The sequence below is a fragment of the Protomyctophum bolini genome, assembly GCF_963924005.1.
Source record: "Protomyctophum bolini genome assembly, chromosome: 1".
Classification (NCBI taxonomy): domain Eukaryota; kingdom Metazoa; phylum Chordata; class Actinopteri; order Myctophiformes; family Myctophidae; genus Protomyctophum; species Protomyctophum bolini.
This window is the reverse complement of record NC_137862.1, coordinates 25,252,985-25,325,073: the sequence shown is the minus strand read 5'-3', so window position 1 is coordinate 25,325,073 and position 72,089 is coordinate 25,252,985. Positions and strand designations below refer to the sequence as shown.

Genomic DNA, 72,089 nt, shown 5'->3' with positions numbered 1-72,089 from the left:
ACAGCCTGGGCTGTTTCACTGTTTCTCTAACAATAACATTCTCTCTACATGAAGAAAACCTTCTGATTTTACAATTTCTCTCGCAATAATAATTCTACTTTGGATTCATGTTTAATGCGTGTTCACATACATTTAACCACTTAAATCCTCAATACTTTGAAAACATGTTTTCTCTCTCTCTCTCTCTCTCTCTCTCTCTCTCTCTGAAGTATGAAGAGACGAGGGGCCGAGGGCTCCATCTTGCACCACCCTTATCCCTAAACTCATTTGCCATTGTTTTACCATTTTGAAAAACATTTTAAAATAGTTCAACTAGCCGATCTACATGTTGTGAGCTTGTAGAGCAGCTATTTGAACTATTTTAAAAAGGTTTTTTTTAATAGTAAAAAATGGCAAAAAATGGCAATGGCAAGATATAGCCCATATATGTGAGTGGAAAGTGCATGATGTAGACTAGAGTTATAAATTACGAGGTATCAACAGTAGTGAACTACTACAAACAGACTATAAATCCTTTGATCCACTTATGAGCTCAGGGGAATGGGAATAAATAAACACTGCCATTATTTTAATGGTCAAGAAGTACACGCACATCCACAAATTGCAACGGGTGACGAGGCCGTCACGTTATGATGACGAAACCGGAAATCAATCATCAATCATCTGGGCTGCTAGGGCTTCTGGGAAATTGAGGCCAATGCAAGTGAACGAGAGGGGAGAGACAATCTTGGCTCGCTTTGCTCTTTGTCTGTGACACTGACCCGGATCAAGGAAGTGGCTTTTTTGTCGGCTCAATTATGCGGGCAGTGTTTACTAGCGGATTTTCACGGATCTAAAGTGCAAATTATTCGGCATATGCTCCAAAGGTAATAAAACAATCTCGGCAGCATAGAATATTTGATTAAAATGCGTTTTATGGAGTCAAACTGTTAAACAGAAAATGTATTTTCGGGTCGGTATACCAAATGTATCCAATCAGGATAGAGAACTCAGACAGGATACAGAAAATGACACGATACAAAAACCTAAGCTGATAAATAGGTACAATCTCCTGATTGGTACAAATTCTATCACCTACCTGAAAAGGTATTTTCTGTTTATTAAAGAGCTGGACAACAAATCCCGTTCAACCCAGATTCGGCTCAAACAAGGGGTTAAATTAATTTAGCTCCTATGCCACTAAAATGTGGAACGCCCTACCAACAGCCGTCAAGTAATGTGAATCCCTAGCATCTTTCAAAACCGCTCTCAAAGAGCACTTACATGTGGCTGCCATTTGAAACTGGCCGCTGTAAAAAAAAGTCCTAAACTAGGAAAAAAGGACTAAACGAGTAAATTAGTCTTAACCCTCTTTAGACCCGCATTCATTTCTACTTGCAAACAATAGATTTCAACCGTACTACTACTTTGTACTGCTAGGACTAGGACTAAGACAAAAAATATGTTAAAAAAAAAAAAAAAAAAAAAGTTTGATGAAAGATTTATAATAATTATATAATAATATAATAAATTAATAATTTACATTTGGGGGATATCTTTCACAATAATGAATAAAACATGTTCTAGACATTCTAATGATCACAAAAAAACACGCGGACCTGGTGATGAGGCGGACACGTTATTATGGCAAACTGGAAATCAACCAACCGCTGGCTTGCAAGGGCTTCTGGGAAACTGAGTCCAATGCAAAGTGAACGAGGGTGTAGAGACAATCTTAGCTCGCTTTGCTCTTTGTCTATGACCCAGATCACGGAAGTGGCTTTTTTGTCGGCTGAATAACAAATCATTAGAGTGTTTAAGCAGATTTGCATGAATCAAAGTCGCAAATACTCAATATAAAGTAAAGCCCTCAAAATGTTAATAAAAGTTTCAATCAATCAATGGAGACATTTATGTTATACTATACATATATACTTTATACCATCAACAACAGTTTCTGCCTGACAGTGTCGCTATATTAAATCTTTTGCATGTATCCATCAAAACATTATTTATTTTTATTTCCTTGCTTTTTGATTAAATGTTATCAACTAACTTACACATTTCTGGTCGGAAATCGGTGGTCTAGGACTCTAAATGTAGTATGAAACACAGTCATTATTCAAAATCAACATGTTTTGCGATACATATCGTATTATGGCCCTTGTATCGTGATATGTATTGATCGTGAGGTTGTAGGCAATAGCCCTATTACATAACATGAAAAACAGGGGTATTTAGTATACAAACTATGAATTTAATATTAATTATAAAAAAATTATTTGTATTGCAATTTACAGAGACAGGTTTGAACATAAAGTTACTTACGGAAACCTATACCCATTCGACAAAACTTACCCATTCGTTGGAAGGCAAACAGTGACTGAAGACCATCTGTCCAAATAAACTTGTTTTCGCTCAACCAACGTAGATTCTGCAAACATCACAAAACATATATTCAAAATTCAAATAACTCATACATGAAACATATAAACTAAGTATATTCTACAGTACATCAGCATTTTGAAACTGACTAAGCATAGCATACATTCTCAATAGAGGGTATGCGCATGAATTAAGTGAATAGCAGATCGAGTGGCAAATCGAGTGGCAAAGTGAATTTAATGTCGTTTAAAGTAATTTAATGCAATCAAATAAGGATTTTTCTGTTTGGATGTATGGGCTGTCAAGTCCAGAAAGTAGTTTTCTTTTTTTTTTTATATATATTATTTATCCCACGATTTTGTAACCCATTTTTCACCCCTGTGTCAATCATCTACTGCATCCTGGGCTCTACACACCCTCCACCAACCTGGGGAGAGCAACGGACTTAACTCATGCTCCCTTCATGCCTGAGTGTCCAAGTTGCTCCTTTACACCTGACAGGGGGGAGTTTCCCTGGTTGGACGTAGCACGTGGAAGGAACACGTTATTCCAACCAGTTCCTTTCCCCTCCATCAGGCGCCCCGGCTGGCCAGGGGGAGGCAGTTTAGAGACCAGGATTACTGCATGTTTTTGTGAGGGTACCTACCCTAGGGGACACGGGGAGAACATGCAAACTCCACACAGAAAGGCTCTTTCGCCAACCCCGCCTTCGGTTATGGGCACTGATGACGCGGAGGAAACACGCCGCCAGCACCCACAGTGCCCCGAGCGGGAATCGAACCCAGGACCTTCTAGCTGTGAGGCGACAGCACTACCAACTGTGCCACCGTGCCCTCCAGAAAGTAGTTTTCTGACACAGTAGGCATTCCCGCATAACTTCCAGGTATGATGATGATGTCACGCGTCATACCCTCTATACCAAATTTTATTTATGCAATTTATCAACTAGATAATTAATGAATTCTCTAATTAATGAAGGTAAAGAAAAGCTCCACATTATTCTGACACACACACACACAGTCTGTACAGTACGTGTGTGTGTGTGTGTGTGTGTGCGTGCGTGCGTGCGTGCGTGCGTGCGTGCGTGCGTGCGTCAAGCGCTGCCCCATGCAGCAGCCCAGCGCTTGGGGCCAGACCGCTGTACAGAAGAAAGTAGAGACGCATGATAATGTGAATTCATTCACATTCACTACCAGGTTAGTATTTTGCTGTGGTGGAAAAGTAATAATACTGCAATATAGCAATACTCTGTTACAAGTAAAAGTCAGAAATTCAAAATGTAGTCGATTAAACGTACAAAGGTAAAAAAGCTTGCACATGGCCTATTTTCAAATGGCCAAAATCTATATAGGGCTGAAATGGTTAATGTAGGTTTTGTAATAATAATCTAAATCTACAAGTAACTAAGTAACTAGTAACTAAAGTTGTCAAATAAATCTTCATATAATAGGTCCTCACTAATAATCATGAAAAAAATGGCGCAATTCTTTTCTACTCGGTCTGTGTCTCATATGAGGGCTGTGGGCAGTTCAGAAACCGTCTTCCAGTGACATCATCGATGGGGAATACAAGCTAATAGAAATTGCAGGCTTTCTAGTCCTGAAAAGTTACAATGCGAAAATGGAAGCCATCGTTCTCACGATAATGAAAATCTAAACACTTTTGTAAAAAATAAATCTTGTTTAAAAAATGTTATCATGATTATTAGTGAAGACCTATGAAGATAGGTTGAAAAGTGGTGAAGTGGTCCTTTAAGTAAAGTTTGTACATACAGTAGTACTTTACATCACTGCCGGTCTGCAGAAGACATGATATGGAGAAAGACATGATGCTCAGAGTCAGGTAGAGGGACTTACCGTTACCCAGCTGTGGAGGATGATGCTCAGAGTCAGGTACAGGGCGTTGAGGAACAGAGGAATCCTGAAGCGCTCGAGCAGGATGGCCACCAGGCCCACCTGGAACACGTAGGTGTTGAATAGCATCAACAGGATGATGATCAGATTGAACAGAATGGAGAGGTCCTGGATACTGGGAGACAGACACAGACAGATTCAGAAAGAGATACTGAGAGAGACAGGGAGTAATGTAAGTGTTTTTGGCTTCATGCAGACTCAACAGATGCATTGATGCTATAGAAGTATAGATAGATAGATAGACCGACAGACAGATGGACGGATGCAATTAACCACATGAGTAATCAGTGTCCCCATTCTGGAGTGAATATTCGGTACAAAATAGCAGATCTACCAGCTCACACAACTCGCTCTGAGCTTGTAGATTGGGTCGTATAGCACAGAACCCTGGAGGAGACTCAACAGTCAACAACGTATGTTGTTGCTGTTGGGCAGAAACCTTGAATTTATTTTCTGAGTGTGGCTGTGCTGCTTTTTCCACTTCGGTGGTACAGTATTTGATTCAAGTTATATTTATAGCCGATCACCCATAGAGTATTATGGGTAATCGCCCCCCGCGCTATTCAGGTCAGTGGAAGTTGCTCAGTGGCGTTTTGAAGCACCCGGAAGGACCGTCTACTTCCGCCTTTTTTTAAATTTTGGTGCGGAAGTGCAACCGAGCGCTCAATGTTAAAGCCCAGCTGCACAGGGTTTGCTTCAACGTTGGAGCGCCTCACTGGCCCCTTGTGATCACCCACTGCCTAAACTAATAAAGGCATCCAGAGGAAGCACAACTGACTTTCCTTTCTTACTTCCATATTTTAACTTTAGTTTGTTCCATACATTTACGCCCTACTTGATCATAATACAGCATCACACAAAAGCATCTGCAAGCTCGAAAAGCAGCACGAATCAACACGGTTCGAGTTTATACTGTAGATGTATTACTTACTTAATTTGAATCCTGAAAAGTCAGTTTGTATGAGGTATAGATACAGTAGACACATAAATAATAAAGGGTAGTCTCTCGTCTTCCTTACATGAAAAGCACCAGCTGGGCTGCAGGTTCCGTTCTCAGGAGCTCGCTGAAGGCGTTGACAAACAGGTCAAAGGTGAGCAGGGTCAGCTGGATCAGCAGAACCAGAGTGTAGTTGCTGGTCTGGAGCGATTCTGGCCCGAAGGCCTGGCGGCCGCCAGAAGGACTGCTCCACGCCGGATCCAAGGCTGCACTGCACTCACACACACATCACACAAAAAATGTGTTCTGCTGTGGTGGTCCTGATTCTTAGGAAGGTAGCGATGCTGGTAGTTCCGACTCCAAGTCCTAGGAAGGTAGTGATGCTGGTGGTCCCGACTCCAGAGTCTTAGGAAGGTTGGTAAGGGTCCATGTGATGGCCAGTGGAGCTAAAAAACCAGTCCATTTCTGGGGTCTGGGGTGTAGGATGAGCTGTCAGGAAATCTTCACTGATAATAAACTGACACTATTAAAATTCACGTGTCCAACTGGGAAAGCTAGAATGTAACATTGAGAGATCAACACAAGTTGCAGTCTCATAAGGCATGGCGGTTACTGTGATCATTGCTGTATGTCTTCCTGAAGCATGGTGTGGTCATCCCTCATCACAGGTTAATCTGACAGAGACGGAGATAGAAGACATGAGACACAAATATGGCAGAGGGTTTTGACTGAGGTCAAGTCTCATCCTCAATACAGATCCTGCTAGGTTGGGGACAACAGCTTCATTCGAAATATCCACCCATTTTGGTGAGAAACTGTCAGTGATTATGGACAAATCTGCACCATGCAGATTATAGTCCGACTATGAATGGTTGTGCCAACATGCAACATTTGCGGTTTACAATTGTAGTGCGCCCTAGTGGTTGATTTGAATGACGCTTTCAGGCCATGTTTCAGGTGATGATGTAGACCAGTGGTTCTCAAAGTGGGGTCTGTTGACACCCATCCAGGGGTCCTTGGGAGGTTCCAGGGGGTACCCAGCAAAATGTGTTAATGCAGCATCACGTTCATTTTAACCACTTTATATATTGTCTATTAATAGCAGATATTTGGAATCTTATTTTTATTTTTTTTCCAACACAAATCTTCTCTTCTAGTGGTCCCTGGCACAAAACATTTTCAGATGGCAGTCAGTGGCCAAATACATATCAATTTGGGACCACTGATGTTGACAATTAATGTCTTGCAGATTGTGTTAAGACTTGTTTGGCTTTTGAAACGCATGGAACAAGATGGGTGTACAGTATGTGGTTTAAAATCCTGCACAGATTACATTACTCTAAGCCAGGGGTGCCCAAAAGGTAGATCGCAATCTACCGGTACCAGTAGATCACATGACATGCTCCAAAAATATATAATATAATAATCTTGTTTTGGCATCTATCACTTGAATTAAGGTGACTTGATTGATTGACATAAAGGACTGGTCACTAATATTAAAAAAAGAAAAGATGGGTAATTTTCATGCAAATTGGACTCACAGCATACTGTAGCATATGCATATGCAGCATATGCAGTTTCCTGACTTGACCTTTAATTACAGAAACCCATCCATGTCCACTGGGATCCTATTTGTCTTCCAATCACTGGAGAAAATGTTAAATCTACCATTTACCATCTTGTGGGAGTTTGTTAAACCGCAGGAGAGAAATAAGCACAACAAAAATAGGGTTTGGCCTTCGGGCCTGAATGTCTAATGAACCATAAGTGCCTCAAAAATATAGAGCATACAGGATTTCTTTTCCACCAAGTTAAAAGTTGCATTCCACTAGCAAGTTTCATTATTCCCCCTTTGTTAATATTGTAGAAATAATCTGCTCTTGTGTTTATTTGTTTGATTGTTTTTTGCAATAAAATAGTTAAATCGTCCTCTCCACTGAAGTGAGATATATTAATTAAAAAACCCCAAGGACATTCAAGTATGACAATTGTGTATAACATTTTCACAGAAATGCCTCCAAAGATTTTGAAGATTTGAACTTCTGATCACAGCCTATACCAATAGTTTTCAACCTAAATGACGGAGCTAAATGATGGAGAATTGGTAACCAAATGTACACTTATAGATCTTTAACTCTTGAGAGCGTTCTCAAGAGTTAAATTATTGTTAAACATCTGCATTACTTCATTTACAAGAAGTCATGCACAATTAGAGAATGCAAAATAATTGTTATTTTGATCAACATTTGCCTGTCATCTCTCCTAATCAAAAACAACAGAATATTCTAGTCTTGGGTCTGAGAGGCTAAATCTCATAATGGTGGCCCGTGGCTCTAATACCAAATAAATAATGTGCCTGAAGGGTTGAAAACCACTGGCCTATACACTATTACCAACTGTGATAGCTGGTGGGTTGAAGCCACATGACAACTTGTTGATGCAGTGTTCCCATATACATTCCTACAAAGCTCTGTCCCCAGAGCTCCCGGGGCACACCCCTATAGGGCACAGAGGCTCGGGTGACACAGGGTGAGGGGACGTACATTCAGTATGGATCAGTGGTATTTATGTACAATTTGGGGGATTTTCTTTTTACTTTACTGGAGTATTTCAAATTTACCAAGTCTTACTTTAGTAAATTTACTTACGTCTACTCCACTACATCTCATCTCAGAGTCATGAGACATGCCCAAAGCATTTCCGGGGGTGCCCAGCCAGATGTTTATAAATACATTAGAAAACTTTAAATGGGACATAATGCATAACGAGTACTTATACTGTCAGTAGCCTACTTCAAGTGTATACATTCTGATGCCAAGACTTCTACTTGTAACAGATCAAGTATTTCTATAATATTGCAGTAAGGAATTTTTACTTAAGTAATAATATTTGAGTACTTTTTTCCACCACTGCTATGGAGGCTTTCCATGATGATCCCAGGTGGATCCTCCTATGAACCCAGCCAGGAGAATAGAGCATGCAGACACGCTAATTATAGCGTGGCAGCCGGTGTGACACAGATTAAGACCAGTTTAAGACTGAACCATGCCAACTGTCTCTGAGCTCTCCCGCAGGCAGCACCATGGCACCTGGTTATATAGCTCTGGTCCATAACCTTCTACTGCGTCGATTCTGCCCTGCAGTATAAGGCTATGGGACTTTCAGTTTTAAATCTCAAATCGAAATCAGACCAGCCTCTCCTCTTTAGCGTAAATAAAAAGAACGTTTTTGCTACTCACCAAAACAAAGGCGGGTTGTGTCATTAGAAAGCTTACTTTCCTTAGTGGACGCACTCCGAGCCCCCCACCACACGTATGAACGGTACTTTTTGGCCAGAAAGGGATTTCTTTTCACTGGAGGAAAAATATTCTCTATGAGGCAGTTCTCTGGGCAATATCGGTAGAGGGCGCATTGGAGTAACTAAAAGTATTTTTTTTCCTGTGGAAACAAAATCCCCTTTTGGCTAAAAAGTACCGTTTATACGTATGGTGGGGGTCTCAGAGTGCGTCCACTAAGGAAAGTAGGCTTTCTAATGACACAACCCACCTTTGTTTTGGTGAGTAGCAAAAACGTTATTTTTATTTACGCTGGTCTGATTTCGATTTGGGATTTAAAACTGAAAGTCCCATAGCCTTATACTGCAGGGCAGAATCGAAGCAGTAGAAGGTTATGGACCAGAGCTACTGGTTATATAGCCTTATCCTACCAGCCGATCATTAATAGAGGATACATAATCTAAGCATATAGAAGAACAGTGATTTTCAAGTGGTCCTTGAGGGAGTTCCTGGTGGTCCCCAGCTAAATGATGGAGAGTTGGTAAACCGGACAGGTCCATTTGGTTTAATTGTACACGCTGAAGAGTTACATTATTGTTGAACATCTGCATTACTAAATTACTAATTTAGTAGACAAGAAGTCTACTAAATTAGATAATGTAGAATAATTGTTATGTTGATCAACATTTGCCTGTTGTCTCTCGTAAATGGTATAAACATCAATACGGCATGGAATTGTGGACAAAATCTTATCCAACGACAACAAAATATTCTTTCGTTTTGGGTGTGATAGGCAAAATGTCATCAAATGGTGGTCCGTGGCTCAAATCAAATGCAGAATATAATGGACCTTGAAATGAAACGGGTTGAAAACCACTGATATAGCCTAGAATGTTAAAGGGCTGGGCCCGATTAACTAAGCAAGTTAGTAGTCTGATTCAGTCATCTTTTTGTTGTCTGTTCTTTTGCTCTCTTTCGCACGTCTGAAGACTCATTAGAATGCCTTATTCTACACTAATGTGGGAAGTTTGGAAAATTCATTTAAACTCAAAATATGGGTAAACACTGAGGAATACTGTGACGAAATCACCATTTACTCGTTTTTGCAGAGCATGAATACTTTAATCTGAATGCCACATTAAGAAATTAGGATCACATCAAATCAATCAAAATATTGTACAGAAAATGTCAATCTTCAACAGTTGGTTGGGAATCCCTTTGCCTTCATCATACCTTTGCCTCAATACGACGTAGCATTGAGGCAATCAGCCTGTGGCATTGCCGGGAGTTATGGAACGGAAGCCCAGGTTTCCTTGACGCTTGCTATCAGCTCTTCTTTGCTTTTGGGTCTGGTTTTCGTCCTGCGGGTTGGCTGGCCAGTCAAGCACTGTGATGGCATGGGCATCAAACCAGGATGTGGTGCTTCTGGCAGTATGTTCAGGGGCCAGGCAGATCCTGCTGGAAGATGAAATCTGCATCTCCATACAGATCCTCAGCAGAAGGAATCATGAAGTCCTCTAAAACATTCTGGTAGACTGTTACTGCGGTGACCTTGGATTTAAGAAAGCAGAGTTTACCAACACCTGCACTGGACAATACATTGCACCCCAAATCATGACTTTCAGTCACCGCAATCACCGCAGGTCACCACAACAGTCTACCAGAATGTTTTATAGGACTTCATGATTCCAGCTTCATTCATGATTCTTCCAGCAGGACTGGGCTTCCATAACTCCCAGGCAATGCCACAGCGGCTGATTGCCTCAATTCCACAGCGTATCGAGGCAGTGGTGAAGGCAAAGGGATTCCAAACCAAGTATTGAAGACAAGATTGACATTTCTGTTTTGAAAGTACCATATTTTGATTGATTTGATCCTAATTCCTTAATGTGGCATTCAGATTAAAACATTCATGCTCTGCAAAAACTGAGGAGTAAATAGTGATTTCTTCACAGTATTCAATTTTTTTTAAATTCTGATTTAGTGGGTTTTATGAGCTGGAAGCCAAATTGTGTATAGATAAACAAAAAAATACTTGAAATAATTTACGTTGTGTGCACTGAATCTATAATCCATGAAAGTTAAACTTTTTGAATGGAATTATGGAAATAAACCAATTTTTCCATGATATTCAAAGTTTTTGGAAAGGTGCTGTATGGAAAGGTATTTTGGAAAGGTGCTATGCATGCTTTATTTCAGACTCGGGGAGATCCATATTTAATACATGAGGAATAAAAATAAATACAAAACAGTACATATTTGTGAATTGAATAATAGCTCCTTTGAATTGTGAATTAGATCAGCTATTTTCAAATTATTGTATAGATCTGAAGTCTTGGAATGGGACATTCTACATAATAAGTATCCTTTTGGTACTTTACATTTTGATACCAATATGTTTCTACGTTTACTCTTTTTTAACCGGACTTCTGATTTCTACATTGCAGTATTGATACTACATTAATTATTGATGATACTTTTACTTAAGTATAGAATTAGCCCTACAAGCAGAACCCAATGGTACTGAAGTTTCTGACATTTTTGAGACAGCCCGGTTCGGTTCGGATTGGGCTGACCCAGGGGGTTCCGAGAGGGGCTAGTATAGAATGTGAGTTGGTCAGTCACCACTGATTATGAGTCGCATTTTCATTTAATCACTTGAACCCAAGCATTCACTGGCCTCAAACATATCTATAAGCTATTTGGGGGGAGATATTTGTTTTAGAGGAGAGAAGACAGTCCCAGGTCCAGGTTAGTAAAGTGAGTCTACTCTAGAGGGTTACGTTGTTATTCGTTATACATTCAGTGCAAAATCTATTCGTTTTTGTATTTGTCAAATACTAAATGTGTTATTTAAAAAATAAATAGCTAAATAAAAACATGTTCGTTTTGTAGCAGCCTGTGTAGCCTATAGCCACGTTGGTATCGTGTGTGCCCAAAGACGTTTAGTAAGCCTGGCCAACTTAATCCTATTAAGCCATCTAATGCTGAAAGAAAACAACACTACAGATAAACGACAAAAGCACACGATTATGAGTACCTGGAACTATAGCAGCTGAAGAATTACAGTCTTCTTAATCTTGGAGTCTATTGAAGTTGCGCAAATCCAAAATGTACATTATACGCACAATACTAAGCGTGCGCCTCGCGTACGTGAGACGCGTCTGCCCAGGATGTTTAATCACAGCACCTGCTGTGATGTGCTGTAACAGCCTTTGTCCCGTAACGTCTCTTCGCCCGCCTAGTGGCGAAAAATAAAACTTCTGGGAACTCAGATTACTAATAGACAGGCACATCAGTGATCACCCACCCACCCACACCCCACCCCCTTCCTATAGGGCCTATCACAGGCAATAACACGATGCAAGTCTAATAGAAGATGGAACATGCATCTACAACAGGTTTCCGCAAGTCTTAATGAAAAATGTATTTATTTGTGTTGGCACTTGGTGTAAAATAATTCCAATACAGTTCCCAGTCTATCCAAGCCCTTCAGCACGTTGCATAAAACCTGACAGTTAAACTTATTGTAAAGCCACACTGTACCTGCAGTTTATAAACAACCGTATCGGTATACTCACTCACAAAAGGTTTGTTGTTTAAAACTTTAAATCCCCATGCACTGCCGACTGCTCCTTGTCCTCCACTCAGAGTTACAGACCCGTAAGGGTCCATTTGGTTCCATGTGTTACTCTGAATACTTTCAGAGTTACAGGGTGCATTTGGTTACAGGCAGCTACATGAGGATGGCGTCACGTACGTCAGCTGTAGCTCCCTGTGTTGTTTGTTGATGTAATCACTATAGCAGGTGTGAAAATAGCCGATGTTCTGAAGATCGGCAGTAGGCCTACAGTCTCAGAATTATATAGGTTCACCGACTTCAATGTAACGCAACGGAAACTAATTAAATAACTCATTGTTATTTATAATAATACAAACTAATAACTAATTGTCCTATTAATAAAATAGATCCATTAATTAATATATTACATTTGTTCTGCCTGGTTTAAATAAACATAATTGTCTAGTATTCTATATTGTTCTAAGTTCAAACTAGTTCTATTCATTAATACATTTTAAATGATGTTTATTTAAGAATAAACACATTGTCTATTATTTATTGTAGGCCTATCTAATAACTAGTTTCTCTATTAATAAACTAGATCTATTCATTAGATTGTTAAATTATATTTTTACATTATTTGTTATGCCTAAACGAACTAAAAGTTATTCTAATTTCTAAAGTTTTCAAAGGAGTACAGAGTAATTTCCTTGTAGAAACAAGGATCAGGAAAACAAGGATCTCTGGCTAATAAGACAAAAAATCCTTAAAACATTATAGTTGCCATCTATAACTAAAATTGAAAAATAAAAAAAACACATTCAATATTTTATTTCTTTCACAATTATTTTACTCCATAGGAACTGTTCCCGTCGCAGGTTGATGTCCATGTGTGGTCCAGCACTATGGAATGCATAAAAGGTATTTAAAATATTGCTTTGATGCTTATATTAATCTTTAGGAAGTATTAAGCTGTTTTTTATTAGCATATGCATTCCATAGGGCTAGACCATATGGACATGACATAATCAATTTGCAACAGGAGCAGTTCCTATTGAGTGAAAGATTTATTTATGAAAGAAATAAAATATTTATGGTGTTTAAGATTTTCGTTATAGAGGGTTAAGTATAATGTCTTAAGGCATTATGTGTCTTTAACCAGAGATCCTTTAAAGAATATTTAAAAGTGCAATATCAAAATGTATTTTACCCATCCGCTTCTAGAAAGCAATTTAAAATACAAATTACAAGTAATGTCGAGTACTTTTGGAAGTCACTGAACAGCCATGCCTACCACCCATGTGAATTTTCACATAATGCAGGAGGCAGCAGCATTACCCGTTAAAATGAGTGCTTCCAAAAAGAACGTAGCTCAAAGTCACCTGAGTGTATTTTTATGAAACAAACTCTTTGCAGATTGAAAGAGTATAATTCAAGCTTGCCCTACAGCTGCAAAGTTAGCGAGTTTATTTATATTCTTTCACAGCACGTTTTTAACTCAAATCTTTACTTCTGGGGAGGTACCCCCTTTGGTCATTAATCTTTTATTATGTTTTCTTTCATGTACAACTGGGTAGGAGTAAAAAAATTAAAAAAAAGAGTTCAGATGCCCACAGGCAATAACACGATGAAAGTCTACTAGAAGATGGAACATGCATCTACAACAGGTTTCCGCAAGTCTTAATGAAAAATGTATTTATTTGTGTTGGCACTTGGTGTAAAATAAAGTACTGATAAGTTGATCTATAGCGTCGTTGACACAATTAAAAAGCACACAAGGCATATATAGGACGAAAAATGTTATAAAAACATTACTAAATTTAAATTGAATTGCCTTGGTCCATTACTTTCTCTGAACAATATGTGTCAATGTAAAGGACGGACTTTACATAGATATTATCCATATTCACGGTGAAAGACAATTGAGTGGGAAGAAGACAGAAATGATGTGTCCTTGGATCGGGAGAGGGATAAGTCTGGAGCTCTCTGGTGGAGATGTTGCCCCCGCGACCCGACTACAGATAAGCGGTTGAAGATGGATGGATGGATGGAGTGTCATAATCAACACCAATAGCTTATTTTAAACTGGTATCAGCCCGTTTTGCCCGACTTGATACCAGCAATAACATGTCAAGCACGTAAGTATTTCAACCATGATATTAAATAATAACATAACATAACATAACATAACATAACATAACATAACATAACATAACATAACATAACATAACATAACATAACATAACATAACATAACATAATAACATCACCTCCTCAGAGACAGCTCCTTCCCCGACCAACACCAGCAGAGTAAGCAGACAGACTGACTGGAATACTCATTCTCTGCAGCTTTATACCCCCCATGGCCCCTCCCACTAGACCGGACCAACTGAATAGGGGTCAACATGATCCACAACATGTTAACTCTGCTTGGTTTGGCACAAAATACATTCATATATACATATATTCACATTCACATTCACATTTCCGTTGAGCTTGTAGCTCTTCTATTTGAAAGTCTTTTTAGTTTTCCCAAAAGTCCTTTAATCCTTCGATGTCCTTCTGTGACAGGCAATCCTCCCCCTCCCTGGGAGGGAAGTTGGTTTGGCCCAATATAGAGTTCAGCTGCTTAAAGAGACAGGAATCTAGAGAGCAGTGTGTGTGTGTGTGTGTGTGTGTGTGTGTGTGTGTGTGTGTGTGTGTGTGTGTGTGTGTGTGTGTGTGTGTGTGTGTGTGTGTGTGTGTGTGTGTGTGTGTGTGTGTGACTGCATTCTGTACGGCACCTTGTAAATATTTGTGTCCTTGTATTTGTATCTCTTATGTGGACATAAATAAATGATTAAAATGTGTGTGTGTGTGTGCGCATGATCAGTTTGCTGCTTCTTAGTAGTCTTTGCATATCCTAACAGTGCGCGCTTACTGAAAGGTATGTACACTAGCAGCAAACAGTGACAGGGTGGGGTCACACTGTCACAGCACCAATAGAGCGCCACAGTCCCTCACAGTCCCTCCCCCTTTCAGAAAAACGAGTGGCCCAGGAAATGAAAGCCCCATGCGTTCTCCCATCGGCACTTCTAATATAATTTATTTAAAGACGGTTACGCCGCGGACAAAGCCAACTCGGATCGTGACAAATCATGACAATGAACACAATGTTTTGGGGCCGATCAAATAATTTATAAGACGAAAAACAAAACAAATAGTGTTGTCTCCTGACTTTCTTTTCTTCTTTCTAATGATTTGATCGGCCCAGAAAAAATTGTAAATTTGCCATGAAAATGCTTCAATCTGGTGCACTTTGAGATCAAAATTAAGAGATACATAAAAAAAAAAAATCTTCTCCCTGTGACGAGGCCCCCTCAGTGGTTGAGGCCCTAGGCGACCGCCTAGTTCGCCTATGCCTATAAACCGGCCCTGCCTAGGGGCTATGTATTTTTTACATCATCTTAATGTTATTACTTATGAAGTGGTTCTAGAACGTTTTATAATGCCAATGACGGACCCACCATGCACAGTCTTAACTCTGAGAGTTATGGGGACCAAATACCCATACGAGTCCATTTGGTTCCATTTTCTATACACTTAGGCTACTTAATAGCCACTTACAGTCCTGTAAAGGTCCATTTGGTGGACTATTAAAGTATCAATCATTTTCCTAGCCTCGTTAGTCGTTACCCAGGCTTTTAGGGAACCATCAATGACGCTAGGGGTCCCCACCACGGCGCCGCCACTTAATTTGAGAACCACTGTCTGCTTTAATGAATGCAGCGAAAAGTGCACTAACAATTTGTGCACTGCCAGTGCTGAAGCCTGGATAATGGATGTGAGCAAGGGCTAAAGAACCACTGATGGGTGTTGGTTTAAATGCAAATTGATAAACGCCAAAACCCTAGCTCTGGTGATAGCTCTAATGCGTTGCATTTTTGCAACGCATTAGAGCTATGGAACAGAGCTACCAAAACCCTTTGCCCTTCTGCCTTCTGCCCCAAAACCTTGGTTTTATTTGAAACATTACGGTAATGCTTCTAGGACGGATGTCTGGAGCCAAAGCGTCCTCTAGTGGTTGAAACATAGCACTGCCATTAAACAAACCACTTTTAATACAGTCAATGATAGATATACATTCAACCTTCCCATTACATGAATTAACAAAAAAAACACAACTCTGCTTGATCAAAAATCAATGGTGTATTGTGTCACAAACATAATGTTCAGTTCCTGCAGTGCAGGGTCTGCAGGAAAACTTCACAGCCTTCTTCTTCTCCTCTGACCTTCAGCCTCAAAACATTCATGTAGACCAGGTTCTAATCCAGTGGACGTAAATTAAACAAAATGTTCCCGGTCCATTTCATTTTACGCTTTCAAGAGTTAAATTATTGTTAAACATCTGCATTCTGCATTACGTAATTTACAAGAAGTCTACATAATTATTTAGAGAATGTAGAAGAATTGTTATTTTGATCAACGTTTGGCTGTTATCTCTCGTGCCACATCAATACATGGAATGGACAGAATCTTATCTAACGACAACAACACTATACGTTTTGGGTCTCAGAGGTGGTCTGATGGTCTGTGGCTCGAATGCGGAATAAATAATGGAAAATATTATGAAAAAGGTTGAAAACCACTGAGACAGCCAATGTCAGTGTGTGTGTGTGTGTGTGTGTGTGTGTGTGTGTGTGTGTGTGTGTGTGTGCGTGTGTGTGCGTGCGTGCGTGTGCGCGCGTGTGTGTGCCAGCAGTGACCTTTCTCGATACATATAATTGTATTATAATAACGCCATTACAAACCGTGCTGGGACTTTGGGAGTATAGGTCTATACACAGAATTATTTACTGGTACCACATTGAAAAACCCTGTTAAGAGTTAAAAAAATGCATTCAAAATTTGTATTATAAAATAGCTACAAAGGTAATGGCATCTACTACAGTAGCCTACCAAATTAAAAGTATTCGTTATTCATCATGATGTTATTACATTGTAATGAGAAGGGCCTATATACATTATGTGTTCAAATCATAGACTGTAAAAAATAGGTTCAAATTCATAGCTTCAATGTTGCAGCCGGTAGAGTAGGCTATTTCTACATTGTGATACTTCGACTACTGGCACTGTCACTGTCACAAACTCATCACTGCTTTAAGGCCTGGCCTACAATGTTTGAATGAGCAGCATGGATTCACAACCCATCGCCCTGGGACAGAGAAAAGAAAGGTGGTTGTTCTCTCTTGGGGTGGAGTCTCACCCACACACAGAGACCACGTAGTAGCCTCTCCCTCTGTCTCTCCCCTCTGTCTGTGTTCTAACGCGCTTTGCTTTGCGGACACACTTTCCTTCAGGGGAATCAGGGGAATCAATCTGGAATGAAAAGCATCTTTTAGGTTCATTCTCAGACACACCATCCGTCCATTGGATCCAGCGGACCACCAAACACATTGCAGGTAAGTCAAGTAGGAAGTGATTGAGCAAAACTCGATACTTTGTAGCTGGTTGGTCATTGTTGTCGGGCCGACTGGCCGCTCTCTCTCTCTCTCTCTCTCTCTCTCTCTCTCTCTGACTGTCGCATTTAAATCGTCTGTTTGTTTTAGTTAACATTTGTAACAATGTTATTACTATGTAAGTACAACAACTCGTCTTTGCACGCGCAGTAGTTAAACCAATCGTACGTTTCTTTCTCTTGAGAAATAAATGAGCCATTTCTAAGCAAGTGATATACAGGCAGCGTAAACCGTAAAGGTCGATTCGTACTGTAGCCTACAGTCATTCTCTAGATTAAAGCTGTGTTCTTGAATTCCCGCAGGCAGAGGCCGGGTTAACAGATAAGAAATGTCTGGAGACAGTTATGCAGGATATTTGGTCCACCCTCCCTAACAACAGACCTGTTATAATCATTCACTGATTACCACTGTATAGTAGCCTACTATTCAGAGAATGATTATAACATTGATTGATTGAAGTATTTATTAACAGTTTGCAGAATTACAGTAGGCCTACATTTCAAGCACAACTCAATACAAAAAACTGTTAGTGGACGACCCAATAAAGCACTACTTGTTTACAAGAGGGTCCACCTTGTAATTCAATTCATCACATTTAGAGACAAATACACTTCTATATACTGTAACCCAAAAACAGGAAATTCATCATAAAGGAGGTAAAAAGGGAAACGAAAACATATACAGTGAGGAGGAAAAGCCGTCCTACTAGTAGTAGGCTATAGTATAGTAGACAATTTACAATTTACAATTTAGGCATTTAGCAGACGCTCTTAATCCAGAGCGATTTACATTAAGCAAGAACAAAAGCATGGGAATACATCACATAAAAGCATTTATCATGAAACATGCGTAAACTAAGAAAGTAACAGTGGAATATCTATATAATGAAACTATACATATACTACTGCTATACATATGTACTATGGCGTGCTATGACTATATACAATGCAATTCTAGTGCTGTCTACATAACATGCTATAAGTCTGTATCAAATGCTATCTAAGTCTACAGAAATGCTATCTAAGGGGGTAGGGTAAGTGCTATGGGCCATGATGGAGTCTGAAAAGGTGGGTTTTCAGACTACAGCAGAAGATTGGGAGTGATGCTGCAGTTCTGACTGCAATGGGAATACATTCCACAGTTTTGGAGCCAGAAGGGAGAAGAGTTTGGGACGTGTGGAGCGTTGTCCCGGCGTTCCACACGTCCCAAACTCTTCTAGTAGCTTAACAAACAATCGTTTAGCCCTGGGGACTTCTACTGGTATAGAAGTTCGGATTTCTAAGTGCTCCAGTGATCTATAAGTATATGTATGGGACCCATACAACATTGTCCCGTGACCCACAAATGGGTCCTGACCCAGTGTTTGGGAAACAGTGGTCTAGAAAGAGTCTCTAGTCTAAATAAAGACTAAACAGTATAACATTAAAAAAAAAAAAATCTGTACATTGAAACTATACCGGTATAGTACAAACTATAGGATGCCAGGTCATTTTTAACTTTTGCATAAGACTCAAGAGTAACTTTCTTTATATTAGCCTACTTAAATCAGTCTGTCCAATAGTCACTGAAGGAAACCAAACCATGTCCAAAAAGCGCCCCATCTAGCTCTGTAAATGTCATTAACCATTGAACCTATTAACCTACATTTGAGTTTAATTGTCCCTTTGTGCCCCCATTGTGTGGTAACTGGTAAGGGGTGAGCCAAGTTATAATAAAGCATTGTGTCATAATTACACCATAACACAAAGGGGTGCTTTGTACCGACCCCCCATTCACCTACTGTATACAGCTTCCCATACAGTGACACACAGCACAATAATAACATTTTTTTTAGAGCTCTGAAATGTCCAGGTGCATTTGAGAGGGGATGGATCATGGGAACAGCATTCGTACCGTCACTTTCGGCTGGAAACCAAAACTGTTACTTTTGAGGAAATGGAGAAAAAAAAGGAACATGTGTAACAATGCGAGTCATTGTAGTTACAGTAGGTGCTGTCTGGACAGCACCTTAGTCTCTTGTGAGATTTGGTGTAGAGAAAAAAGTAGGGGACCAAGTATAGATCCCTGGGGGACTGTGGTCAACGAAGTAGGGTTTAAGTGGCGTGTGTAATACAGGGATGTTTCACAAAGCGTGGAATGACTTGAGCAACATTTTAAATGCTTGTATTTTAGTATTATTTATATAGGGCTTTAAAATGTGACAGATTTCAGCAAGAATATCAGACACCCTTCGCCTTTTGTCGACGGCTGCAACAGTTGAGACGAATAACAGTCTTAAATTCATAATTTATTCCGACCCCTCCCTGAAAAGGCCTGTCCTGACCACTTATCTATGATTTATACATCATGGATAATTAGTGTGGATTTAGACTGTTATTCGTCTCAACTGCTTGTGTAAAATTGTTGACAGACACTGGAACAACTGAACATTTAGTGAAACGGTTATCAGTGTGTGAACATGTGCCATTGTGCCAACCTCCCAGGTTTAGCTGGGTGGGGGGGGGGGGGACACGGGACAGGTGGTCTGCATGCCTGCATGGGATCTGTCCTCCTAAGTCTGAGCAGCCTTGTTAAAAAAAAAACAACAACCTTGAGTGCAGAATGAGATGTTCCCAAAATAACTAAGCCTGTAAACTGGGTCAGTATGTCGGGCCTTTCATTTATCTTTTCAGACATTTTCCGGGGCTTTTTCTGCCTTGACAGACTGACAGGAAATGGGGAGAGAGAGCAGCATGATTCATGAGCTGCTGTGATAGGAGAAGGATATAGGAAATGGAACACAACCACCCTAAAGACTAATCATTGTGTGTATTCCTCCACTATCTGAATCGAGTGATCTTGCGGTACATAGAAATTGATTTATTGGAGATTCTGACTTTCAATTGTACATACCGGTACATTTTGTTTTGATTGTATTGTTCCACTTTTTGCTCAGAAATATGCAAAATGCGACTAGGTGACTAACAGACGGACAGAACTGGTCACACTGAACTTTAGTTTAAATCTGCCTATGCAGCGGATTCTGCCACTGCATTTCAATGGGAACGGAGCATTCATGCAAAATGGTGCGCAAATGGAGACAAACCGCTCCATTCCCATTAAAGTTTAATTCAAATTTGGTGTGACCGCACCCGAAAGACCAAGAATTTGGTCTGTGGTTTTCATTAAACTTGTGTCAACCGGTTGTTGCCAAACCTCAGTCTTGGCGTTGTGGTGGGAAATGTCCTTTTGTTTAATCAGTGCGGTGCTTGTCTTCTTAACTCAGCTGTGCATTGTCAAGCCTCAGACAGTTGTGTCAATAAAGCCTTGTTTGAATTGAATTGACAGACCTACACTAAAAGCATCCTCCCAGCAGATGGTCAGCAGACACAGCATCTTAACACACACACACACACACACACACACACACACACACACACACACACACACACACACACACACACACACACACACACACACACACACAGTACATATGCATGCACGCACGCACAAACAACATGTGCGCACGGCCGCACGCACACACACAAACACAACACGCTCTAATGTAATGAATGTAATTAACCTAATTTATGAGCTAGATAATTCATTCATTTATTTCCCCCAGCACTATCTTTTAAACCAATTAAGACCTGGGCCGATTCTACAAATCTATCATAAATCTTATTTAGAATAGATTTCAGTAAACAGTTTTCTGAAAGATGTATGTTGCTAGTGGTGTACGCAAAATGTTTTCATGTCAAGGACCCCAAAAATTAAACATAGACTTATATTGATTATTGATTCTTCTCTACATTGAGTGGGCCATCTAGAACAGTGGTTCTCAACCAGTGGTCCGGGGACCTCACCATGATGGAGAGTTGGTAAACAAATGGACCCTTATAGATCTTTAACTCTTAATTGACACGTCACTTACTCTCAAGATTAAGAAGATTTACTTTTGATTTTCACTCTCAAGAGTTTAATTATTGTTAAACATCTTCATTACTTAAGTTAATTCTACAATTAGAGAATGTAGAGGAATTGTTGTTTTGATCGTTTGCTTATGCAGAATAAATAATGGGCCTTGATATGAAAAGGTTTGAAAAAACCAGTGATCTAGAACGATCACAGACTAGATGCGTAGATGGCTGTGAAACCTAGTTTATTTTGTAACCAGGACCTAATATATGTACTGTCGTTCACAATCGGTGGAACAATGTAGCCCAAAATTCATTCTGACTCTTGACGTGTCAGCTGTGGTTTGCGTGAGAGCCAATTTCTTTCATTCTTTGCCTAATGAAATCTTCATTAAATAGTTTATATAAAGAGTTATTTACGATTAATTTAGATGAGCGCTGATTTATGATTTATGTCCTGTTTACTCCCACATGGCAAACTATTTCTGACACGCACAACCAACACAATAAGGTTGGAAGATGAACACATCAAAACACATCACCCAAAATTCAGAAGAAATGATATCCCTGCCGACCATGTTTAGAGCACTGCTCTAAACACACAGTGGGTCAGGAGAACCCTTTTGTGGGTCACAGACCATTTTTTGGTGGTTACGACAATATTATTTCAAAAGATTTCCCCCTCCCCATTAAGAAAAATTGTTTAGAGTGTCTGCCTTGATATTGGATTGTGTTTGTGTTCATTCTCTGGCCTGCAGGTGGGTCATTCTAAAGTGACGTGACAGGCAGGCAGGCAGGCAGGCAGGCGCAGGCAGGCAGGCAGGCAGGCAGGCAGGCAGGCAGGCAGGCAGGCAGGCAGGCAGGCAGGGATACCTGGTATGACCTACCTGTCTGTGCTGTATGTGTGAAGGAACAGAGGGTACAAATGCACCATAGAGACAGACCTGAACGAACGGGCGAGTCACAACATGATGGACATGGTAGAAAGGAGAGAGGGGAGGGGGGCACTACCTTATGTTCTCGTGGTGGAGAGGAGAGGGGACGGGGCCACTGGCTTATGTTGTGGCTGCTCAGAAATTCTGCTGTACACAGTGAACAATGCCTTAGTCATTGTTTGCTCTGTAATCTGATACCTATTACCTATCGTAGTTCTCTCTTTCTCTCTCTCTCTCTCTCTCTTGACCCGGACTTCTCCAGGGGTCTATCTCTATTTCCCCCCGAAACTTCACTCCAGAATATGCCGTAGGCGTAGGGTGATACATCATCATACACATCAGTTGTTCTCAAACTCTGTTGGCTCAATTTATCCATGTAAATAACCAAAAATAAAAGCAAAAGTATTATTATCAAAAAATACTTAAAGTATAAACAGTAGATCCTAATGCAGATGTTTAACAATAATCTAAACAATAATTCTAAAAATGAAACCAAATGGAGTGGACTTGTAAGGGTCCATTTGGTTTCATTTCACTCTCTCAAGAGTTACTAATAAGTCTCTCCATCATTTAGCTGGGGACCAGTGGTTGAGAATAAAGGCATTTTGTAGTCCTTGAGGGGGTTCCAGCCAGGTGGTACGTCCCCAGCTAAATGATGGAGAGTTAACAAAATGGACCCTTAGGCCTATAGATCTCTTGATAGTGGTGGGCGGTGACGTCACAGAGTGCGTTCAGTGTGCCTTATTTACGAACGACCACAGCTGTGACGCATTCACACGAATCACACCGGACAACCCCAGCTTCAGGGTAGGGTCGCTCAGTGCGAGCACTCGGCACACCCGGTGCGCAGCGCACTGGATTTTCGAACGACAACGCACCGAGTGCACTGAAAAACTAACGACAAGAGAGCATGGGCCGTTGAGTGATATTCAACGAGCGCTTCCACACTCCAATCACATGCTAGGAATTTATTGACAGGAAGTAGCTCATAGAACGTCTACGGTGGATTTTTATGAAACAAACACTTTGCAGATAGAAAGAGGATATTTCAAGCTTTCCCTACAGCTGCAATGTTGGTGATTTTGACGTTGTTTAATATAATTAGAGAGGACTTTTCTGTTTGGATGGCTGTCTATGGGAAGTAGCACCTAGGTATAGCACCTTGCTGGCAAGATGTCTGCGGTCTGAATAAAGACAATTGCTTACAAAGTCTAACATTGTTGGAACCAGATTAATAACCCATCTTAAATTCCCTGGCTCAATAGATTACAAAATCTGATCAGCACATTTTTATTTAGTTTAAGAAACAGTCTGTGTGTGGGTTGAGTATGACTGCAAAAGGCTGGTGCTTAACATTCCAAACTGTTTGCACACCGATCTCCTACTTAGGATAAGTCATGTATTCCTCTGAATCAACATGTACAGTAATATACAGTAGCTCATGGCGCTTTGACTCACATTGACTATGATCTCATTTATTTTCCTCATACCTAGAGGGTGTTTGTTTATTTCCCTAAAATAAAGCCGATCTAGACACAGCTGTCTGAGCGTCATCCCTATGCCAGACTGTGAACCTGAGTCATAGGCTGGTGACATGTTTCAACAGATCCATCAAACATCATCCACATGGTTTGGTGATGTGATGTTCGGACAACTCTCACAGATTTATGGTCATATTTGCGCCAGCCAGGCGGCAGGCCAATTGCGCTCCCTGTTGGCCGTTTAAAACAATACTGTATATATTTTGCACACAATGGTTCAACAGTGTTAGAAAACCTATACCTACGAGTTTTGTATTGACACCATTTAATTCGTAAACTGATTTGCACTATGCCAATTGTTTGCATTTTGTGAGCTTGCATATCGGCTATTTTCGCCGTGTGACACCATTGTATCACAAAGTTTATGTGACTTATTGTAAATAGTTAACTGACGACTTTGCAAAGAAGCCATTAACACCCATAACCTGACTGTGAAACTATACGTAACAGCCTTGAGTGTATTCATGCTTTTATAACTTGGTTGCAATTTGCCAGTAATCTGACAATAAGATTTACCTTAAGATTACCACCCGTCATGCATGGCATAATGATAGCAGTGGATTATCGTGATTATATGGAGAACTTCCATGTGTTACAGTGGGAATTTTACTCTGCATTACTGAAAGGGTTAGGGTTGTTTTCTTCCTATAGATACTTAATGCTTGCCCCCTTTGTTTAGCTTATATCCACTAAACCCTATAGGCCTACTACATTTTTATAACAAATATTGAAAATAGCCATAACGATCTCCCAACATAACACAAGATTGTAGATCATATATTTTCAATATGTTGAATTCTTTAGATTTTTTAGGGGGGAATTGTTTGGACATTTTTTGAAAGTTTTCACTTATAATGACATGCCAGGTTTTCAAGTGCTTAATGACTAAAACATGGCTGTTGTCACTAGTAAAACAGTTAATTATCATGAGTAAATACTACATGAGGTTGTTTTTTGTGCAGACAGGAAAACACAAATCACAGCAAACTATTATGATTTATGAACACAACAGTATACAGTGATGATGTGAACTGCTTGTTTGTTTCATAGCAGCATGGGGGCTCCAGTTTACGATGAGAAGAAGGAGACATGTGGAACTATCTGCCTGAAGTACCTCCTGTTCACGTTCAACTTCCTGTTCTGGGTAAGTTTACACTAGCAGGTGATGAGCAGAGGTGGAAAAGTGCTGTAGGCTACTTAAGTACAATTTTGAGGTAGCCTATACTTTTTCTTTACTTGAATACCAGTATATTCACTTGTGTGTTTTTTTTTACTCCACTATGGTTATTTGAAAACTTTAGTAACTTATACATAATAACATGAACCAAATAAGCCCTTTTTCTGCTTTGTCTATTTGAATATAGCAGATCTACAAGTTCACAACGTGCTGCAATGCAATAGTCTGACTAATAAACCAGTCACATCCGGCGCAGGCAATTTCTTTTGCAAACGGCAGATTTGTGTCTGGCTTATTAGCCAGGCTAGCAATGTGTTGCATTGTGACCTTGTACGTTGACTATTTTCAAAAGATTATGACACATTTTAAGTCCTGAAAAAATAATAATTGTGAAAATGGCCATTTAACTATGAATGCACCAAGTCTCTGTACGTCTGTACGTACGACTCTGTACGTATGTCTGTAATCCATGTAACCCGAGAACTGTTCGCCCCACCGACTTCAAATTCAACACACGCGTTCGACTCCACCACAGGGGGTGCAGTGCCCGGTGTCGAGTCGGTTGGACTCACGGTTATCCAGAACCGCCCCAAAAAGGTGTCTGCCCGGACTCTGAACAGGGCCCCTGCCCAGTGTCCAACTGTCCCTATATGGAGCTCAGCTGGCCTATTCTGACATCATTCTGACATCTGCATAGACTCCATATTTGGGCATGCCTGACAAAGAACTCCATATATGGGCATAAAAGGGACAGACGTAATATCTGGGTGGGGCATCCATTTCCAACTTGCATCGTTCCAAGTAGGCCAATGACCAACTGGCACCGCTCTAGTTCTGCATAATGAGTCGAGAATACGTTCTCTCTACACACCCAGTAATTTACTCAAGTAGGCCTACACTTTTGAATGCAAGATATTTCTATATTGTGGTATTTCTACTTGAAAAAAAAAATTGGAGTACTTTTTCAACCCATCTGTTTTTCTGCTGTTTTCCACAAATGTGATAATAATGCCTGCCAAAGCGTTTAATATAGTCTCAAATTGGCTGCATTTCTGAGGCGGTTTCCAGATGCACTACCGAATTAATGTTTTACAAACCTAAACCCAAGCCTTCAACCCTCGTCTGGTATACTTATTTCCCTCGGGATATGCTGGTGAGAAAGTCCATTTGTTTTGTTTTCCTTTTTCTTCTATAATAAGACTTGTTGTTTTATGCTTTATCTGAGACAGGAGATTGTAACCAACAGTGGTGGGAAAAGTACTCAAATGTTTTACTTAAGTAAAAGTATCTCTACTCTGGTACAAGCCCTGTAATCAATATGTACTTGCGTAAAAGTATTGGCATCAAAAATGTACTTAAAGTACCAAAGTACTTTTTAATGAGTACCAAAGTACTCATACAAAATTTCTCAAATGTACAAAAATCTTTTGAAGATAGCAGATCTACAAGCTCACAATGTGTCGCAATGCGACACATTGTGAACCTCCAATTGCTCCCGATGTGCAGGTTGGTGCCTTGCATGGTTTCCGGCGCCATCGGTGTGTGAATGTGTGTGTGAATGGGTGAATGTAATGCACAATATATGTAAAGTGCGTTGGATAAAGGCGCTTTACATAGATTGTGTGTATTAAATGCACCATTTACCATTTAAGTGCTTAATGTATGTTTTGTAATAATAATACAAATCTACAAAGTAACTAAAGTTTTCAAATAATTGTAGTGCGATCTTACTGGAGTAGAAGTAAAAGTATTGGAAATAAGTAAAAGAAAAAAAAGAAAAGTACCAATTCCACCGCTGACTGTGCAGTGCACTACCGTGGCTGAGCCACCAGGTGCCCCCAGGCCATTTGTTTTCAGACCACATGGATCTAATCTTAACCCGCAGGCCATTTGTTTTCAGACCACATGGATCTAATCTTATCCCGCAGGCCATTTGTTTTCAGACCACATGGATCTAATCTTAACCCGCAGGCCATTTGTTTTCAGACCACATGGATCTAATCTTAACCCGCAGGCCATTTGTTTTCAGACCACATGGATCTAATCTTAACCTGCAGGCCATTTGTTTTCAGACCACATGGATCTAATCTTAACCCGCAGGCCATTTGTTTTCAGACCACATGGATCTAATCTTAACCCGCAGGCCATTTGTTTTCAGACCACATGGATCTAATCTTATCCCGCAGGCCATTTGTTTTCAGACCACATGGATCTAATCTTAACCCGCAGGCCATTTGTTTTCAGACCACATGGATCTAATCTTAACCCCCAGGCACAATTAAAAAGCATAAAAGGACCCTTATGGCTACTAAACCTGTCAGTGTGGAAATGGTATTTCAGTGAAAAGTGGCGAGGACTCTACAGGTTCAGGTGTGCCAAGAAGGAAATGAGATAAATACATAAATGCAGTGGTGTAAAGTAACTGCATGTACTCAAGTACATACAGATTTGAAGAAGTTACTAAGTACATTTACGTAAGTTGTACTTTACTTGACTATGTCCCATTTGCTTTAGTTACTATAGTTACTATGTATATTTGTATTATTACAAAACATGCATACATTAACCACTGCAGGGTCTGCAGCCCTATACATTTCCGCCATTTGAAAATGGTGGAATAGATCTACAACCAAGATTTTTATTTTTGTTTTCATTCAAATTATTCTTGAAAGATATTGAGGTTGCCCTCATGTTGTTTGAAAACTTGTGAAACTTTTGGTACTTTATTGCCTTTGATGCCTATACTTTGTACTTTTACTCGGAGCTGTGATGTAAACATTCTTTATATTCTGGTCAAGACCGAGAGGCAGTCCAGAAGGACAGACCATGATCAACTGTTTGGCAAGCAAGGAACTGCCCATAATTAAGTCCGACTACGCCCCCCCACACCCCCATTATCACTTTTTAAATCTGCTCTGCCTGCAAGTAAAAATGTTAGCTTTCTGTTTCAAAGTAATAAAGATTTGCTGGCCAAAACCACATCTTGGATCATCTATCGGCATTAAAGTGCTGGGACTATTGATCCAAGACTTGAAGATTACATTATCTTCTGTATTAGGGGATGTGCTTTTTTGTGTGAGCTCCCTTTCATCCTTTGACTTCTACTGATTTATATTACCTCTTGAAACAGACCTGGGTCTTAAATAATGAACAGAAAACTCTTAAATCAGGTCCAGCATTTCTTTCAAGCTCTTAAATTAAATCCTTAAATTATGGATGGTTGAAGTTTGTTCTTTCGCGTCTGGAGTTCAGGATTCTTAGTGAAGAAGAGAACAAAGTCTCCATGACGTGTAGATTTATGAGAAATGGCCAGAAAAAGGTGGAAATCTAGGATAAATGCATTCATCATAAACTTCAGGGTGGAAAAAAACGACATTAATGAGATTAAACTTTCATGGTCAAAAGGAAAACTTTGTTAAAACACAAACGACACATCTGTCCTACCATAGTAAGCATATAGACAACATGGCTGCAACCTGGTTTGCATCAAAATAAGCCAGCTAAAAAGTTAAAACAGTTTCCAGACCTCCTGAAACATACTGATACGACTATTTCTCAGCCTTAAGCCCATGACCCATCTAATTCCAACACATTTTTGGGGTGGCTCAGTGTTCAAGACTGCGTAAAACTAATAAAAAATCACACCTGTGTGAACTGAGTGGTGCAACTCCCCTCCCCCTCCTCTCCTCTCCCTCTCATTAGAAGGCAACAGTGCAGCGCTAATACTATATCTCTCTCTGTTTCTGACACAACAGCGCCCCTACTGGTAGTCCGTCATACTGGTGCTCATGAACACATACATATAGGCACATACATAGGTGAACACGGACATTGCTGTTCCTTGGAGTGGTTGCACCACTCAAAAAATGACCAAAATATGACAAAAACGAAATTGAATCACATTCAAGAGACTACAACTAACTAAATCAAAAATGTCAAAATCAACACTAACCAATTGAGTCCTGAGACCAGATTCTACCAATGTCTTCTAAATCATGACAGTTTTCTGAAAAACCCATCAGTGGTTCTCAAACTATTTCATGTCAAGACCCCAAACATTATATGTAATTGACCCCCCAGAAGCAAAGATATGAGTTAAAAACATTTGCTGTGAAAGAATATTGTTATGGCTGGCTCTGAGGCCATAATAAAAAAGGGGAAACCACACCAGAAGACAATCCAAAAATAAGTGTTTGCGAATGCAGTGAGCACTTACTATGAGACCTAGCAGATCATGTCTGTCTGTCTGTCCGTGTGTCCGTGTGTCCCCCCTTTGTGCCCATATATGGAGCTGAGTGATTTGTTTGTGATTGATGCAACACACTCCATATTTGGACGTATAGCTGCTTTGGGGACTCCTTATATGGTTATGGCGAAGTTAAAAACTTAACTTAAAAATAACTTAACTTAAAAAATAACTTAAAAATAAATCTTAAAAAAACCCAAATATGTACGAGCTGCGTTCGCTTCCCGCGTTTGCGCGTCTTACTGGTTTATTAACATAATTGTGAAAAAAGTCATCTTTTAAGTTTCCAACTTAAATTGGCAGGGAAACATGCTGCCGAAGCTGGGTACTCTCCTGCTGGGTACTCTCCTGCTGGGTACTCTCCTGCTGGGTACTCTCCTGCTGGGTACTCTCCTGCAGCCGCTCCTACAGCCACTCCTGCAGCCTGTGTAGAAAAGCAGAACTGGAGCATTATGAGAGCAGGTCTCTTAAATAGTTTTTGGAGAGACAATGGCCAGGTGTCTCCCCTTCCACTAATCATCTGGCTCCACCCTCCAATCGAGCACTGCAATGGACTGGTTAAACTGGCACAGCCACACACACAGAACCCCAGAGTAGACTAAAGGCCCAGGGGGCTGTCACAATATAAATTAAAAGATTTGCACATTTCAAAAATAGCAGATCTACAAGCTCATATCCGTAGCCGTGCTATGAGCTTGTAGATCTGCTATTTTTCAACAGCTAAAGTTTAAAATGATGGTTAAAGTGGTTGAAATGTAAGGAGACACAGATGCGTTCCATGTCTTAATGGGCTAATAACTTGTGTTGTCAGTTGGCAGGGGGCGTGGTGATGGCGGTGGGCGTGTGGACCCTGGTGGAGAAGAGCGACTACATCAGCCTGCTCTCCTCCAAGACCTACGCCGCCTCCGCCTACATCCTCATCCTGGCCGGAGCCATCGTCATGGTGACGGGGGTGCTGGGATGCTGCGCCACCTTCAAGGAGCAGAGGAGGCTGCTGAGAGTGGTGAGTATAGGACTGAAATGTTGTAATGTAATAATATTATTATTATTATTATTATTATTATTATTATTACATAAATTATAATAATAATAATTAAAAAGGTATAACGCAGACAACTGTAGCCTGTACAATCATACGCGTCACTGTTGATGACGTTGCATAGAGTGCATGGGCAAAAAAGGGTGGCTCAAATGTGCCTGAATAATGCGTTTTATATTAACTGTTCAATATGTGAAGACATTGAGGCCTAGCTCATAGACAGAGAATGATGAAGAGTCTGTGGCAAATTTGGAGGCAGGCGGAGTGCTGGTCAGCCTGTGATGAGCTGACGCACGCAGCAACTTTGCCTCTCTGATTCTGGTAGTGGGATAATAATAATGTCCTTGACATTAAAAATGTTTGATAAACATGATAAAGCACAATGCTGCTGAGCGCCATCCATCAAAAGTCAAGATTTGGTCCTGTGGCATATTTAAGCATTTAAATCTAATTAAAAAATAGAATTGGATCTCCCATAGGAGCCTAAAGGATGTCTGTGACTGACTCGGCACAATGAGTGCATGCACGCACGCACGCACGTGAGCACACACACACACACACACACACACACACACACACACACACACACACACACACACACACACACACACACACACACACACACACACACACACACAATATTGTATCTAATATGTGTATAATAATTAGCCATCAAAGAAACAGACACTAATAATAATAATAATAATAACTTAGATTTATATAGCGCCTTTCAAGAAACCCAAGGACGCTTTACAAGACAAGTCACTACTAATACATTTTCTCATTTCAATTGCAATATTCTGAAAACAGCCGATTCTATTTTCAAATTGCCAACATCTGAAGTGGTTTTGTAATAATAATAATCAAAATCTACAAAGTAACTACTAACAAATAATTGTAGTGCACTAAAAGTACAATATTTGCCTTTAAGGTGCAGTCGAAGTGAAATGATTGTAAATACTGCGGTAAAGTAAAACATTTACTTGAGTAAATGTACTTTTTCCACCACTGCCTTTAATAGCTCAGTCAGAAGGACCTGCTAGGCTGCAGTCAAAGAACAGACATCTGCCTGCTCTCCTCGTCTATAACGGTTCCATCTGGTCAGCTGGCAGTAAAGTCAGATTTATACACTATTATACAATGTTTGTTTTCACCACATTGTTACCAGTTACCTGTTGAATGTGCTGGTGATGCAGATACACTGAGGACAGTGACCGTGGGAGCCAGATAGAGAGAGAGCTTCTACTAGCAAGGAACTTGTAAGATTAATATGGTTCATTCAATGATTTAATTGGGCCTATACACAGCCTGATTAGTATCCACTTCCATTATAGCATGGCTCACGTTGTGAGCTTGTAGACCGGCTATTTTAACTATTTTAAAATGTTTTCCAAAATAGTAAAAAAATAAAAAAGGCAAATACGACTAGGGATAATGGGTAAGGGGTGGTAAGCAAGATATAGCCCTCTCTTTTTCTAACTCCATTTCTAAAATATCTTTGGGGCACTGAGGTCAGTTCAGCTCCGATGGCTTTGGTCCTCTACTCCAAGCCCCCTTTTCCCTTTTCACAGAGACAGTCTTTGTGACCGAGGAGGAAAGGAAAGGAAAAATGTTTTTCCTTCCAAACCACTGAGCCGATTGGAACGCAGGGCAGGCTGAACAGCCTGGAAACAGCACTGGAGAAACTGACCTCATGCACACTGTGACTGACCAGCAGCCTGACAACACCTCCATCCATCACCTACTCCACTACAGTATAGGCTGAGGCTGTCTGGGAGCACTGTTGATTTTGACAGCAAATTTTGATTCCGTTTTAGTCATAGTCTTTTTATTTATTCATTTTGTCCCACGATTTTGCAACCCATTTTTTTCACCCAGTCAATTATCTAATGTAATCCTGGGCGCTATACTCCCTCTGCCAACATGGGGATAGCAAACTGGAGTATAAATAGGTCATAACAGTAAAACCTCTCGGATGACTAAAATAATAGGGTGAATTCCCACTTGTAACACGCGGCGTGTGCATGGGTCGTGCAGTGCGAGTGCATGTGCTATGCGTGCGCGTGCATATGTCGTGTTTGTGCAGAAAATAAATTATTGGGGGTCGATCAAGGGCCGTGCGGCGGCAGGCGGAGAGCTGGTCTCCATGGGTGAAACATTGCCAAAGATAGTTTTTCAGCAAATGACTGGTGCAATCCATCAACCTGTAGCTGCTATGGTGTTTGACAGTGTGAAATTAAAACGCTGCATTGACCAACCATATCTTGTGTTGTGTCGATTTAGCCAAAGAGGTTGCACCCCCTTTGTGCTTTGTATGTAGTGTCGATATGGACTCGCAGGTCATTGGCACCTTTATTTGCCACGGATACATAGCCTATGTTCCTGCTTTGCACACAGTGCACGTAAATACAGATACTTTCTCTGCTATTATCAAAAAAGGTTATATCATTTTGTAAAAAAGTATCCCATAACTTTCAGAGAAATGTCCAAGTCATTTGATCCCTAGTTTAGATCGAGACACCTTGACAACGTACACACACAGTTGCTTTCTGCTTTGTGATGGTGAAGTGCATATGGATGTTGTGCGTTGTGTGTGTATGTGCGCGCGTGAGTGTGCATGTGTGAGTGTGCACGTACAGCACATTCATGAGAAAATGATCCTACAATTTGAAGAGAACTTTCCTAGTGGTTCAGAAGTGTAGTTTATAGAAGGAGAGGTGTTGACAGCATGGCTCTGTGGAATGCACTGAGCATATCCTTCACCAGACATCAATCACATTCCACCAATCAAACTGTCTGGAGACGGTGAGAGGTAGAGCAAGCAACACATCATGTACACACACAGCTTAATTTAAAACCCTAAGTTACATTAATTTAACTTAGAGAGGGTACACAAAAACCAGAGCTCCAAGTGTTGCGCAGGAAACTTCAACAAAGCTATGAAAGAAAAGGCAAGACAGGGCTTTCCAGGGCATCAATTGATCAAAAGCAACGCTAAGCTAGACATCCTAATAAAAATCTGGTTGATTTTAGACTCCGTCATAGAACCCAATTCCCCAAGTCTGATCTCTCTTTAGAAGCGCTAATATTCCAAAACGAGTTGCTTGGTTATGTCAGAGATTAGGACAGAACATCGCCTTTCTGATCAAAACCACGGACAGCGCTGTAGATTCAGAGTAAATAAAGAAGATTGTTGGCCAGTAAATAAGGAAGTGAACGGCTGAGTGCATGCAGCGCAAAACATGTCCGGGATCTCTGAACAGACGTTGCCTAGCAACGGGAGCTGTCAAAACATTGGAATACAGAGATCCCGTTTTATATCATTAAAAAGGACCAAAAGACGTATACAAGTCCATGGCACATCCCGCTTTTAATTGAGAAGACGTGTATACACATGCATCCTAAGTGTTAACACCCACTGATCTCCTCTCCCTGATATCGTCCACTTAACACCCTCTGATCTCCTCTCCCCTATATTGGTGCAACGCAGGAATCAGGCTATAGGCTTTTCTGCCGATCATATCGCAGTTTGTCCTTTATGTCTTACCTATATAAACTATCGCCGTTTGTCCTTTATGTATTACCTATAAACTATCTGGACACAAAGCTTTGCTTAAAGCCGTACGTCTTCATGTCAAAGGACACCCAAATTGATATGAAATTGATCCGTGGACAACGTCCATGGGCCAATTTCATATACATTTCGGTAGACTTCAAAGTGTTTCCGTTGCACCACATTGCTGTCAATTATAACAATGTTATTCATTCATTCTATCATTCTCTCTCTCTCTCTCTCTCTCTCTCTCTCTCTCTCTCTCTCTCTCTCTCTCTCTTTCTCTCCCCTCCAGTATTTTGGGCTGTTGCTGTGCATCTTCCTACTGGAGATCCTGGCTGGTGTCCTGGCATATATCTACTATCAGCAGGTAATCTAATCTAGTCCTTGTCCCTATTATGCCCATATATGGAGTCATTGGAGGTGACTGGTTTGTTGAGGTTATCAACACACTCCATATTTAGATGCAGGTATGTTGTCATAGTGACCTGGCCATGGTTTGTTTATGGTTATGTTGTTGACATAATGATGCAGGATGAGGCAGAGCAGGTCGGTTCAAAATGTTTAATCCAAAACTAGGAATACAAAATAAAATACTAGCGACACTTCACAATGAACTAAGGTACCACTGGGAAGTGGGATCAGGGTGGTATAAATATACAAGGACAGTCACACAGGTGAACTCAACTGATAATCAACACCGGGATTGGCTATAGGAGACCCAACAGGACACAGGTGGAGCAAACTAATAATCACAGGTGAGACAAGGCAGGTAACAGTATAGCTACAAAGGAAACCAGGACACTAAATATATACTACAAAATAAAAGGAACACAAGGATCACTATAGAAAACACAACAGAAATACAGAAAGGGCACAGATCGTGACAGTGCCCCCTCTTAAGGGATGGTGCAGCCACAGGGGTCTCAGGCAGGGCAGATGTTGGCGTCTGGAGTCAAAATGACCACGCCCCCTCCTGGAGGACCCCAGGTTCCCCCTGAAGGAGGCCAAGCGAGACCCCACAAAAGGATCTTGTGTCTAATCGGTCTCACCTGATAGGCCGGCTTGGTGAATGCACTTCAACCCATTCTGACCTGAGATCAGATTCTAAAAATGTCTTCTACATCCTGACAGTTTTCCATTCTGACCTGAGATCAGATTCTACGTCAGTCGTTCTTCGATTTTTCAAAAATAGCAGACCTACAAGCTCGTAGCGCACCACTCGGTGGCGCGCTATGAGCTTGTAGATCTGCTATTTTTTTTTAAGCTAACACCAAAATGGGTTCCCGCCCAAAATGGGTTAAATAAAAGCTGTGAAAATATGGTAGCACGTTGTAAAGTGTAAATATGGTAGCACGTTGTCAAGTGTATAGCCTACAAATAAGATGAATAGCTTGCAGGGGGGTAGTCCGACCCCGGCCCCTTGGGTTTCTGACAATGCGGCCCCCTGAACAATTTAGTTGAATAGCCCTGCTATAGGCTAGACTATGAGTAGGAGGAGATGGTGATGAAGATATGAAGACAGACAGGAAGATACTTATTGAAGGTTGACGTCACCCAGTAGAATGGGAGGATGGGCGGCCTCGAGAAGGAGCTGATAAGAGTGTTCAGCTCTATATCTTATCAGCCCCAAATGGACCTGCGGGACAGAGCACAATGAGGGAACGATCACACAGGTTTATCTAATCGAGAAAGAAAATAGGGAAAGTAAAAGATGAGAAAGATTAGACACACAGAAAATTCTGCTTGGGAGATAGTAAGTAAACGAGTGAACCACCATCTCAGACCGAAAGCCTTGGAGATTGACTAACTCTCTCGCTCTCTCTCTTTCTGAGCAGACTATAGTGATATTCAAGAACAGTTTCCTCCTTTAGAAAACATTCCTCTCCGTTACAAGTTCACTCTCTTTCATGTCATGTAACGAGTTTATTGTTGTAAAAATGTTGCACATCTGTGTGCTTCATCCTCAACCTGCTATGGGTAACATTTTCAGTGTTTGCATGTGTTCACAACATTAGTATTGGAGTGTTGAGTGAAAGCCCGTCTACATCTGATTCTCAATGCTGTTGTAATGTAGTGGATTCCAGTCATATTAAAAAAATCACACCCGTGTGAACTGAGTGGTGCAACTCCCCTCTCCCCCCACCCCCTCCTCTCCTCTCCCCCCCCCCCCCCCCCCCCCCCTCTCCTCTCTCTCTCTCTCTCTCTCTCTCTCTCTCTCTCTCATTAGCAGGCAACAGTGCAGCACTAATACTATCTCTCTCTCTCTGTTTCTGGCACACCAGCGCCCCTACTGGTACTCATAGTCATTGGCTCATTAACGTCACATGAACACATAGGTGAACACGGACATTGCTGTTCCTTGGAGTGGTTGCACCACTCAAAAGTCATAAAACACGTTAAAACCCTGCGAGGATATGACACAATAAAGTTTGCATTGCGGACCTCATACAGACAACAATTAGATCTCATAACATGACAGACATGAACAATGTACAAATAAACACATCATTCAGACACGACTAAACACATTATTCCTGTTCTAAAACCCACTGTCCTTACACTGGAACCTAGTGTCCAATAACCAAGCCCCTTCTGGGATTAATAACATATTTTCATTCTATTATACTCTAACTCTTTGGTTATATTCTTCCTTTCCTTTCCTTTCCTTTCCTTTCCTTTCCTTTCCTTTCCTTTCCTTTCCTTTCCTTTCCTTTCCTTTCCTTTCCTTTCCTTTCCTTTCCTTCCTACGTTCTCTCCGTCTCATCCATTCTCTTGATTTCTTCCCATGATTTACAGCGGCTTCCCAGCTGGCGTGTTGCCATAGAAACTGAGCCCCCCAGGCCTCCGTTTCCCAGGGAGACGTTTCACCGCCCAGCCTCTGGTCTAGCGAACAAAAGAAAAACACACTTCCACTCCCTTATAAAAAACACATTCTTCTCACACCCCGTTTATATATTATACTACTGGACTTCAACCGCTAGTCGGGTTGCAGGGGCAACTGGACTCATAACCACTTAAATCTTCTATAGAACTAGCATACTTGACCGGGATGACTCTGGACTTGCTCCTCTCCTTTCTTCCCATATACACCGATCTACATACTTATTATTGTTATAGATCCTGATACATCACTACGGATACTAAAGCTAATCAGCGTCGTGGCCTGAAATGTTTTGGAACTCTTGATGTGTATGCTACTACAGGAGAAGGGCACTATAATATCTGTCTTTTAATTCCGTTCATGACACAGTGCCAACATTCACCTGACTGTCTGTTTCTTAATGCACTCACGTAAAATGGTCCATCTTTCATTGTTCCACTTTTCTTTATTGTGTGTGTGTGTGTGTGTGTGTGTGTGTGTGTGTGTGTGTGTGTGTGTGTGTGTGTGTGTGTGTGTGTGTGTGTGTGTGTGTGTGTGTGTGTGTGTGTGTGTGTGTGTGTGTGTGTGTGTGTGTGTGTGTGTGTGTGCGCGCAGTTGAACGAGGAGCTGAAGCAGACTTTGAGTGAAACTATGGTGCAGAAGTACAGACAGAAGGATCAAGAACACATCACCAGAGCTGTGGACAAACTGCAGCAGGAGGTGAGTGAGCAGAGGCTTCCACATAGGCCTGAATATTACAACATAATCGCCTAATCGCAATTATTTCAGATCATCGCAATAATTTTTTTGCATAATCGGCAATCGTGTCCATGTTGAAAAATGTCCATACATTTTCAAACTTTTTTCAAAAGTAGCAGAAATAGCTGATATTTCTGCAATTTTGTATTTTTTTGTGTGTGTCAGTGATTTCTTAAGTTTTAAGTTATCTGTTTTAAGTTATCTGTCATATCTGCTTTGTTTTTAATCATTATTATTATTACAATAATCAATTTAGGTATTTAGCAGACGCTCTTATCCCAAGCAAGTGAAAAATCGGAATAAGCAGAGTCAATAACAGACCCGCTCTAGTGATTTCTTAAGGCTCAAAGGTTCCTCAGGCCCAGACGGAGTTGGGCAAGACAGCTTTTTCTGTCAATGGCCCAACTTCATGGAATGAACTTCAAAACTCTTTAAAACAGAGCTCCCTGCCATCATTCAAAGGAATGCTCCAGAATATTTCACCGTCTTCAATTGATTTATTTTACTGATGGTTGTTCTGTATAAAGTTCCTTTGTAATTTACCCTGATTTATAATGTTGTGTTTGATGTATTGTTTTGTGACTGTAGTTTTGTGTATTGTAACCTCGGCTACGTTGAAAATGAGGGCTTGCCCTCAACTGTATTTCCGAGTATAAATAAAGGTGAGAAAGAAAAGAAAGAAAGAAATAAACAACAAGATGAACTAGAACTGCACTCTGTCGAGTGCATACTTGCTTGTTGCACACTAGTAGGCCATACATGGCCAACTAGTGCGCAAGCAGAGCGCGCAAGTACTTTCGACCGCTACAAACTGTCAACCAATTACATATGTATGTATATGTCATTTGTAACCACTTTTGATGCGTATGCACCGTCCCAGCAAATTGTGCCTGATACGGCAGTGGTGCCAGATTACATACACTAGCCCTTACCCGTTGTGAGATATTTGCCCCCCTCTTGTGGCCGTGGGGGGGTACTGCGCCCGGTGCGTTTTTAATTCACTAATAAATCTTGCATCCTTTGGTATTCTTCTCCTGATAAACTACACGGTTTGCACACATCTCACCATGCACAACGGCGACAGGTAGCCTGTCCACACATGGACCGCTACTTTGCATTCATATTCATGTGATATTGACAGTACAATACCCATTTTTGCATTTTTTAATCCACTAATAAATTCATTATAAATCATTAATGTGTCAAATTGGAAAAAGGGCTCCATTAAGACCTCCATATAATTATGGTCCATGCCTGTGTGAAAAGTGGGAGTGATTGGGCCAGCCAATGTTGAGATAAAGCGCTGTCAGGGACATTCAGACATTCAGACATTCGCTGAATTTTAGTATGATGTATACACAGGAGCATTACCTTTAATCCTCCCAACACTAAAACATATCGTCATTACGTCACCATCGAAAACCAATTACACTCTGGCATTGGGTCCTTTACTCCACATATTTCTTACGTCATCATTGAGAGCTAGTTATACATACTGTATACACACCATGTAATCTGGTCTCAGCAAATCAGGCACAATTTGCTGGGATGGTGCATATGCATCAAAAGTGGCGGGTTGGCTGGGACGGTGCGTACGAGCCGGGCGAAACTATTACTTGCACACTCTGCTTGCGCAAGTAATGATATAGGAAACGACCCCCAGGGGTCATGTAACATTCTAGATCTCAACATTTTGTGGTCGAGAAAAAGAAACATAAGAAACAGAAAATATGCAGTGTCATTGCCTGAAATTCACTAAACTGCCTAAACAGCTATGTTGAAATGCATCCTCTATAGCGACATACAGCAGAACGTTAACATTATTTTGCTCTCTGCGGTCTTCTCTCTCTTCCCACAGTTCAAGTGCTGCGGCAGCAACAGCTCTTCAGACTGGGCCAATAGCACCTGGGTGCGCTCCATCGAGGCCCAGGGCCGGGTGGTCCCTGACAGCTGCTGTAAGACCCTCACCGATGGCTGTGGACACAGAGACCACCCCTCAAACATCTACAAGGTGGAGGTGAGAGAGAGAACAGGCCGTCAATATCTCGGCAGTATAGACGTTACGCTTAATTGATTATGCATGGTTGAACCACACCCGAAACAACTCCCCAGGACGTGTGGGTGTGTCTGAGCACGAAAACAGCATGGTTTTTTTTCACCACCTGTGCGCAACCTAACACACACGCACATATTAACTGTATGTATGGTGATTTCGGGTGTGCCAGTACAGTTACAGTACAGTACAGTAGGCCCTACTGTACTGTATTGTACCTGTAGTAGGGGGTACAGTAGAGGGACCCCCATACGGTAACTCTGTCATTTCTCAACCGTTTCGGACGCGGAGACCCCCTCACAGAGTTGCACCACTCACTTCACACGGGTGTGATTTTTTTTCTATGCTTTTAGTCGCAATTTCTGACAATATAATGACATAATAAATATGGGGCGCCAGGTTGAAAGTGTTTAATCCATTTTTATATACTGTGTGTTTTTGTCATCAGGGAGGCTGTATAACTAAACTGGAGCTGTTCATCCTGGACCATCTGAAGATCATTGGAGCTGTGGGGATTGGGATCGCCTGTGTGCAAGTATGTGTCAATGTTGCTGCACCTACTGGAGCCAGTCACGCCGTTAAAAACACACTTTTATATTTCCTCTTATTCAAAAACACACTTTTATATTTCCTCTTATTAAAAGGGATAATTGCGGTCCACGATTCTGATTGGCCATGTGCCGTTGTCGGATACCTGAGAAAGGCCTATGATCGAAACGTTGCTTTTATAATAAAGTTACCTTTATAATAAAGGCAACTATTGTATTCTAGATATCTGCTATTTCACTGACAAACTGAACAAACAAACAGTCAGAGAGCACAGCGTATGAGTATCAATGCACCAACATTTTGTTTATAATATTCACTGCAATATTCCATGGAGGCACAGCACAGCAGCATCCTTGTTTGTCCAGGCAGTCAATCCTTCTTGAAATTATTCTTGTAGTGATGTCTAGGATTCTCATGTTGCCACATGTGGCAGCCATTTTATAAAAACGACAAGCCACGCAAGGCCGTGGTTACAGCTAAGAGGGTTGTGGCAAGTCATCATGCCACAATGGCCCATAGCTTTTCCAAAATTGTGTGGCTTATTGCTTTATTAACAAAGTTAATAGAGCATGCACCTCCACTCTAGCCCAGGTACTGAACAAAAGGCAGTACAAGAGGAAAAAATAGAGTCCGCAACACCGGTATGAAAACTCAGCTACACTGGTTTATTTGATCAAATAAACCAGTGGAGCTGAGTTTTCATACCGGTGTTGCGGACTCTATTTTTTCCTCTTATTGCTTTATTAACCACATGTACGACAAATAGCAACACGTTGTGAGCTTGTATATCAGCTATTTCCCCTTCGCGCCACAGGTGTATGGCGACTATAAATTATAAGCATAGGCTGTTTTGCCCACAAAGACATGCCCAAAATAGGGAAACCAGAGTTGATGTAGTTAAACCCTTTGAGGAATTTCTTCTGTCTAGCTTGCAAACAGAGATGAAATGTACTTGAAAATGTGATCATGGTCAAACAAGTGTTGATGTGTTCTATATTGTCGTGTCTCCTTCAGATCATAGGGATGGTGTTTACATGCTGCCTGTATCGAAGTCTAAAAGCAGAGCCTTACTGAGAAGAAGAAGAAGAAGAAGAAGAAGAAGAAGAAGTGTTTGTGGATGAGGGAGGTAACTTCTCAATACCTCCACATGTCAGACTCTATTTAGTTCATAGTTTAATGTCTGTGCCATGCTGATACAGGGTTGGGGTGGGGTGGGGGATGGATGATTAGCTTGGGAGAAATATGGCCCCTCGAGGGAACCCAAGACTTCCAGAAGTAATTAGAAAGCCAAGCCAAGCCGGCCGGCGGTCCCAGACAGATCCTGAACGTTGTGCCGCTCTGAAGCTTTAAAGAGCAAGTAAATGTTCCACATCGATTCACTGTCTGTGGTCGGACAGCTTTATTTTCTGTTCTCATTTCATTCATTAACTGTTATTTATCCAGCAAGGACCATTGAGAGCAAAGCTCTTTTTCTCTCTCTCTTTTTTTTGTTTTTTATAGAACTGTATATTGTTAGATTATTGTTATTGTAGGACTGTAATTGTGGTCTCCTTCCACTCTTAACCACTTAAACCCTATGATTATTGAACGGAGTCCCTCAGGGCTCTAAACTAGTGTATTTTCTTTTTTGTGATATTGTTGGGAAAGCCGAAATAGCCTAAATCTTTTCACACAATACGGATGCTATGGGGTTTAATGCTGCGTTCACACTGGCAGATGCAAAAGATACAAAGATGCAAATCTACACAGCATATGTGGTGACACACTTTGATCTCGCCGCAAAGCCTGGTTCCAAACATTGGAACTATCCCATTGAGATAGAATGAGCACTTCCAGCATTCCATTGTTACAATGGGAGTCAACGCTAGTGTTGCCACTCTCTTACTAGATTACTCTGCAATATGTGTAGCTTTGTAGCATTCAGCATTCACTACTTTAACTTCTCTTCATATGGCCGGTGTGTGTATAAACCAGCTGCTAAACAGGCCAGTTTCAAAGTCTAAAACGGATATATAGATCATTCTTTTTTAAATAATTATGGTAGGTAAGTAGGGCGTCAATTTACAAAACAAACAAAAATATATATTAAAAAATATATGGAGATATGACCTTTTACTGTTGATCTAAGATGTAATTTTTCATGTATTTTTGCTTTCATTTCTGACTGAGTATTCGTAACTGTTTAAGATATATCACCCATTCTTGAGATAAGGGACAAAACTTTTTTCAAACTGGATTTTTTTTTTTTTTAAGATACATTCAAATCAAATAGATGTATTTGTAGACACAGGTCTCAACTACCAATCTTGAGAAGGAACAGGTTTTTCGCATAACATTTCTTTCTAAAATGGGACATTTATGCACTTAATACCTGATTCATGTCAACTCCGTCAGACACACTAAAATCCCTTTTAATTGAATTTTATCATTTTAACAATAATATAAAGTCCTCAGTTATCTTATAATGGCTTTCAGTAATCAAGTTAAGTAATACAAATCTTTTAATATTATTTTGTTCCAATATCACACTATTATGAAATATCCAATTTCTCAAAACCGTCATTTCAACCTTTATTTTCAATATTATAACATGAAAACCATGTAAAAAAAAAAAAAAATCATCATTACGTATCATTTCAGTTGGTGTTTCAATACATAAGCACAAAAGATTTGACAGCGAATTTTCTATTTCTTTGGAAATTAACAAAAACATCACGGGACGAACGTCTGACGGAGTTGACGAACATCTGACGGAGTTGACAAGTTTAACTGATTTAGGTTCTAGACCACCTAGGATCTTGATTCTGGTGACTAATCCCACATTTTCAAGGATGAGGAATACAGTGGTACTATTTAGATTTGCCCTGTGAACATGGCAGCCATTTTTCAAAATGGCCGCCAACTTTCTGTTATTTCCCAATAACTCAAGTTCTACACCACCTAGGATCTTGATTCTGGTGACTAATCATACATTTTCAAGGATGTGGGATACATTGGTACTATTTAGATTTGTCCTGTGACCATGGTAGACATTTTTCAAAATGGCCGCCAACTTTCTGTTATTTCCCAATAACTCAAGTTCTACACCACCTAGGATCTTGATTCTGGTGACTAATCATACATTTTCAAGGGTGAGGAATACAGTTGTACTATTTAGATTTATCCTGTGACCATGGATGGTAGACATTTTCAAAAATGGTGGACCTGCTATTATTTTACCAATTTACTCAGGGAATATTATCAGAATATAAAATCTGTGAATACATTTCTTACCAAGAATTTTCTTCACCAATGTTTGTAAAGGTGTCTACTAACATATCCCACATTGGTTTCTATTTGACCACCCTAGGGGCATGTTTGACAGCTGCTGAAAGTTGGGTACCATCAACAACCAATATAAGGCTAAATGTTCTAAATTTCATTATGCTTTAAGTAGCATGTGGCATGTCAAACTAGGGGCTTTTCATGATTCTGGATCCATTCCAAGCATTAGTTTTGCACAAAAAACACTACGTTGGCTAAAAACGGCCATAGCCATCATCACAGATGTGATGAGGTCAGCACATGTCGGCACATTTGGGCAAGTGGCTATGGCCAAACTAGGGGGTCTATGGCCAAACTAGGGGTCAAACTCCTTGGGCTAAATTCGGTGAGGTGAACAGTGAGCAGTGAACAGTGAGCGAAAGACTGAAGACAGAAGATTTGGCTTCAGGACCATCAGGCAGGATGTGCAGACACTGAAGGCATCAGTGTCTTTCTCTGTGTCCCCAGCATGTCAACCAAAGCAATGTTACCAAATCAAAGGAGCCTTCACCTCATGTCACCTGGGGCTGGGTGAGCAATCGTATCCTGTATCTAAACTCACAACTAAATACAGACACTTGGCCAGACTGCCGTTTGAAAGGGTCAAACCACTCATCCTGATTGGGGAAGACCACCCCACCTAATCACACCAACCGAACAAGTGAGGTTGGGGCCTCCAGGTGGGCCAGCAGCCATCTGCACAAGACTGGGCTGGACCCTGCAGGAAAGCAATCTCCAGCCAATACAATGTAAGTTGACTATAACAGAGCCCCAGAACACAGAGCTCAGGAGAAGGATGGAGAAACACTGGCAGGAGGCCACCAAGATACAATGCCCCAGAGACCCAGAGTGTGCCACCACTGGCAGTAAGGAGATCAACTGCTGCAGCAAATATGTCATGAAAGGCAAGTCTCCACCAAAAAAAACCCTGAACCTAATCGGGGTGTCAAGAGACCAAAGTTTCTCCCCCACAGTTCCCTGCAGTGGCCAGTGAAGTCAAACTGTGCATCTGTACCTGAAAGGGGCAAGTCAAAGGCCAGAAAGCCCACCTCCTTTTAATGTCCTGTCAGTAGAAACTCAACCTGCACCTGAAATAAGCCCTTACCTCTCCCAGAGAAAGTTCATCCTTGAAAATGTAATGATTAGTCGCCAGAATCAAGATCCTTGGTGGTCTAAAACTTGAGTTATTGGTAAAATAACAGCAGGTTGGTGGTCATTTTGAAAAACAATGGCTGCCATGGTCACAGGACAAATCTAAATAGTACCACTGTATTTCTCATCTTTTAAAATGTATGATTAGTCGCCAAAATCAAGATCCTAGGTGGTCTAAAACTTGAGTTATTGTAAAATAACAGCAAGTGGCGGCCATTTTGAAACAAAATGGCTGCTATGGTCACAGGACAAATCTAAATATTACCAATGTACCCCACATCCTTGAAAATGTATGATTAGTCACCAGAATCAAGATCCTAGGTGGTGTAGAACTTGAGTTATTGTAAAATAACAGCAGGTGGCGGCCATTTTGAAAAATGGCTGCCATGGTCACAGGGAAAGTCTAAATTGTACCACTGTATCCCTCATCCTTGAAAATGAGGTCTTAGTCACCAGAATCAAGATCCTAGGTGGTGTAGAACTTGAGTTATTGTAAAATAACATCAGGTGGCGGCTATTTTGTAATATGGCTGCCATGGTCACCACGAGACAAATCTGTGATGGCCCCATAGCCAGAAATGTTCCTTAAGGCATGCTCTAACTGTGTGCCAAATTAGAATACTGCCCATTATTCAAAAACAATAATTTTATTGTTTTAGGAACACTTTTGTCAACTCCGTCAGATACACGTCAACTCCGTCAGACACAAAATCTGACGGAGTTGACGTCTGACGGAGTTGACAAAATGGCATTTGTTTTCATCTTAACCCTCTTTAGTACAATGTAGCCATTTTGTTTTTGCTTAATTTTGTTAGCTAAACCTAACCCCTAAACTAAAATAATAAACATTATTTTGGAATTCTTAACAAAGATCATAATAATGTCCTGACGGAGTTGACATGTAAAAGCTGTGACCACATTGTTATCAACATTGTTTGTTTAAAATATCAAACAATTGAATGCTTGTCAGACCAGGTACTCCACTGTTGCAACAAATATAAATGGGACTTGGAAAAGGAGTCTTCAGGCTAAATCTGTCGACAATATTTTCTGATTAATTTAAGACTTTAAAAAAAACCTGACGGAGTTGACGGAGACGTGGGACGAACATTTGATATGAGATATTTAATAGAAAATATAAATTAAAATTAACTGTGTATATTATTTGCTATGTTGTTGACAATCTACTTTAATTTAGTATGTATATTTATGTGATTGTGACAGTATTAGACACTTTTTTGGCAGTTTGAAATTGTGGCCACTTGCTGGGGACAGGCTAAATACAGGCCTTTTTGGGTACAGGGCCTGCTTTTAACTAATTCAGATGGAATATGAAAACAATTATAATGAAATTAAGGGCATAATAATACACAACTGTATTACACTTAACTTTGCAAGTGCTTTTATTTTTATGAATTAATTTATTTTTTACATAAAATAAGGCTCTTATGTGTGGGACATGTTTTTTCCACTTTTGTCCCTCATCTCAAGAATGAGTGATATATATATATATATATATATATATATATATATATATATACACACACAGTATATGAAAATTGTATCATCACTGCTGTACAACTATAAATATGACACGTGACCGGTACTTCATTTGTATGTTGTTGTGTGCGGACTGCGGTTGTTCTTGTTTAGTGGCTTATTTCCGACGCCCGACACAACGCTCAACCAAGTATGAATCAGTCGTTCATGTCATAGCACTCCAAGCAGCGTTGTAATGACAGCAATTTTTGATTTGCTTTAGTCATGGGCTTTTGAATATATTTTGATTTAGTTTTAGTCGTATTTTAGTCATCTGAAATGTTTTAGTGTTAGTATAGTTTTAGCCAATTAACTATCATAAGATTTTGGTCGACTAAATCTAGCCTACAGCTGATTTAGTCGACTAAAATGTATTTGGGTGGTGCCTTGATGGCATCGTAATGCCTGATTTTACACACACTGAAAATAGCCGATCTACAAGCTCACGATCTACTGCAATGTCTTGTGTTATGAGCTTGTAGATCTGCTATATTCAGCATGCAACCAAGCATAAAATTACTTTTAGTTCTACTGGATCTCTTCTCTTATTAGTTGCTCCTTAACATTTTAGTCTAGTTTTCATTTGTTGACAAAATTGTCACTATATTTCATTTTAGCTTAGTTTTTATTTAGTTTTCATCAGTGAAAAAGGGTAGTCGACGAACATTTTTCGTTGTAGTTTTAGTCTGCGAAATCAACACTGACTAGGCCATCCTACTGTAATCTTACTGTTGTATTATTATTACACATGGATTCATTACTATGGTACTGTTAACGATAGACAAACCAGATGATTTGTATTATTACCATCATGTTTTTTTTCTTTCTACAAGCTATTTGTGCACTGATACCAAAGTTGTCCGGGATCACTGTAAAGGTCACTGTACACCGGAAGCATTATTGACCTGAGATTAATTCACATTAATTGAACCCATTCAATCCGGGAAAGCAGTCATTTTAGATTTCAGTGATAAAACATCCGTCTTTCAGAAATGTTGTTAAGATGGGGTGCCATAGTTTTTACTTTTTCTGTTCTGTATACTGTACATGTGTCTATGGAGTTAATAGACCCCCAGGCGTGGTTAGAATATGCAAATGTGTATTCCCTGTGTATATTTTGGTTTCTTCCTGAGAGCTGAAAGCCTCTGTTCACTTTTTTGAAACAAATCTTCCTCCTAGTATAATCATAATATAATAATATAATCATGGCACTCCATCTTTAAATTGGCCTCAGGTCTAAATGGGTCCAACTGCTGTTTGTGGATGTGTATGTATGAGTACAATTCGACGAAAAGCAACATCATTGTTTTTTTAAACAAGGTATTTTTTTTGCGGTGCAGATAAATCATCAACCTGTGCGAATGGAGGCAACGGTGAAAGAATTGCGACGCATTTTCGCATTGTATGGTGCGTAACGAGTCCACCGACCTTAATAATCTACTGTATCTACTTATGCCAGCCATATGCATTTGGACATCTGGTTGCCTTTTAAGATCTAATTACTCTTTTTTTTGTGTTTACTTTTATATGGACCATAAATGTTATTTTATTGTATTTAAAAGACCAATGAGAGGAGGTGAGTGTGTATCTTCCACGTGTGCCTCAAAGAAACCACTAAATTGATCAAACCTGCTGTATTTTCTGTTTCTGATAATCCACAAAGATATTTTTGTTTGAATAAACATTCAATACAAGATGAGATGACTTGCTTATTGCGTACTCTATTCTGCCTATAGTTGTCTCCGCCAGGATCTCTATAGTTAGGTGATAAAGATGGATTTGTCCCATTTCTCTTATTCCATCCTGACTGGCTAAGATTGGCTTCCAAAATTGGCAGGACTAGTCACCCGTTTTGTACAAAATGCCTCAAATCATGAACTCTGATTGCTGTGAAACGCACATTCCCACTAAAGGAAGAAATGCCACCCTATATCTGCCTCATTATGGTGGCGCTATAACGGGCCGATCCACGCTTTGGCCTATCTCTTGAACTGTGGGTCATCCATCCATCCATCCATGTTCAACCGCATATCCGTAGTCGGGTCACGGGGGCAACAACTCCACCAGAGAGCTCCAGACTTCCCTCTCCAGAGCAACATAAGTGACTTCCTCCTGGGGGATCCCGAGACGTTCCGAGGCCATTCTTTGGGTCATGACCCACACTTCATGACCATAGCCTATGAGAGTAGGAATGAAGGTTGCTCCGTAGACATGGAGCTTTAGGTCATACAATCAAAACATTTTTCCCTTGGATTATTATGCAACGTCTCAACTAAGATACGACAATACACTATCAGGCCTCCGAGGAGCAACTGTCGGGCAGAACCTTGCATACATGTCCGAACTGGAACTGGATCCTAGCCCATATGAGGGATGAGGGAATTTATATTGCATAATACATATTCATGTGGGAATTTGAACTGGCAAAATAAAACATATAGTTCAGGCCAATGACAAAGCCAGCGTCCTTCTTTTGACGGGAAGATCATGGCACTACACGCACAATGACAAAACCTCATCCTGAAGCTACTGAACCATGCACAAGCTGCCAACACAACAGAGCTGCATTAGTTTACTAGTGGTTCTCAAAGTGGGGACCGGGGACCCCCGGGAGTGTGTGTGTGTGTGTGTGTGTGTGTGTGTGTGTGTGTGTGTGTGTGTGTGTGTGTGTGTGTGTGTGTGTGTGTGTGTGTGTGTGTGTGCGCGCGCGCGCGCGTGTGCGTGTGCGTGTGTGTGTGTGTTCCCAAAGCTAGACACACTATTCACAAGTTTAATTTATTATCGTCATCGTTGCAGTATTAGCGGCAATTACTGTGTGTGAGCACAAGGAGGCAGCATCTCCCAGGCTTTCACCACAAAAAACTCCATCTGCTTCATGACAGGAGGGCCATCAATGACGGACATTATGAATGAACATCCTCCATAGACGCTTGCACACCTTGTTCATGTGGCACATGGCACATGTAGACTACAGATTAATTGTATTTCTTTATTGACCGGCGATTTGTGACTTGTCCAGAAGAAAAGCAAGGTCTAATGCAGTAGTTTAACCCTTTTCATATCAAGGTCCATTTTTATTTGGCATATGAGCCATATACGGACCACCATTTGATGACACTTTGAATGTTTTGTTGTCGTTGGATACGGTTTTGCCCACAATTCCATGCTGTATTGATGCGGCAGCGATACCATAGGTGGGGGTAACGGGCAAAGAAAGGTTGATCAAAAATAATTCTTATACATCCTTTTAATTGTGTAGCGTCTATAGACTTCCTGTAAATTAAGGATGTTTAACAATATTTTAACTCTTGAGTGTAAAATTAAACCAAATGGGTCCATTAGGTTTCATTTTACACTCTCAAGACTCTTGAGAGTTAAAGGTCCATTTGTGTCATGGCAGACAGGGAATTTTGAAGAATAGTGAAAATGGCCGATCTACAAGTGCAGTAGGCCTACTCACAACCCATGTTTGGTCTGTCATGGAGCAGAACAAACAACTTGGTTGAGAGATCGCAGGTGTATTTATGCTGTGGTGATTGCGCCAGGGATTGGCTGGGTGATAATGAAAGGCAGGTGAGTTGATGAGGAGGGAGGAGTTGTTGGTAATGAGGGAGGAGTGGTTAAGGTCAAGCGGAAGGAGGTCTCTTGTATACGTTGTATAAATACAACTTCCCAAAATCGCATCTGTCTAATCGCATCTGTCTAAACAACATGCTAAATCAAAATATCTATATTTGCTGAGGACCCCCTGGTATCCCCTCAAGGAAGGACCCTTGGGGTGGTCCACGGTCCGCACTTTCAGAATAAAGGCACGTGGTGACACTCCCCCCCCCCCCACCACTCCTAAGCGAAACACAACACCACGCTTTTGAAATGTCACCGTGGCACAGTTGGTATAGTTCCTGCAGCTAGAAGCCAGGTCATGACTCCTTCGCGTCATCAGTGCCCATACCTGAGGCGGGGTTGGCGAAAAGGCCTTTCTGTGTGGAGTTTGCATGTTCTCCCCGTGTCCCCTAGGCCTAAGGTATAGGTACCCTCACAAAAAACATGCAGTTTCTAAACTACCTCCCCCTGGTTAACCAGGGCGCCTGATGGAGGGGAAAGGAACTGGTCGGAATAACGTGTTCCTTCCACGCGCTATGTCCGGCCGGGGGAACTCTCCCCTGTCAGGTGAAAAGAAGCAGCTTGGACTCCTCATGCATAGAAGGAAGCATGCCAACCTGGGGCTGCCCCCGGCCCAGGTTGGCAGAAGAAGTGTAGCGCCCAGGATTACATTAGATAATTGACACTGGGTGAAAAAATGGGTTGCGAAATCGTGGGATAAAAAAAAGAGCACACACTCATGTGCAAAGCTGAGTCATTCCCTTGCAAAATGAGCAGGCAAGTTTTAGGGGGGGAAAACTCACAGCAGAGAGGGAACATTTCCACTGACTGGAGTGAAAAAGTCACAACACATGGTGGTTTAATGGGGCGCTGTGGGCCATCTGGGATGTGTGAGTTGTCCACCGATCTTCTCGGCAAACAAACGGCTGTAGCTACCTTAATTTCCTTCTCACCTGAATTAAACTCCCCTCATCTTATTTTCTTTTTTGGGATACCAAAACAATGCAAGGCAGAGTTTATTTTTATTTTTATCATTGGGTCTAAACCACGCTTAGACCAGATCACACTTATACAGACCAGGCTTTCCTCCGTAGTGGAAATTTAAGCTTATAATAAATCAATCAATCAATTTGGTATAGCATACAATATGCTAGGAACTTAGTCACATCATGAAGAACCCTATAGCGCCCAGATTCTGAGTGTCATGTAGGCCTAATATTAACAAACATTGGCAAAAATAGCCTTATTGGACCCTTAAGCCCTCCTTTGTTAGGGTTAGACTGATTGTTAAACATCTGTATTAGCCTACTAAATATGCAAGATGTCTGCAAAATGAGAGAATGTAGAATAATTGTTATTTTTTTATCAATGTTTTGCCTGTTATCTCTCCGTACCAACATCAATAAATCGTATCCAATGACAACCAAATATTTTGTTTTGTGTCTGAGAGGTTAAACTCATCATCAAATAGTGGTCCGTGGCTCAAATGCAGAATAAATAATGGACCTTGGTATATGAATACACTTTTATGTTTTAAAGTGTAGGCTATAGCTGCAAGCTGCAGCCTAGATACTATTTAGAGTGTGGGACCACACACACACACACACACACACACACACACACACACACACACACACACACACACACACACCTGTTCACCTGCTCTGACGATGGGGTGATTTCATTGGCGTGACGGCTACAGGACACAAACAGACAAAGGCAACAACAGTGTGTCCCCATTGGTGACAGGACTGTAACAGACAGGAATTCACTCCCGGCCTCTGGTCACCCAAATGCACAAGAAGCCAAGGACACACAGTGCATGCGCACATGCGTGTGTGTGTGTGTGTGTGTATGTGTGTGTGTGTGTGTGTGTGTGTGTGTGTGTGTGTGCGTGCGTGCGTGCGTGTGTGTGAATGCGTGAGCGTGTGCGTGTGTGTGTGTGTGTGTGTGTGCCCTTCATGGTTATGACTGTGACTTAGCTAATCATCCAGTCTGTTAGTTTGTCGTCATGTGCACGAGAGGTCCCACTCCGTTGTTTGTTTATACGAGGTCGAGGTCCCACTCTCGCAGGGTGTCATCGTTTGACCGCATGCTCGGCCTGCAGTGTTGATTTTGACAGCACATTTAATTAGTCATAGCCTAGTCAGACCATGTACAGGCCTATTCATACTCCAGTTTTAGACGATAAGGGCACCACCAAAACGGTGGTTAGTAAAACCAGACTAAAGGCCTATATATTCATAGTTGAGTTTTCGGTGAAGAAGTGACCACCGCTTCGGTGGTCACGAAAACTTGACTACGAATAGGCCTTAACAGAGAGACGTGATTTGGTGAGCCGCTTAGCACCGCGGCGTGACGTCATGTTGTAGTTTTCGGTGGGCACCTTAAGTCCACACTATTGATCCAACATGTATAAATGATAGATAAGGGTTCAGGACAACGAAACCTTTTTGTGGAGGGGTTAGAATGAAATTTGGACTTAGACTGTTTTTCGCATGGTACTCTTGTACATTATACCTACCATGTTGTTATTATGGTTGTTTATATCTAATCTTTATATCACTTATAGTATTTATATAAATAATGTCATGCTCTGTCTGGGCTATACATGAAAGCTGTTGTCCTATTGTCTGATCCCTTGCTTGTTGGCAGAACTACTGTACCACCAACCAAGAGCGTTGTACTTCCCCCTATGAATATGATATCATGTAAATCATATACCCATCATGCACCTAGAACATTGTCTACGACTCTCCTTGCCCCATCAATTACTGATTGATCTGGAATTCCACAGCAGTTCACATACTAAAATACTATAATTTTGCAATCCACTACATATTGTTGTACACACAGAAGCTATCTAGGCTACCTCAAACACATGTTGATGAACAAGTCCTTTGGCTTACACATAAACACCATTAGAAAGAGAAGAGTAAAGAGCTTGCTTGCTTGGCCAAACTGCTCTAATTGCCCGGCTGTCGGCTGAACATGACTGATTCATATTTTGGATAGCAGCGTTTTTACAACGTTGCTATCACGTTTGTTTTTAAGTGTTGACTATACACATTTTTGATGGTGGGGGGGGGGGGTCTGATTATATAAGGTAATTTACATTTCCCCCCAATTCGAAAGTGACTGGCTCAGCGAAGAAGAGAGAGAGAGAGGGAGAGAGAGAGAGCAGAGTGTCTGAATGTTGGCAGCTTTCAAGCTCCCCGCAGACTAATAACCGAAGAGTTCTGTGAGTGCCATGAAATAAAATCTCTTACTGAGCTGCCTGCGTTACGTCTGCAGCTTTTACAAGTTGTCACAGATGTACTGTGGAAAAGCACTGTACATGCATGATGCACTATACAGCTGTAGCTGCACTGTACATCCATGTACTACAGCTGTAGCTGCACTGTACATCCATGTACTACAGCTGTAGCTGCACTGTACATCCATGTACTACAGCTGTAGCTGCACTGTACATCTATGTACTACAGCTGTAGCTGCACTGTACATCCATGTACTATGTACAATGTTACAGCCTGCATGCACTACATCTGCATGGGTGTGTAACTCTGAAGGCCCAAACCACACCAAAGGGTCGGGTTGGGACAAAACGTTTTTTTTTAAGGTAGACCACACCAATGCAACTCATTGAGTTGCAATGAGTTGCATTGGTGTAGTCTATACTTTAAAAACTGTTTTGTCCCAACGCGACCCTTTGGTGTGGTTTAATTGGGTTTAAGAGTGTACAAATTGATCCGTAAGGTTCTGTTTGGTTCTATTTGCACACTCTCAGAGTTATGAGGGTCCTTACTAATCCCTAACCCTGCATTATAACATATCATTGGTAACACCAGTGAAGGAAGCAAGGAAGAGCCCAATTTCTTTCCAATATGGCTGCGCTGTCCATAGAGCCAATTCAGACTGCTGCAATTCGTCCCTCTAACAGAACGTATTGCATTGTTTTGTTAGAGCATCACAAATCATTCGTGTAGACATCGGCTTAACACGCCTAAACCTCTACATGCCTAATCCCAATCCCCCCAGCAAGAATCTCTTTTCCTAATGGTACGCCCTCTTCTAAACAACTGTTTATTAAACAACCATTATAACCTTGCAACGCACACACACACCCACACACCCACACAGTGATGCGCACATGCACACACACGCGCACACACGCGCACACACACACACACACACACACACACACACACACACACACACACACACACACACACACACTCATCTCGGGCCGTGCCATGAAGCGTGGCACCTGAACATCTGTCTCCTCAGTTCCATCACCTTCTGGGTCACATGACATCCCAGGGAGAGAGAGAGAGAGAGAGAGCACTGCTGAGATGTTCGATGTTCTTCAAGGTTCTCTGACCAGCTGGCAATGGCACCTGTGTGTGTGTGTGTGTGTGTGTGTGTGTGTGTGTGTGTGTGTGTGTGTGGGTGTGTGTGTGTGTGTATGGGTGTGTGTGTGTGTGTGTGTGTGTGTGCGTGCATGCGTGCGTGCGTGCATGCGTGCGTGCGCCCATTTGAAAATAGCAGATCTACAAGTTCACAATGCGTCACAATGCCGATACTTTTGTACTTTTACTCAAGTACATTTTTAATACGGGACTTCTACTTGTAACAGAGTACATAGATCTATATTGCAGTATCGATAGTAAAGCATTTGCCACTGTCGGTAGCAGTTTGGAATGTGAACGAAGACACATGAAAGCTTTCTCCAATACTGACGCTGGGGTTGAAGTGGTTAAAGGGGAAATTCCAGCAGCACAACTCAACTCCTGTGGGACGTCAACGAGAGAGACCCCCCCCCCCCCCCCCCAGAGACCACATGGGATCATGCTTTCAGACACATAGAATCATATAAACCATTAAGCCTGCATTATAGTTTATATTAACGGCAGCTGCTTGCTCGATCCTCTGGAAAGTGTGTTACCCCTTACCCCTTATATCGAAACTTATTTGCCATTTTTATACTATTTTGAAAAACTTTTAAAGCAGGTCAAATAGCCGATCTACAAGCTCACAACGTGTTGATGTTGATCAGCTAGTTGAACTATTTTTAAATGTTTTTCAAAATAGTAAAAGAAATGGCGAATACATTTAAAATTAGGGATGAGAGGTAAAGGGTGGCACAAGATACAGTAGGGCCCTCAAGTCCCTTCACTTGAAAAAGAGGTCAGATGGGTGAATCGTGCAAATTCTATGTTTATTATGTGACGTACTCTGCTTCATCGGCATTCGATTCGATCCACAGTCAGAAAATAGCAGCCAGGAGAATGCAGGACACTGCCAAAGACATCAAGAGCTGCCAGCCAGAAAATTGGTGCTGTGGGAACCAACACACAAGCATCGATCACGAGGATGTCCCACACTATGTGGATCTACTGCAAGAACGATCAAGAACAATGCCGAAACAACCTAACTCCAAAATGTAAAACTTTCACAATTTTCGCGAAAATAGGTCCAATCCACCCCCACTTTCTCTTCTTCACATCCTGGCTGATGGAGTTTTGGTTGGTTTTCTCCAACAGGCTGGCATAGTGGCATTTGATATTTTATCGGGCCACCTGATGTTTAGTCTTAGGCATCTGTTGACATTGTCTGGAGTTTGTTGGTGGTAGTATTTCTCACTTTGTCACAGGTCTGATTTTTCTTTTTTGTCATAGGGGCGTTGGGAAGCCAAGAGCTGTAGACGCACGGCAGGGCCTCTCATTTTTCTGTGGTGTCATTGAGGGGATGCGGGTGTTGGAACCGCTGGGGCAGAACAAGTCCAGTGCCATTTATCAGTGTCCACCAGCGTTGCCAGCCCACTTATAAACGACGTTGGGCTTGTTATTTCTGTATAAAGTTGCTTGTAAATATTGGTATTGATACATTTACTTAAGTATATATATGGTACAGCTGATCTACAAGCCATTTTGAAAATAGCAGATGTGACACATTGTGAGCTTGTAGATCTGTTATTTTAAATGGCACATTCGGCACAGTGACTTTCTACTTTTGGTACTTCAAGTATCCATTTTGATGCCAATACTTTTGTGTTTTTTTTATTCAAGTCCATTTTTAATTCTGGACTTTGTACTTGTAACGGAGTAGTTCTACATTGCCGATTTGCCTTATTGATACTTTTAAGTACATTTCAATTTAAGTAAAAGTTTATAACAAACGTGAGTCCTTTTTTCCACCACGTGCAGCACAGACATCCGCTGTGTCACCTGAGTCTCTCTCCACGTGCAAAGCTCCCAAGCAAAGCTCCAAAAGCTTTTTATCTTGTGACCCAAAAGAGAAATTTGACGTCTCCCTCCCCCGGGGTAACCCAAACTAACCTTTAAGAAGTAGTGGAAACATAGCTGACCTTACAATTAAGCACCCAACACATTGTTTGTTTTTCAAATTTATGGCATTTATTAGAATTTGTTACATTTTTATTCATGACATTCTCTTGAAAAATGTTCAAATGAATTCGTATTTAAATCATGAAAAATTGAGAAATTTCTTGAAAATCTAGTGTTTGGGAAACAGTATTCTGTACTGTTTCTATCATCTTCATTGACACATCACAGGTTAAGAACGCCCAGCGATTTACAGCAACGGAGCACATTTAGTAATAGCGACGCACCTGGCGCTATCCCGGATGTATAGCTGAAGTAGCTTGATGTAGCCAAAACACTCGAAGCGATCGACAACAACGGGAGGTATGATTAATTATAACGCGACTAGCGACGGGGCAGCGGTTGGCCGTCTAAAACACAATCTTTGCTTAGAATTGGACGGAATGATTTAGATCAAGAGTTATTCACGCTTTTCGATCTGATCTGCTAAAATGGGGGGGAACATTTTCGATGACGTCCCAAAAGGAAATAACATCGAATGTTCCACTATACAGACGCTCCCAGCCTGTGGAGCGATGCGATCGGTTTTAATATCAATACATCTCCGTCCTTTTATTAATCTCCGTCCTGAGCACTGGGCGTTACTATTTGATAGGAGGCGCTCAGGGTGTTAACAGGGTGTAAAACAGTGGGCCAAATTAGTTTTTGTGCAAGCAGCAAGCTCCATCATTTGTGTTCTTTCTATAAAAGACAATTTACAATTTAGGTATTTAGCAGACACTCTTAATCCAAAGAGATTTACAGTAAGCAACAAAAGTGAATTCATCAAATGCATAGAAGAGAGGTAGGCTACATTAGAAAACAACAATCTATCTATGTATTTAGACATTGTTTGACCAAATACCTCATCAGCAGTTTTCACAATTTTGGAACATTTTTGAAAATGTATGAAAGTATACAATAGGGCTTAAGTGATTAAAAGCAGCTGCTGTGTACTTCTACTTCTTTTATCCATTGTGTCTTTATAGACTGCATTCTTGTTTTGTTTTTGCTTTGATGTATTTTAAGAAGCCATTTTCAACACCTTGGCCAGGCAGGGAGCGGGGATGACAAATAGCCTCTTGGCTGTGTGTGTGTGTGTGTGTGTGTGTGTGTGTGTGTTTGTGTGTGTGTGTGTGTGTGTGTGTGTGTGTGTGTGTGTGTGTGTGTGTGTGTGTGTGTGTGTGTGTGTGTGTGTGTGTGTGTGTGTGTGTGTGTGTGTGTGTGTGTGTGTGCGTGCGTGCGTGCGTGCGTGCGTGCGTGCGTGCGTGCGTGCGTGCGTGCGTGCGTGCGTGCCACTTTTGCAATTCTTCACCATCTTACCAGATTACACAGGATCTGCACACAACGAGGTGATTTTAAAATAGCATGTCAAACTATTTAACGCCTTACGAAAACATGGCAACACGAGAACTTTCCTTTTTTCCTTAGAAGGATATAGGCCTATGACACATTTCTAGAGGTGAAGGAAAGGACCAGAGTCCCAACCTTAGTTACCTATTCACAAATACAACATTATACCATCATATAGGAAAAACTAAAATCTGAAGGATTAGGCTACCTTGTACACAGCAAATTGAAAGAGACAGACCTATACGCAAAAACCTGATTACTATCTACACAACCGGTGAAAAATAGAATTAGTGCCATGGAAGTTTGTGGTTCATACACAACAATACCTGGACTGAAGGAGAATGTAGATTCAACGAAAAACAATGGATAATAAAAGTAAACACCACATTCCCAAAAGGACTGCAATACAAATTATTAAAATGTAAAACAGGGGAGGGAACAAATTAACCTTTGAAAGCCCATTGAATCCTAAATATCTAAAGGGCCTTCAATTAGAGGAGATCTGTCTCCCATGCAGGAACAAGGAATGAAGGAATAGCATGAACACAAAGAGCCATTTAAATTTAAAAAATCACACCTCTGTGAAGTGAGGGGCGCTAATATATTAAAGTCTAACTCATGTTGATTGGGTACAATGGTGATGTAACACAAACATTAAACACCATTAACAATAAAGAGACAATATGACGTTAATGACACATTATGACGTAAATGTTCCCTTTATTGTCAATGCGTTTACTAAACAAACTGTTGAACTAAAGACAAACATTAAACCTGTGTATAGGAGGGGCTAAAAATCAGACCATCAGCACTCACTAATAGGTGTAGGTAAACATGCTTAATCCCCTTTAATCACACTTTAAGCATTTGACCTCCAGTAACCTCACAGGTTACTAGATTAAGCCTCAGAGACAAGATCTAAATCTAAGATTTAGAAACTTTTAGTAATTATAGTAATTCTTTTTTTGCAATTTAGGCCGCCGCTTAGGGAACTTACTTTTAGTAGCAAATACTTATTTAAGCTCAGTCTTTGAACACACCATTGAAATTTATGCCTATAAACTATTTAGTTTTAATATAGTCTTAGCCAGCTAAAAAATAATACTTAAACATACAATTGCAAGGCACAAAACACTGAAGTCCTTAAACCAGAAACCCAACCTGAATCTGTTTCTAAACGTATCTAAAAAAATAAATAATCTGTTTTAACGTCTATGCTATATATAGTCCTCACAATGTCCATCTCTCATATAATACTATTCCTGTGAGGACATTTTCTTTATCACACACACACACACACGCACGCACGCACGCACGCACGCACGCACGCACGCACGCACGCACGCACGCACACACACACACACACACACACACACACACACAGTCATACACACACACACACACACACACACACACACACACACACACACACACACACACAGTCATACACACACATTGGTCTTGCCCTCTAGGCTAGTTCCTCCATTCCACATGATTCAACTCTCCAACATAGCGATGGAAGAAGTATTCACATTTCTTACTTAAGTAAAAGTATGCACTCTATTGTAGAAATAGTATGCTACAAGTTTATTGTTCAAACATATGAAACATCATTTGAAAATAGGAAGCTCACAAACACCTCGCTCTTTGCGACACGTTGTGACCTTGTATAGCCGCTATTTTCAAATTGCCAAATATATATACGTCAAAAGTAGTTTTGTAATAATAATAAGAAGAAGAAGAAATTTTATTATAATGGAGTAGAAGTACAATATTTGCCTTTATGATGTAGTGGAGTATAAGGAAAATGATAAAAAAAACAAGTAAGGCCTACTCCAGTAAAGTTAAAGCAAAGGGGGAAAAAAAGAAGAAAAATCAACATGATGATGAATGAATGAATGAATGAATGAATGAATGAATGAATGAATGAATGAACGAATGAATGGCTCCCACAGCGTACTGATGAATTAAATGTCTCCCGTGCTGCATGCATGGGTCTAGGATGTTGTAGTCCAGCTGTCTCTTGCATTAAGGTTACATAATTGAAGGAGTACAGTAGGACATGTATGGCACTGATGATTGGACGATGATGGAGCTGGCAGATCGCTTCAAAGGGTATCAGTACTAAAGGTCACAGTGCTGTAGACACTAGATTTCTGTGATTTTCAGTGGTTTTCAACCAGTGGTCCTTGAGGGGTGTTCCAGGTGGTCCCTAAATGATGGAGAGTTGGTAACCAAATTGACCCTCTTGAGGGTGTAACATGAAACCAAATGGAGCCTTACGGGTCCATTTGGTTTAATTTGACGCTCTCCAGTTACATTATTGTTGTTAAACAGATGTTTACTTACTTACATTACATTACTTAATTTACTCTACACAATTAGAGAATGTAAAATAATAGTTTTTATTTATATTTTTAATAATTTTTATCCCACGATTTTGTAACCCATTTTTCACCCCTGTGTCAATTATCAAATGTGATCCTGGGTTCTACACACCCTCCGCCAACCTGGGGAGAGCAACGGACTTGAACTCATGCTTCCTTCATGCATGAGTATCCAAGTCACTCCTTTACACCTGACAGGGGGGAGTTTCCCTGGTTGGACGTAGCGTGTGAAAGGAACACGTTATTCCAACCAGTTCCTTTCCCCTCCATCAGGCGCCCCGGCTCGCCAGGGGGAGGTAGTTTAGAGACCAGGATTACTGCATGTTTTTGTGAGGGTACCTACCCTAGGGGACACGGGGAGAACATGCAAAACTTAATTGTTATTTTGATTGTTTTTCTTTTTTTTTCCCTATACCAACATCAATACAGCATGGAAATGTGGACAAAATCTTATCCAACGATAACACAATATTCTGTAGTTTGGGGTCTGAAAGGCTAAATATCATCAAATGGTGGTCCGTACATGCTGAATAGATAATGGACCTTGATAATGAAACGTGTTGAAAACCATTGGTATAGGCCTATAAGGTATATATTTATTCTTGTTTACTTTTAGATTGCGGAAGATGCGCTGCCTACAGGTAAGTGTGCACACGTTCACAAGACGTGTAAACAAATACTTGCGATTATAAAACTTAATTTTAAAACAAGTAGTGATCATTTAGACATTTACATTTTCAATAAAAACAAACCAATTATCTTTACATCTCCACACAAAAACATTGTATGGGATTAAGTGTCAGCACATGTTGACATTTTGTTTGACATTTGAACCCAGGCATTTCTGCTACCAGGCACGTGGTTAGAATGCATATACAAAATAAGGCTGTATTCCGCCATTTTCTAGATTGTCAGTGTGCCATGTCAACATAAGTTTAATTAAGACACCACATGAAAATACATAACATATTTCCAGTTGATTTTCTTTCCTTATTTTGAAATGTTTTCTTTCAGGACATTGTAATGATCTTTAGACTCTATCTCCCAGACTGCCCCCCCTCAGTCAGAGTTATATATATATATATATATATATATATATATATATATAACTCCATATACTTGAACATACTAGTGTCACACAAACGCATCAAAAGTAGCAGATCCACAAGCTCTAACTGTCACGTGTAGGTGAGGTAAGGACCCAAACGCAGGACAGACAGCCAGGCATGGTAGTGTTCAAAACCATGAATTGGTGTTTTAATACAGAAGACAGGTGAACATGAACAACTTAAAACAGACTGAAACAGGTGACAGGATACAATGACTCAACAAGGACTGACTGGGGGACAAGACTGATATACACATGAGGGTTGATTACAAAATGAGACACAGCTGGAGCAAACAAACATAGAACCATGAAAACTAGAGAGGGAACAATACATAGAAATGCAAGACCTAGACTGTACAATGAATGACAAAAGTCTGTGACTGTGACACTAACCGTGGCACGGAGGGATGCATTTTGAGCTTCTGGATCTGCTACTTTTGATGCTGTTGAATTTGAACCCTGAAAAGTAACAGTTTTGGACATATATTTCCACCCAATGTAATCATTTGAACCACTTTATACAAATCTGTCTAGTCTATTCATTCAATAGCAGATCTACAAGTTCACAGCACGCACGTCACTTTAGCGCATTTCCAGATTAAAGTGAATCCACACAACTGTCTTGTCTTGAACTTGCAAAAATACTTTTTATTTTGTTGTTTCACTTTCAGTCCTTAAGACTGACGATGTTAATCCTGGTAAAGGCGGATGATGGATCAGCCTCATTTGGTATTCATATCTGAACCAAGATGAGAGAAGGGTTTGTGCTCTTGTTATCACAAAATTATTAATTATCCCAAAAAGGTATTCCTGTCAGGTGCATTAAGCCAAACAGAAGACAAAAGGAATGCTCGCACGCCAACATAAGAAAAAGAATGTCCACAGAGGTTTGGCAGACGCAGAATGATTTTTAAATGTTATCACTATGAATCATTAGAGAATTAAATATTTTTGCATCTGTCAAAACCTCACCTTATATTAGTGTGCGAGCACTGTTTGTCTTATTGGTAGATATATCTGAACAATGGACAAGAATTGATAAATTACCCATGCAGATCTTATTGTCTTACATGTCTTAGTCTGGCAGCCGGGGGTGTGGACTGTGGAGTGGGACATTTGGTATAATAGTCTTTTTATTGGCCTAAAATATTGTCTATATACATCGTTTTGAGAAAAATACAAAAATTGTGGCACTCCCTCTTTAAGGTAGAATAGTACGTCCTTTATCCAACCGTTATGTGTAGGTGGAGAATCTTGTTTCCATTTGAGGAGTAAAGGAGCTATCTCTTTAGGTATAGAGGAATATTAGTCCCTGCATGGGGAATACCAAGGTTTGTTGTTATTGTTGTTATTGTTACACCCCTGTGCCTTCACATAGCTAGAGGCCTTCAAGCTGCCAGCTCTGCCTACGTGCATGGAAGAGAGAGAGAGAGAGAGAGAGAGAGAGAGAGAGAGTGTGTGTGTGTGTGTGTGTGTGTGTGTGTGTGTGTGTGTGTGTGTGTGTGTGTGTGTGTGCGTGCGTGCGTGCGTGCGTGCGTGTGTGCGTGCGTGTGTGTGTGTGCGATACAGTAATGTATAACTCCATATATGCTTTCAATTGTGATGTTCTGACATACAGTGCAGGGAGAACGGGGACCCAGCCGTATAGGCTGGGTCCCCTGAGTATAGGCTGAGTATAGGCTATACTCATTATGCATAAACATTTTGAAAATATCAGATCTAACAATGCGACGCATCATGAGTACTGTAGGGCTTAAGTAAATCTACTGAGTTAATTTCCACCATTGAAAACACAACATTATAAACAAACAAACACTATAGCTCACAAACAAACACTATAGCTCACAAACAAACACTATAGCTCACATGTACGCACGCACGCACGCACGCACGCACGCACGCACGCACGCACGCACGCACGCACGCACGCACGCACGCACGCACGCACGCACGCACGCACACACACACACACACACACACACACACACACACACACACACAGTAACACAAAGACGTGCACAACCTCGCTATAACACCACCACACCCTCAGGAACGCGTGCAACAGCATGTTTCTCATCCATACGGATCATACAGCGAACGGCTCATTACAATAATTCACTGGGCAGTCCTGAAACCAGAGCGTACAGCTTGACAACCCCGGGCTGGCCCCCGATCAGCATGCGTCTGCCAGCAGTTTAATGTATGTTATTGCTCATGGGTCTGTGCTAATCTGCAAGAAATTATCGTCATGTCCCTGAATAGCACAGGGCGACCGCTGTGATCGACTTGACTTTAATCTCTCTGTTTATAAGAAAAGGCAAGTTTATTTGTGTACACCCTTTCATACACAATGGCGAAGGAGAGGAATACTTCCATGACTCTGATGAAGATCACCGTTGCTTAGTAGCAACGCAAATAAAATAAAAAGGTCCAAGGTGCTCTGGTGTCCTCAGTCCTCTCCTCCTTCATAATTCAATGTGCGTTATAAGTCAGTGATTGATTCGCAATATTTGTTTTTATTTATTGTATTTATTTTCAAGGACCCCCAGTTTGATATTCATGAGGCCACGGAGTCGGCCCCCATTAGATACAATAATTAATTTGTATTTTTTTAATACTCTATATACTATATTCTATACACTGTAATAACCTCAGTATTAATTTAACTCTGAGATTGTACAAATGGAACCAAATGGACCTGTAATGGTCAAATAAATTGGTTCCTAACAATGCATAGTTTAGCTGGGGACCCATTGGCCACCCTGGGGGTTCCCAGACGGACTCCTATTGAGTGGTATAAAATAAGTCATGAAAAGGCATTTAGAGTGCATCAGCCACATGAATCCTATAGTGTTTCCCAAACAGTGGGTCGGGATCCATCTTAAAAGCAACATTTTTATATTATTTCAAAAGATTTAAAAATCTTTAAACACAAAACATCTAAACATCATCAATTATATGGCAAGCATAAATTATACAGTAGGCCTGGGGGACCCCAGTCAACAAGCATAGGCCTGGGGGACCCCAGTCAACAAGCATAGGCCTGGGGGACCCCAGTCAACAAAGTATGGGGTTTAAGAGGTTAAACACATTTTGCCTGTTGCACTCTAGGCATAGTAAATCTTCTGCAAATATTGTGATCTCAGAAACGTGGTGCTCAAGAAGTAAATAAAAACCAAAACCCCTGTGTCACATGCACACAACAAGACCCAGCAGAACAGAACAGAACAGAACAGATAAAAGCTCCGCTCACATAAAGACCGAGGCTGGCTGGTTGGCTCCCTGGAGGGATGGCTTTTAAATGGCAGTAATTTTTGAACAAGTGGATGGGAGTCGGGCAACTAATGAGATCTATTTATTTTGCTCATGAGCCTGGTAGCTTCGGATAGATGTAGGTCACGGACTGATTCAGAGCAGAATCATCCTTGCAAAACAAAATTGTCTCCCTGACAATACGAGAGATGCCAAACCAGCCGGAGCGATGGCTCCGTTTCCCTCTCCCTGCATCTCTCTCCATTATCTCTGCATCTCTCTCTCTCAATATCTGCATCTCCCTCTCTCTCGTCTCTTTATCTCCCCCTCAGTTTATTTCTCATTCCCCCGATCAACTCTCTCTCCCCCTTTCTATCTTCTTCCTCTTTCCCTCTCCTCTTTCTCTGTCTTTCTCTACTCTTCATCTTTCCCCTCTCCCCCTCCCTCCCTCTCTCATCTGTCTCTCTGTGTGATTATCATTCAGTTTGCAGCTCAATACACTCAACACACACCACAACTGTGCAGTTGGCCCCGTCAGACATGGGAGGAAAATGCTGTTGAACTCTGGTGTACAGATGGGTTAATGGGCCTCCCTCCATCGATGAAGCCTCTGCGATGCATGTGAAGGTATTAGCCTCGATCAGGCCAGTCGTTTATCTGGTCTCAATGTGACAGACTGGCCGGGCCTAGATTTGCGGTGTAGTGCTCCGAAAACACTTATTGGTGCTCCTGATTTCATATCGAAACCTCTTATCTCCTTATTTTATTTTTACTTTTTGTGTTTTTCTGGAAATGAACGGCTTACTTGATGACACTGCAGCAACAGAACTGGCAAATCCACATTTGCGCCGCGTTTCGAGCCATTTAGGGCTACTTCATTGACCGCGCCTTTTCAAGCTTGTGGATCTGTTGCTACTTTTAACGTTGAATCCTGTGACGTACAGTGTGAGGTTTCCACCCAACAGAGACAATGTACTGTGTTAGTGTTTACATAATGATGGCCATATCTTCATAGAAATCATATTTGTCCGGTTAGACAGAAGTCCATAATCATTTTAACTATGACCTATTCCTTGTTTGTGACCCTGTTGTTCATAACACATATTTCAGGGCCCCATCATCATTTATGATATTTCTAACGCCACATTCATCCCCTAAGTTAAAATACTGTAGGACCCTGTTTTGATTTCGGCCCGCCACTGTAGCCTCGTTATCAGCCATTGGTATAAAAACAGAGCTGATAGGAAGAGTGTTCGCCCGCCAACAGAGAAAAGTGTTTTTACAGGAGAGAGGGGTCAATTAACTAAGTGAACACAAGTGATCTAAAGGATGCAGCACCATCCAACAGCAGCGTCTCCAAGATACAACAGGCGCCGTTGGGTCTTGTGACTTCGACGTCACTACCATCATCGCTTCCCGGACCAATCAGGGGCCAGCATCCTCCACGTCGGTCCCCGTCAGTGACATCCCGGACATGGACTCTCCCCATCCAATGAACTAACAACAACAATGTGACCACATCTTCCTCTTAAAAACCATGGACAATGCCAGAAACACTTTTTGGACATTGGATTATTTCTGTAACCACAGTATATGGATTTTATGTACATCCTAATCTGAAAATTTTCCTATACGTTTTGTGTGGATTGTTTTTTCGTCCAAATGACTATTTTTAGGGGTCTTTTAAAAAGGGTTTCTCTGCCTGGAATTGGCAAAAAAAAAAAGATTTTAAAGGGTTTTCTAAAGAGTTTGCTGCCTTGGTGACTAAAGGTTTTTAATGGGACAGTGCCCTGTTTACACTGATTCTTACTATTTGAGGTTAAACATAATATTAATTCGTTGATTGGATTCCTTTGGGCATTTTAATATATAAAAGTGTTTATATATATTTCCATCAAAATCATTGAAGGGAAATGCTTTATTTAAATACTTTATTAAAACCTCACTAGCAGAAACCTATAACTGCCTGTTCTGGGGTGAAAATTCAAAGGAAAGACCTAATCTATACTAGTTTGTAGATCGGCTATGTTTGGCAAATTGATGGTGTAGACGGAAACAAAATAGTGCATGTAGTATCGATGTAGTATCGATCCCTGGGGGACTATGTGGTCAATAAGAGTATAATGGGCTCAATCGGAAACCGTGGAGCTCAATGTCTCGGAATATCTAAATAAGGTCAACAAATCTGATAGTTTTGGACTTGGAAGTGTCAAGATATGATTTTAGGACCCAGAAGCGGACAGAAACAGGTTGAAGGTTAAACAGAGTTTTAATTGTAGTTCAGCAGTTCACAGGAAAGGGAGTCCAAACAAGTCCATGAACATAGATCCACAAAAACCCTGGCAATCAAATCCAATATCCGGCAGGCAAAAGGAAGGTCAGAATCCAGGCAGGAGGTCAAAAAACAAAAGCTAAATGCAAGCAAACTGGTGGGACTGGAGCAGAGAGCACAGGGACATGGGAATATAATCTGGCATGCAGAGAACAAAGAGACAAACAGGGTTTAAGTAGACTGAGTGTGACAAACGAACAGAGTGCAGGTGTGAAGCTCCACTCTGATTGGCTGATTGAGAGTGAGCAGATGAGTGGGAGTGACGGCACTGGAATGACAAGAAATGACAATTAGTCAGGGCAGAAGCACATATGGCAACAACTAGAAGTATAGTCACACCCACAGGCAAGCCCAGACCCAAGGCTCAGACTGTATTCCTGACAGGAAGTGTATGTGTTGACGAGTCAGGCCCAAATCTTCATTCAAACCTTGATGATTTGTGCTCGCTAAGCCGCTTTTAGATGGTTAAAATACGCCCCAAAAGACAGAGGGCAGCAATCACAGAGCAATAGAATTCAATTATAAACAGTTCTGCAGCTTGACGCACAGTGGCTAGAAATCAATGCCCTAAACTCTGCCAGAGATAGAAGAACCTTAATAATCTCCGTGAGCTCCTGGCATCGAAGCTAAATGCACTTCTACCAGCTTCACTGCAATGCTCGGGTGACATGCTGGAAAGTGATTGTACTCGACGTAAATTTGGAGGTTGTTTTATTTTCAGTACTTCTAAAGTAAATAAATATTGTACATTTTCACTCCACTCCTCCGTTACTTGATATGGCTTTCTCACTTTTTAGATTTAGATGATTACAAAACATACATTACCGGTAACCACTTACTGTAGGGCTTAAGTGTTGAAGTGTGTAAAAATAGCTATAGATCAGCTAAAATCTGCGAAAAAAATAAAAAATAAAAGTAAGAAAGAAACGTTAAATGTATCCCCTAATGAGGGATTAAATTGATCAGTTGGAGAAACTTTTGCACCCCCAAGGCCTTCATTATAGTATAGCCTATTTGTAAATAAGCAGTCTTAAATCTTTCTACAATATAAACACGCACGCACGTGCGAGCGCACACACACACACACACACACACACACACACACACACACACACACACACACACACACACACACACACACACACACATTGCAGCACACAGTGCAGCACACCTCACCTCAGGCAGTTTTATGAAGTAGCCAGGCAGTGACATAACTCACATCTGAAATCACAATTGGTCCCCAACCCCAGTGAGGACACAGTGCTATCCACTGTCCCCAAGTCACGTCAGCACGCTAACCGCTGACCGGCCGGTCTGCCATCTTGCCGCTCGATCTGCTCCGTTGCTCTGCTAGTTTTTTGTGTTACCGTCCAGCCAGCAGCCACATGTGTATGCTCTGTGGTGTGACACCACTCCCCACAGTCACTTCCAAGCTGGCCAGCGATAATTAATTAGAAGCATTGTGTATTCAGATGAGTGTGTGTGCATTGTCCCCGTTTGTCTCTATAGGGCAAGGCCGCCCATGACAGTATTGTTCCACTTTGCTTTGGCAATATAAACGTATGTTTTCTCATGCCAATAAAACCCTTTGAATTGAATTGATATGCATTCAGGCTCAGTCCTAGGTTAATTCACGTGTGTACGTGCTCCTGAAAGATCTTTGGGCGACGGCCTGGTACCGTGTGCAATGACCAATGCAACACTGGCCTTGATGCCAATATGCTGATAGTGATCAATATATTTATATTTACTGTATGTTCAATTACTTTCACTCCACTACATTTCAGAGACATGCAAATATTGTACTTTTGTCTACTACATTTCTAGGATGTGAAAAAGTACATTAATGAATAAACCGCATACATATACATTAAAAAGTACCTTTCCTATATACGTGTGGTGGGGGACTCAGAGTGCTTCCACTAAGGAAAGTTCTAATGACACAACCCGCCTTTGTATTGGTGAGAAGCAAAAACTTTATTTTTATTTACGCTAAAGACAAGAGGCTGGTCTGCATTTATGAGAGCCCCGAAGTCATCTGTAACAAAATGCAACGGCATTAGAGCTATGGACCAGAGCTAGACTGTCTATGGTGGTGTTAGCCTTCGTTGAAAATCTGATACCTCGGCTATACAGCCAATCAGCTCCGTTTCAACTCAATGACGTCAACAACAGCACTGGACTAAACCTAAACAAATATGGCTGCCCCCTGCTGCGGTAACTTGCACCCGTATTGAACTGGCTATTAAATCGCCCTTTGATAAATAGCCAGCCATCCAACATTTGAGAGGACCTGTGATGTCGGAAATATCGCGAAAAAAGTCGAAATAAGACAACATTTCATCATACTTTAAGTAGCATGTGACATGTCAAACTAGGGGGTTTTCATGATTCTGAATCCATTCCAAACATTAGTTTTGCACAAAAAACACTCCTTGGTCTAAACTAATGCTTGGAATGGATTCAGAATCATGAAAACCCCCTAGTTTGACATGTCACATGCTACTTAAACCATGATGACATTTTGCCTTATATTGGTTGTCTACTCTATGGTGTCATTGGTGTGGTATACAAAAATGTCCATAACTTATTTTCGCAATGTTTCCGGCAGAGCAGACCTCTCATTCTGTGGACCTTAATGACCAAGTGAATAGAAAAAACACAAATAAAAAGTATGTCATGACATCACAGGTTAATCCTTAACCATTGAGCTGTTGGGCCTGCATGTGGTTCCCCGGCCGGCTAAAATAGTTTCTTTACAGAAATGACAGGTTTTAGAAACATCATCATCCGACATTTTTTACTGTGTTTGTTTACATGCTAGTAGCGCTCGTTGACCGTGTTTGTTTGGTTAGCAACTGGGTTAGCCACACTGACAACGACATTATCGGCTTTATTACTATTTTGATTGCTGGTGTGAACCAATAACTAAAGACTGCTGCTTTGGTAACGCCCATCCCAGAATGGCTGTCGTGGGAAGGGCTTTCACTCTGAATAATTGAAACTAAGTGAAACTAAATGAAAATGAGTGTCAGTAGTAGGCCTACAGCTGCAATTGTACTGCAAAAGTATTTTTGAAAGCAAGTACTCCTCGCTGCACTTGAACTCAACTAGCCTACATATTTGACAGAGCAGCTTTCAGTTGTAGTGGAGTAATCTATACTTTGACTCAAGTAGGCCTACAGGGGGTTTGTCCACATGGTGATTTGACGGTGTAAAAGACAGTTTTCACTGTGGGATTGTAGCGCCACACATTCAATTACTCTGGATGGCTGGATCAATGAGACAATGAACGAACTGCCAGTCACAATCGGACACTCTAGTCAGTTGATAGGTGAAGGTTCCTTCAAATAGAAGCACGCACGTACATGTACAGGATCACCTGTGCATTGAATCTTTAAAAGAATGACAGCCTCATGATAAATCAATCCATAAAGTGCTTATAAATACAACCTGTTAATGGCCATATTCCACTGCAATGTGTCTACCAAAAGCACCACCATCTCTCGCACGCACGCACGCATGCACGCACACACACACACACACACACACACACACACACACACACACACACACACACACACACACACACACACACACACACACACACACACACACACACACACACGCACCCACCCTTGAGCAAGTAATGAGTCATACATATTTTAAAAATCCATTTGGAAGTGACACATTTTCTGCATGCATAGTAGTCACCAAGTCGGAATGTAGATGGGCACAAAGTCAGTGAAAACCATGAAAAATGTAAGAAATGGACCAAGAGGCAAGCTTGCAGATCATTAAAATGATTTTTAATTTGATCCAGCCCGGGACAACAAAAATAGAAAAAAATGAATTAAAAACATAAAAGAGCGAGGTAAGAAAGTGTCAACTTCTCCCCATGGCAGCCCAACTGAGCCGTTTCCCTTATGTACTCAATACTCCACCCATCAATTTATAATTAACCAATCACAGTACGTATTTATACTAATATAGACTCCACCCTTCCATTTATAATCAATCAACCACAGTACATAGAAATTCACCCTATAGCAAAATAGCAATCCACCCCTCAATCAGCTCCTCCACTAATCACACAATAATAATCACTAAGAAAATTATGGATAGTTACAACCCTAATTGATTTGTGTTCAATTATACAACTGCGTGCACAGATCAGCTTGATTTTGTTTTCAATAGACATGCTAGCTCTGGTCCATAGCCTTTATACTGCTTCTACGATTCTGCCCTGCAGTATAAGACTATGAACCCGAGCTATAGACATGCATGCTACATTTTATTGCTCTTAGCCTACGGCAGAGATTGGTCCTGTGGGAAGTAGGCCTGGAACAATGACTAATAATTGATTAAGTGCAAAAAACCTCAGCACTAGGGGGACTGAAACGTTTTATGACTGATTGCTTGTCAAGTTACTTCCAGGAGGACACGGTGGAGCATTGTTTGTCCTATAACAGCGTTTCAAAAACAGGATATTTATCCCAGTCAGGCAGGCTGCAACAGGCGGCAATTGAAGCTTTCCATCTAAATCAGTGGTTTTCAACCCTTTTCATATCAAGGTCCATTATTTATTCGTTTTTTGAGCCATGGACCACCATTTGATGAGATTTAGACGCTCAGACCCCAACATTTGTATAATATTTTGTTGTCCTTGGATACTTTGTCCACAATTCCATGCTGTATTGATGTAGTACCATAGGAGCGTTATACGCTCTCAAGAGTTAACAATCTGTAATGGTCCATTTGGTTACCAACTCTCCATCATTTTGGGAACCATGGAACCACTGGTTGAAAACCACTGATCTAAATGAAGCCGTTGCAGTTCTCATTTAAGGCCTGGAGGGTCCTGGACTTTAATGTTCGTTTAGGGCAGTTATTATGTAATTTTTGCCTGCCAAGTTTATGGACTTTATTGTTTGTTTAGGGCAGTAAATTACAACTCGCTTGCGCACCTCACTCCACACGAGTGTGCTTTCCCCCTGAATTCCACTTTGAAAGACCCTCTCCCAGCTGTTTCTGGGTCTTGCTGGTTCTTGTGGTACCAGTGTAATATACCAAAATATATACTATGTTTTTTTGTTTGCACAGGGTTTCCTCATGCTATATGCAGGGGCCCGCCTGCAGTCCCAGCTTTGACCAGTATAGGCCAGCCATTCCGGGGGGCTTGGGTACGGTCCAGAAGACAATTGTCACCACCAAATATGTACAGCTCTCCAGGTTTATTTTGAGTAAATGTAAATTCAAGTAAATGTACTTAGTTACTTTTTTCGTGCTTGTGCATGAGTGTGACTCTAACTTTTGGTGTTGCTGTTGTTGATGATGGCGTGTGAAGGACGATCATGGTCAGACAGAGGCAGATGGGCTTGCTACTGGTCCCTAAAGCCTACGTTACTATGAAACTCCAACGCTATGTGATGTTTTAATCCTCCCCGAGCTGAGTCTTTTCTCACCACATATTTGGGTAGCAGACATCCCTCTGGCTTTCACAGATGCTATATTTCCA

General features: G+C 41.0%; 2 protein-coding genes across 3 annotated transcripts in view; one reads left to right on the top strand and one right to left on the bottom strand.

Moving 5' to 3' along the window:
- Positions 1-5,408, bottom strand: part of LOC308329333 (transmembrane protein 138-like) — a 6,743-nt gene extending 1,335 nt beyond the window's left edge. Inside the window, exons 1-3 of the mRNA XM_080783589.1 lie at positions 5,297-5,408; positions 4,221-4,392; positions 2,338-2,413 (exon numbers count right to left, since the gene is read on the bottom strand). Coding sequence (XP_080639715.1) covers positions 2,338-2,413; positions 4,221-4,346 — 202 coding nt within the window. The 5' untranslated portion in view covers positions 4,347-4,392; positions 5,297-5,408. The remainder of the gene's footprint in view (positions 1-2,337; positions 2,414-4,220; positions 4,393-5,296) is intronic.
- An 11,944-nt stretch (positions 5,409-17,352) lies between these two features.
- Positions 17,353-42,803, top strand: LOC308315862 (CD151 antigen-like). 2 transcript variants are annotated; one of them, XM_080764090.1, is made up of 8 exons: positions 17,353-17,491; positions 24,974-25,064; positions 30,155-30,346; positions 34,231-34,305; positions 37,414-37,518; positions 39,416-39,574; positions 40,059-40,145; positions 41,174-42,803. In XM_080764090.1, the coding sequence occupies exons 2-8, from the start codon at positions 24,975-24,977 to the stop codon at positions 41,231-41,233; spliced, it is 768 nt and encodes a 255-aa protein (XP_080620216.1). In that variant the 5' UTR covers positions 17,353-17,491; position 24,974; the 3' UTR covers positions 41,234-42,803. The 2 variants fall into 2 exon arrangements, with proteins under 2 accessions (XP_080620216.1, XP_080620215.1); XM_080764089.1 differs by having other exon boundaries at positions 24,971-25,064.
- The last annotated feature ends 29,286 nt before the right edge of the window (positions 42,804-72,089 follow it).

Excerpts from the sequence above, each read along its gene's own strand:
- LOC308315862 (XM_080764090.1), top strand. The coding sequence starts at position 24,975 with ATGGGGGCTCCAGTTTACGATGAGAAGAAGGAGACATGTGGAACTATC. Across the intron at positions 37,519-39,415 it reads TGGACAAACTGCAGCAGGAG|TTCAAGTGCTGCGGCAGCAA; the intron begins GTGAGTGAGCAG and ends CTCTTCCCACAG. Across the intron at positions 40,146-41,173 it reads TTGGGATCGCCTGTGTGCAA|ATCATAGGGATGGTGTTTAC; the intron begins GTATGTGTCAAT and ends TGTCTCCTTCAG.